General features: G+C 51.6%; 4 protein-coding genes across 8 annotated transcripts; 2 read left to right on the top strand and 2 right to left on the bottom strand.

Moving 5' to 3' along the window:
* Positions 1 to 2272: 2272 nt before the first annotated feature.
* Positions 2273 to 17411, bottom strand: PPP1R7 (protein phosphatase 1 regulatory subunit 7; the record flags this gene model as incomplete). 2 transcript variants are annotated; one of them, XM_082767506.1, is made up of 11 exons in its annotated part: positions 2273 to 2656; positions 4281 to 4367; positions 5269 to 5373; positions 6288 to 6404; positions 9836 to 9998; positions 10834 to 10964; positions 11586 to 11651; positions 12624 to 12679; positions 16553 to 16675; positions 16843 to 16920; positions 17369 to 17394. In XM_082767506.1, 10 exons carry the CDS (start codon positions 16883 to 16885, stop codon positions 2480 to 2482), a joined length of 1068 nt encoding a protein of 355 aa, XP_082623632.1. In that variant the 3' UTR covers positions 2273 to 2479. The 2 variants fall into 2 exon arrangements, with proteins under 2 accessions (XP_082623632.1, XP_082623633.1); XM_082767507.1 differs by lacking the exon at positions 16843 to 16920 and having other exon boundaries at positions 17369 to 17411.
* A 435-nt stretch (positions 17412 to 17846) lies between these two features.
* Positions 17847 to 37308, top strand: PASK (PAS domain containing serine/threonine kinase). The gene is made up of 17 exons (XM_082767765.1): positions 17847 to 18086; positions 19578 to 19813; positions 20811 to 20981; positions 22293 to 22433; positions 22905 to 23039; positions 23693 to 23986; positions 24335 to 24497; positions 25933 to 26107; positions 27225 to 28522; positions 29212 to 29393; positions 30458 to 30625; positions 31307 to 31432; positions 31996 to 32130; positions 33276 to 33475; positions 34864 to 34997; positions 36023 to 36169; positions 36374 to 37308. Exons 1-17 carry the CDS (start codon positions 17924 to 17926, stop codon positions 36583 to 36585), a joined length of 4080 nt encoding a protein of 1359 aa, XP_082623891.1. The 5' UTR covers positions 17847 to 17923; the 3' UTR covers positions 36586 to 37308.
* A 930-nt stretch (positions 37309 to 38238) lies between these two features.
* Positions 38239 to 41284, top strand: MTERF4 (mitochondrial transcription termination factor 4). 2 transcript variants are annotated; one of them, XM_082766883.1, is made up of 3 exons: positions 38239 to 38607; positions 38703 to 38887; positions 38977 to 41284. In XM_082766883.1, the coding sequence occupies exons 1-3, from the start codon at positions 38247 to 38249 to the stop codon at positions 39346 to 39348; spliced, it is 918 nt and encodes a 305-aa protein (XP_082623009.1). In that variant the 5' UTR covers positions 38239 to 38246; the 3' UTR covers positions 39349 to 41284. The 2 variants fall into 2 exon arrangements, with proteins under 2 accessions (XP_082623009.1, XP_082623008.1); XM_082766882.1 differs by having other exon boundaries at positions 38239 to 38626; positions 38689 to 38887; positions 38977 to 39350.
* SNED1 (sushi, nidogen and EGF like domains 1) lies at positions 41164 to 60435 on the bottom strand. Of its 3 annotated transcripts, none has more exons than XM_082766879.1 (33): positions 60122 to 60435; positions 56657 to 56944; positions 55796 to 55936; positions 54732 to 54894; positions 53615 to 53740; positions 53414 to 53527; positions 51868 to 51981; positions 51672 to 51785; positions 51444 to 51560; positions 51219 to 51344; positions 50852 to 50956; positions 50283 to 50396; positions 50038 to 50154; positions 49833 to 49949; positions 49642 to 49758; positions 49354 to 49467; positions 49107 to 49280; positions 48856 to 48969; positions 47884 to 47997; positions 47300 to 47413; positions 47089 to 47202; positions 46038 to 46334; positions 44636 to 44819; positions 44434 to 44546; positions 44021 to 44299; positions 43606 to 43750; positions 43324 to 43406; positions 42828 to 42914; positions 42629 to 42745; positions 42226 to 42316; positions 41712 to 41795; positions 41457 to 41494; positions 41164 to 41302 (listed from the first exon to the last, which is right to left on the bottom strand). In XM_082766879.1, the coding sequence occupies exons 1-32, from the start codon at positions 60332 to 60334 to the stop codon at positions 41458 to 41460; spliced, it is 4347 nt and encodes a 1448-aa protein (XP_082623005.1). In that variant the 5' UTR covers positions 60335 to 60435; the 3' UTR covers positions 41164 to 41302; position 41457. The 3 variants fall into 3 exon arrangements, with proteins under 3 accessions (XP_082623005.1, XP_082623006.1, XP_082623007.1); XM_082766880.1 differs by having other exon boundaries at positions 42226 to 42313; XM_082766881.1 differs by lacking the exon at positions 42226 to 42316.
* Between the last annotated feature and the right edge of the window lie 206 nt (positions 60436 to 60641).

Raw genomic sequence — 60641 nt, 5'->3', positions numbered from 1 at the left:
TGGGAGATGTCCCACCCCGGCTCCATCCGAAGCTTCCACAGCATCACAATCCGCACGGAGCACGAGCAGCCTGCAAATGGAAGCAGCCTCCCTGAGGGGAGAACACCCTGCCCTGGTTCATGCCACTGGTCTCACGCTGAAGAGGGACGGATTGACTCCCAGCTTTCAAAAGTTCAAATCTACTTCAGATTTGAATGAGCTGAAAATTAGATTTGTTCAGTCATTCTTGCTCACCCTAGAGCTAGTTTTCAAACAGTACGTGTCATTTTTCCTCATGTATTTTTTTTGTGGTTTGACAATAACACCGTGAGACTTTCAGGTCTGATGGGCAGTGGTTCAACAAAACCCTTCGGGCAGTCAGGCAGCACACCTCATGCTAGCACCAACACCCCTATCAGATACCAGCTCTTGTTCAATCCCTGATGGAGGAAAGGGATACGTATCTTAGCTGACAGACTGAATTTTGCATTGTGGCTGGAGACCTCATGTCACAAACAAACCTACATATCCCTTGAGCAGCTTTTGTATTTCATTGCTATGTTCCTTGCAAGCGCTACAGACCACACATGAAATGTTTCCCAGGTACCTCACAGGTTCACTGGACAAAAGTTGCAAAAACTGAGTAGGTGCCCAAATCTCCTGAGTTGGCTGCAGAGCGAGTAGCTTCCACTTTCTCAGTTCTCTCAGCCCATGAATCAGCACAGGCAGAACACGTTAAAACATCCAGAGCAATGACATAGCTGATAGACAAACAGAGTGGCAGATGGCAAGTGCTTCCAGGCAGGTTCTCCAGACATTCACGGAATGAAGTTCAGTTGCCCAGATCAAACATAGGTATAGAGGGATGACTGCCACATCACCACATTCAGCAGAAGCAGGACACGGTTCATATTTCTTGAGTGCAAATACTGGCTGTAACGAGGTGCCACCAAACCCTCACCTTGCTGTCCAGTGGCATTAATAAACATACTTACATCAATAGTAATAGGATTTAGTACTGCCAAAAAGCAAATGACAATAAAAAGACAACGCCAAATACACTGGCCACAGAACAGTCCGACCTGAACAATCATCTTGCAATCTCCGATTCCTGAACACTGTTAGAGGTTGTATTTACAAAAGCACTTCAGGACGCCTATCACAAATAAAACCTGCTGCAGCTGGCCCTGAACAGTTTGACCACGGTTGCAGTCACTGAGCAGAGAGCAAGTAACCATGACAGGCTGCGCGGCAGTGAGACAGCTTTCACTACACCTTGGTAATCTCATCCTCTCCTTCCGCATCAGCGACAAGCCCTTACAGAGAAGGTCTTACTTCTCTCCCGATTGATGCTGGCAAAACTGCAACCCAGGCAGGTGGGCTTTATAGAGAGAACTTCTACCAAGGGACGTTGAGAGCATTTGTAAGATTAAAAACACACTTTAAGACATACTAAATCAACATCTTCCTCTAGAGTGGGCCCACTCATTCTCATGAAAAACCAGAATGCCCACGGAAGCTTCCAGCTTCACTTCAGGAAGTGAGTTATTACTGAGGAACTAGTTCGAAAGCCTAGCTTGCAGGCCACATCCAGCACTGCCCTATTCTGGAAGAAAACTGAAAGCTGCCTTGACTTCAGCCCAGGAAAGAGCAACATGCCTTGCCATTTACCATACTTTGCTCTGACAAACCCTGGCAAAGCAGGAGGCAAATGAAATCATAACCACCAACTAAAAATCTGAAAACACAGGCTAGATCCCCTCACCTCCCCAAGTGGAGCCCACCGCCCCAGTAACCTTACTCTTTTTTAACTCCTTCTCCAGTCCTCAGCTTGGTCTAAAGCTCTACATTTACACACAGATGCTGTATTGCTAGTGGCTCTCTGAAGGCAGCTCATCCAGCCACGTATATCCTCAAACTTTCCAAAGCCCAGACTCTTCCCTCAGTCATAACTGTGCTTCAGAAAATTAATTGCTAAAAAAATGTGCCCCACACACACACACACTCCACAGAGTCTTACATACAGATATTTAGCACTCTGATCTGATGACCTGTATGAGCATTTTTATCAGATTCTTCCCCACGTTAACATTGTCACTGTCTTTCCATATTTTTACAAACCTCCTTTGAGTCTGGATCTGGAACAGTGATGTTTTCAAGGACATCACTGATCTGAAGGTGTCACAGAGTCAACAGAAGTCAGCAAATGGCTCCACGTAGAAATGCTCCCGTCTGTGGCAAACAGTCACTGCCAAAGCCTCCCATATAAATAACAGACACAAGCACAAGGAAGTCTCTTGTGTTAAGATTTAATAATAATAATAACAACATTTCAAAAACAATGAGTGCATTGTACACAAGATCTGGTATTCAGTGTTTTTTATTGACCATTTGCACTGTGAGTGTCAGCGTACTGAAGACCTGGGGAGTGGTAAGTGGATAAAAAACCCAACTGGGACATTTCTCCAAGGAGGGCAGGGGAGAGAGGGCAGCAGGAGGTTCAGAATCGAACAAACGTGGCATCAATCTGCCGGACAGACGGGAGGGCCAACATGATTTTGCGCCGGTACTGGGGATCGTTCTGCAAAGGGTTTCGCTCCAAATAAACAGTTTCCAAGTTCTTCGCCCCTTTCAGCTCATCCAGGTCACTCCAGCTCTCAACAAGGTTATCGTTCATCTGCAGAGCACAGAAGAGCACACTCACACAAACAAATACTTCAGTCGAAGCCTGATTAGCAGGAACCTAACCAAACCATTGCTGCTCAAGAGGAGTACCACCCAGTGGCAGTGCAACCTTCAAGTATAGGTGAGAAGTCCCTGCCTACACATCCCTTCTCCCCCTGCACCCTCTGCATTCTCTCTCACTCCAAGCCTTGCTAACCAGCACCAACTTCCTTACACAGTCTTAGGTCGCAGGTCACCTGCTCCACTCACTCTACAGATAACATGTCTAGTCTGACTGGTTTTGATGGAAAAGAGCCAGCAAAACACTGGGACCAACTCTTTATGTATTATTCCTTTATGTATTATTCCAGTCCATATTTGTTCGTTTAAGGATTGGAAACCTTCATGTCAAGGTTTTCTTTGATTGTGGTATCTATCTTTACTTCCATGACTTCTTGGGTGGGAAGAGAAGGCCCCAAACTGATGCAAAGTGACATTTTCCTCTTCCCCTTACCTCCTCGTTTTCTTACAAAAACTACTTCTGTGCTCCAAAGAAAGCACCAAACTCTCTGATTCGGCTTCTCCTCCTGTCAGTACAGGAGCTGCCTCACTGTTTGCACTGGATAGGAATTCCCATGCAAGGGGATGAATGCTTCAACTGTCTGTCCAGGAAGCAAAGCATGCACAGTGGCCACATGCTGCCCAGCCTAGAGGCTACAGCCATGCTTTGGTTTTGGATACATAGGCAGTTACTACAAAAACACCACCTTTAAAAAAAAATAAAAATCAATGTCCTCCCTTAATAACTGCTCTTCCTCACGTCAGGCATTCACAGTAAACTGGAAACTTTGTGCTCCCTGTTTGCTGTGTGGTAAGCAGCTCTATTTTCTACAGCTGCCTCTCTCCGTTTATTGCAGTGACAGCAAACTGCTTCATCATCGGGACTGCCAGTGATCCTGACAAAGATGGTTTTATAGTCAAGACCTCAGATTAAAGTAGCTCTTCCTTCTGCAGATTTGTACACAGCTACCGAAAGATGTCAGAGTACCAATATTTCAGGTGGGGAGTCTCCACATGTATCCTCACCAGCCTCATGGATGGCAAAGGGCTTCACTACTCAGGATACCACAGATAACAAAAGCAACCCTAACAGTTACCTGCCTACTAGGAATGGAAGTAAACCAGAGACTGTTTAATTTGCTTTATATTTATAACAACAAGAACATACCAAGTCTGCTCTAAACCGATACTGTGTTCCAGTGCAGTCGTGAGCCAGTATCAGCTTCTCTCATTACACAGTCATGCTGACTTAAAGAAAGATGAGATCTGCAGAAATAGGACACACTAGGGCTGTTTCATAACCACCACAACCATGAAGGCAGGGCCTGCTTCCTAGGTAGAGATAGGCTTGCTACCACTAATCAGAGCCCCGCAAAAATCACATTAGGCTTAACTCTTTCCTCACGGGGAACCATTATGCTCCATCTACACAGCCTGTCAAAATCTTAAAGATATTCACCAGAAAAAGCGCTCACAACAGCTGCCCAAGACTGACACCACCCTCCTGCTGCTCCCCATCAGAGGGGTCTCTCTCACCATGTACAGATGTTTCAGGGAACAGTTCTACCTGCACTTACCCAAAACTCCTGCAGCTCCGTTAGGTGACTGATATTCTCAATCTTCTTGATTCTATTAGATGCAATGTCCAGCATTGTGAGTTTGTTCTACACAAACAAAACAAAAACACATTACACTGGATTTCCTTTCATCTTTTCTGTCTTACTTTGTCAGGCCAGAGTTGAAAATCGTGAGAAGCAATGCTGTGTTACTGCCAGCTGTTTAAAGGCAGCACGACAAGTACTCTCACTGCCTACATATAGCAAGACAGACTGTTTTAATTAAGCCGAGTTACTGACCTTCCAGAAGCCATGAGGCAAAAATGAAAGCAACTACTGGCTGAATGACAATTGCCAAGGGCACCTAAAAAGTAAGCTTTCCTCATGGCACGTTAAGAGAAATCCATTAAAAATTGGATCAGAAGCGTCCTCTTGAGCAGTAGAGCTGAATAAACGTTTTGCAGCAGGAAACTCAACAGTTTTAGAGAAAGTTTTTTTCTGCCTTGCACACAATCAACCAAGTTCCAGATTTCTCTTCTCTCCTACAGTGCCACCTGCTGTTGGGTGAGAATGCAAATGCTACAAGCACCTGTGAAATCAGTCCTGCCCAGAAATCTAGAAACAATGTCAAGCCACATGCCATGGCTTGCCCCTTTCACTTCCAGCTCCACTTGTCCTATCGAAAAGGACTCAGTTATCTACAGATGGCTGTCAAAAGGCTACAGGGACAGCCAGCAGTGGCTAGCAAGTCTTTCCACAGCTAAAGACCCACCAAGCTGCTCCACTAACCACATGCCTCGAACTTCCCAACAGCCACCTCCCCGTCACAAAAAAAATCTGCTCCAGAACATCTGGAGGAGCTTCATAAATGTAAAATTGTTTAAGATAACTAATACTTGGACCTTCCTGGTCTTTTCAAGGCACTGAGGACCTCATGTGTAACTGGGGAAGCTGAGGAACAAAAGCTCCCTAAAGGGCAACAGTTCAGACGTGCTTTAGGTCTGCTCACATTGTTCTCCAGTCCCTCGATGACTTCGATGCCATTGTTGCTGAGGTACAACTCACGCAAATTCACCAAGCTCTGCAGCCCCTCGATCTTGGTCAGACGGTTACTCTGAAAGTGTAATAGCAGTTAAAGTTCACTCAAAAAAACATAAAATATAAGAGAGTCACTGGAGGAAAAGTATTTTTCTAAAGCATGGATGGGAAGGGAAAATAGTCCACTTGGCTTCCCATTGATCCTGTGTGCTCAGTTTGTTGAATCTCTCTGCCACTGTGCTCAAGGAAGTTCCAGAAGAGCCAGAGTCTCCAAGTTTAGTAGAGTCAGATCCTGACATTCCTATCAGAAGTTGTAGCCTGAAAATTTTCTACTTGGTCTATTTAGAGACAAGTCTATGCATTGATAGCATTCATTCTGTAGGTCTTTTTAATGGAATGGTCCTAAAGGAAGTTGTATGACTTTAGTCACAATACACACTGCTATATACAGCTCTGTAAATCCTATAAAATGAGATACCAACAGGTACTGCAACACATAGCAAGTAACACTTATTAGAAATAATTGTAAGAGATACCAGGGTGTACTCACTTTGTCGTGTATTTATCCCACCCTCTAGAAAAGGCTGGGACACTCCCCTAGCTCATTAAGGGCACATTTCATTTAGCACAAGCTTATTCACATTTCCCCTCTCTTCAGGCAGAAGGCAGCGACACTGAGCCACTGCCACTACGTGCACGTCCCTGGCATAACTCACTTGATGTTACTCTGCAGTACCTCAGGAAGGGATTGGGGGATAGCATTCATTTCCTGTCCTCTCTCAGGAAAATATTTTATCATTTTAGCAATGTCAATCTCATCTAGTACCAAAGGATAAGAAAAGACGGCACAAAATCTCTCACTCCATTCCAATAAAGCAGTTTGACCCAGCCACCAGAGACCCACTGATTCCACAGAGCTTACTGTAAGTTATGAGGTTGTTCACGGAACAGGGGTGTTCAACACGTAACGACACGGAGCAGAATCAGTACCTGTATGCTGAGCACAGTCAAGTTCGTCAGTGCATCCAAGTTCTGGAGCTTGCTGATTTTATTCTTTCCAAGGAACAGACTGTCGAGGTTAGTCAAGGCATCAATGTTTTCGATGGCCTGCAAAATGACCAAAGGAGACAGCATTGCTGGGATGCCAAACTGCAGCCTGGAGACACAGCTGGCGTTGTACAGCCTCAACCCGTGCAGCTGCACTCCGCTGCAAGACAAGCCTGCCAGTTCCAAACACAAACTGTGCACAAGGTCGAGCCTCCCTCAAAGAGCAGGATAAGCACAGTGACAGCGAGCCTCAGCCTGTGACAGCTGGCTCGCAGCGTTACTGTTTGCTGACTTTCAGCAGGGGTCACATCCCTGTCACATCACTTTGTCCTGTTGCCAGCACCGTCCCGGCCAGAGAAGAGAACGAACAGGCACAAGGAGCACTGAAAGGGACATTCCCTGGGCATGAGGTGTTTCCAGGGCACAGATACTCATTGGAGAGGCGAGAGTAGCTGTCACTGGTGAATGGAAGGACTCTGGGAACAGAAAGTGTAATTCCCAAATTTAGTCCTGACCATCCAGGATTAAAGCAGTCGGAGCCAAGCTGCTCCACGTATCAGTTTCTCTGTCATAAGCAAGGTTAACTGTCTGATGGGCGTATCCAGATACGGATGACACAAGGTGTTAATACATTTAACTACAGGCTACATATTCATGCTACAGGCAGAACATACAGGTACCAAGTTAAGCGATATATGCCTGCTAAATACACACGCTACTGACAGAACATATACACTGCACAAATTCAAGTCCCAAGCTCAGCTGTCCGTGGGAGAAAAGACCTCTGTGAGGCATCAAAACGAACCATTCTTTGTTTACAAAGGAAGGGGCACCAGAAAGCATGAAGAAAAGAGGAAAAAAAAAAGACATGGCAAGAAAAGGGGAGAAGGATGGATTTAGAAAAGGCTCCTGTAAAAAGGAAATAAAATGCTTTTTTTTTTCCCCCAGGGGACAGCCAGAAAAAAAAAAAAAAAGAAAATAGGTGTTGTTAAAAAGATGGGAATTTTAAAAACAGATTTCAGCTCACAGAAAAGCAGCAACATGAATATAGATATACACACAGCTGTGCATCTGTGGTTAAATATCTTGTGACACCTCAGCTTTTCTCCATCCTCCTTGCCTGGCGATTCCAGAGACTAACAGTGCCGGTGTGACAGGACACCAAGCCCTAGCACCCCGTAGTTTTCTGCGTGCGCACGCTTCTGGGCAAGGGAAGGCAGAGGAAGAGGGACAAGTGCACACAACGCATTACAGGTAAGCTCTGGAAAGGAAAGCTTTTCAACCTCTATCCCAGAATTGCCAACAGATTCAATGTAAGTTGTTTTATCAGCTCATATATGGACTCACCCTCCTTCTAGCCTGTGGACTTACCCCTGCTTTGGCCTTGCAAGAAAATAATAGATTTTTTTCTCATTGGTAGCTCCCCCAGCCCTGAAGAGGAAATACTTGTGATTCTGAGGGTATTGAGAAGAAATAATCAGAAAAAAAAAAAAAAAAAGCTATTTAAAAGCTATAAAAAAGCCACGCTGAAGTGAGAGTATGAAACAGATGGGCATGAGGAAAAAAAACTTGGGAACAAATAAAGTGCTTGCCTCGTAGTTGCCTCAGTCCAACTTTGGAAAGAAAAGCATGAAAGTGCATTAGCTCAGGCATAAAATTATGTTTCCTCACCATTCACATAAAAAGGACAGAGCTATGAGTGCTTAATAAGTCATGACAGACTCCAGGGTAAGTGTGCACCAAGAGGTTAGAGTTTTGCAGCAAAACAACTACGCCAGCATTACTGCAGGAGCTTTCATGTGCAGGGTATGAACTTACCAGGCACCCCAGAACCAAGAAGGCTGCCTGAACAGACAGCCCATAGGATTTTGTACTACGGAGTTAAGGATATGCCCACCATGGAGCCAAGCTATCCTGCTGGCAGGAAACTATCAAAAGAGTTCTAGGCATCCTCAAATAACGAGATGTTTTTTTCATGCCTACCCTAGACATTACTGGGTTTCTCACTCCAGTAAAGCAGCCAGAAGCACAGAGCAGTGCTGCCTGAAGAAGCCATAACAGAATTAACATATAAATGCTAAAAATAATTTAGCTGTGTTACCCATACAGTGGGATAACTTTTTTTTTTTAAAAAAAACATGTACAGCCTCAGTGCTGCAAAAATACATGTAAAATAAATGCAATGTTGCTCTTTAAAATATAATTTTAGGCTTGATAACACTGGTGGCGATATACCACCTCAGTGTCCATACAGAAATCTAGCTGGATTTTCTTTTCCACACAAGGTAATGATGTTCAGATACGGAATGTAACAGTTTTAACCCAGCTTTTGAAATGAAAGAATAAGTGTGCTTAGCCTATTACATTTCTGAATACAGAAACTGCATCCCTCTAGGTCACGTTCCCCAGCCTATGCAAGCTGTAAGGTTCCTAGTTGTTTATTTGGCTGATGTTCTCCCACTCGGGATTTATTCCCATAAGTAATTTAGTTTCCAAACTAATAACTTCTTAGATAGAAAAGTCAGTCCAGTTTAGCTTTAGGGGAAAAATGATTATTTTTTTCCAGTTCATAAAAGCAGCAAACATTTCTGCCTTAAAAGGCTGTTTATAACAGCTTATGTTTCCTTCCTTCCTACAAAGTTAAGCGTGCTTCCACAGCGGCTGCAATGTAGAGGACAAACAGGTATTTTCTTCATCTGCTCCTTCAGCATAACAAATAGTTTTTCAGTGACTGTAACTGGGGAGTGTCAGCTTACATAATTTTCAGATTGGAAAAATGCTCATTTGTAACCATTATTTTCTAAAGTATACATAATTAAAGAAGTTTCTAAAGAATTTGTTTACTTTGCACATTGTAAGTCTCGTGTGTTGCCTGTTTCACCAATTCTCTTATGAACTGGGCAAGATGCAGGAAAGCGTGCCTTATGGAGAGCAAAGACTACTCAGAACTGCTTCCCTTTAAGTGGCACAGACTTTAAATCAGCAGAGTTGGAGAGGTCACTAACTGAACCATAAGACAAAGCACTCAGCAGTGGAGTATCAGTTTTTTGAGGCACTTCAGAGTAAAGTCAAGAAAGATCTTTTTCCTGAGGGAGACTGACAGAATTATCAATTATACATACGAATCTGAAACTACAATTACATTTGAACTCCATAGTGCCAGCCTCTAGGAAGGTAAGAGAAAGCAGTAACTGCTGGTTTTGATAGGCTTGGCTCTCTGTCAAGAGGAAACTGTCATCTGCAAGAGGCCACACACAGGGGATGCATTAAAGAGAGATTCATCAATAGTAGTTTAGTAGCCAGGCGCTACATGCATACATGATTAAAGAATTCAGCAGGCGCAGCAAACAAGCAACTACACATTAAATGACCAGAACAATAAAAACAGCAAAATTGCAAGTAAAAGTCAGTGCATTGCACTTTCGAAAAGGGCTAATCCCAAGCCAAAGAGCTCAAAACTCTTCAGCTAACATCCTGTACAGCAAACCTACCCGGATTCGATTGGATCCCAACTCTAACATCTGCAACAGCTGCAAGTGGCTCAAATTCTCAATTTTGGCGATTTTGTTGTTGACAAGGAAGAGTTTTTTAAGTTGGGTAAGCCGATCTAGTCCTTCAATGTGTCGCAGAACATTAAACGAGATGTCCAGGATCCTGAGGTAAAACAAAACAAAGGTCTCTTCAGTCCAGGAGGCACAAACGATTCCAGAAGGGACATTTGTAAATCGGTGCTGAACCTCGCTAACTACAGAAGCACTTTGCTAGGCCCTGAGTCACAAGCGGTGTTTCTTTATTCAGAAATAAATATAACTTTCAAAATACTTCCATAGCATAACAGGGGAAAAAATACATATGTAACACGCACATGATAGACCTTATTTTTTGCCCAGTTGTGGATCTGCCACTCTCAGCCAACCTTCAGTACTGCACAGCCTGTAGGAAATGCACGGCCCTAAAAGATCGGCCTCTCTGCGGACAAGGCCAGGGCCTCCCCTAAGCATGAAGCAGTTGCAACTGCAGGAAGTAGGTCACTCCTCCTCAACCCCAGTGGAAACAGTTTCGTGATCAAGGACCAGTGCCAGAAGCTAGGAGGAGCACTATTCCTTCCCCATGTCCCCCATAAAACATCAAGTCTCTTGTCATTTCCCACAGGAAGGTCAGCCTGCTGCACGGAGCTCTCACCGGCAATACCAAGGGATGCCCGAGTGCTCCTGTACCCGGAGAGAAGCTGCAACCACCTGTCGTTCTTACTGTCTTACACAGCATGCATTTCACGTCCAGCTGACTGTCCCTGTTGAGCTCCAGGATGATGAAATTATTTTACCCCACAGGTTAAACACCAAGGGAGAACAGACCTCATCCTTCACAGAGCACCCAAATGAACTACGAGAAGGGCCTGAGTGGTAAAGACTGGAATAAGTACAGCACGTGGAGCTCACTGAGTGGCATAACACCCTCAGGCTAACGCCGGTGATTCCCTGTGACTCACTCAAGTTCTGTTAGAGCCTCCAGGTTCTCAATCTTCCGAATCTGATTGTCGTAGAGATCCAGCTCCCGCAAGGTCTGCAATTGCTCCAGGTTCTCAATGCGCTTAACCAAGTTCTGACGCAGACAGAGAGTCTAACAGTTGAAGAAAAGTTTAAAAACAATCAGATTGATAGATACAAATGACAGCGTGTAATGCCTCTTGGCATACAGAGGGTGAGTTTTTTGGGTTATCCATAAAGTTTTGTGGATTATTTGTTTCTGTTTTGTTTTTAATAGAATTTTTCCTGTTTTCTTCCAACACTATGAAAGGAAAGTTTTTTACCATGAAGGTGGTCAGACACCAGCACAGGGCCCCAGAGAGACTGTGTAATTGTAACGTCATCTTGGAAATATTCAAGAGCTCAACTGGACAAGGCCTTGAGCAACATGCTCTAACTGGACCTGCTTTGAGCAGGGAGTTACTAGGGACTTCCAGAGGTCCTTTCCAGTCTAGAATATTCTACATGTATGTTAAGCCTGTGCAAGTACAAAATGCATCTCTTAGAATTAACCCTGATGTGTTCTCTCTCATTCACTTCCAAAACCAACTTGCAAATCCCCAGCATTTTTTATTCCTACTCGACAAATGGGTCAAGCATAAGGTGAACTTGTTAGGATCTCAGCCAAAGAGAGACTCCATGTTTGTTCTCTAATGGATCAGACGTGCAAAACATCCAGCTCCAAGAGACATTCTCTATTCCTTAGGACCATTACCTTCACTTTCTTGAGCACCTCAAATCCTTCAATTTTTCCAATTCGGAAATGATTCAGGTCCACATCCTGAAAGAGAAATGGAGGTCAGAAGGATTCAGCAAGTGTTTCAGAACATTCTTCGAGACTAACCCGGTACTTTGTTGTAAGCAAAATTGTAGATTTACAAAATTCATGGCTCATAAAAACTTCCCTTTAAAGGGCTTGTGAAAATTTGTTTTGGAAGATGGTATTTCCACCAAAGGTGAAGTATGGGGCCTAAGCTTATCAGCTGCAAAGGCAGTATCTGGGGAAGTGCAACAGCCCTTTCCTGAGTCTCTGCTTTGTTTCACCAGTAGGGGACTTCTTTTTTCCCTCCAGTAAATTCGGAACTTACCAAGAAAGACAAATTCTGTTGTCTGGCTTGAATAAAGTACTGCACAAAACTCTCCTACCCACTTTGCTAGGGTGTAACTGGAACACACCTCGCTATTTCCAGTTCCAGGCCTCAGGTGACTAAGAACCACTGGTAGTTCAAACAACCTGGTGGTTCTGTGAACAGAACTCGGCACTAGCAAACAGCTAAAGCACTTCCCATCTATGCTGCTCAGCCCCAGATGCTCTGGTTTTCCAGGTCAAACAGAGACCTCCATCGCCCATGCTCAAATTCTCCAGTGCACAGGCTCAGGAGGCTGCCTATGCCCAGGCACAAGGCCAGTTGAGTCGCCGTCTCTTACAAATCACAGGTCTGACTGCAACAACCACTTCGTTTAAGATTCTCACAAAAGCTCGTACCCCATCAATGACACTCGCAGCATAGCCCCACCTTCAGCATCTCCATGTTTATTGCAAAATTCCAAGTGACCCACAAGAGGTTTTGGATTTTGATCAAGAATAATATACCTCTACTTCTAGTCTAAAGGCCCTGAATCAATTCTGGGGAAGACAGAACAGCCAGCACCTTCAGAAGAACCGGAGCTCATAACCAGGTGTCGACACGTGCCTTTGCTATCCTTTTCTTCCCTCTGTGTAAAACCCATAAGGACAAAAATCTGCCTTTACCTCAGCTTCTGGATCCAGGTTAATTGTCTCCATGTCCACTGGTGTCTCCGCTTCTCCTGCAGCAGAAGCAGACACATTATAAAGTTCTGCTACCTGATGGCAAAAGGCAAGATGACAACAGCTAACATCCAGAGAGACAGAGGGAGCAAACACTCTCTGCAGAGGGAACACGTGCATAGTTCAGACACTCTGCTGCATTAAAAATACGTTTCACCTATCTGGCTTCTCATCACGACAGCTAGGCATGAAAACAAAATTTTAATAACAACAGAATTTCAAGCCTAAGTACAAAGGACAGAAAGAACAGTGCCTTACCCAGCCTGCTTACGTGGCTGCTGAATAACGCTGGCTTCAGGTTGATCTTGGCAGGATTCTTCTTCTTTACAGTTAAGGCCATCATCTCTCTGAAGATACACCCTCTAAAGTGTCTGTGCTCCTCAGACATCAGTGCCAAGAAGGAATCTAAGCACACCTAAACTCTTTAGTGATGGTGCCAAGAATGACCAAGCATCTCAGCAATCCCACCCTTCAGCTTTCCTTGCATAAATTCTGCCAGGTTATGGCAATGTTGTGCCCTCTTGTGCATGGATCTCCCTTCTTTTGTTTGAATGAACTCACTGATATGCTAGCAAACACTGTTTATCACACTGCATACATTTTCTTGGGAAATGCTTTTGTAGCTCTGGAGGACAGCCCAACATTTGCTGTGCTTCTATCACAGCACAAGAGGGAGCGAAGTTTACTGGATAAATTCACGATGAATAATTCATGCCCGATTCTCATTTGTTGAGGATGGTGTGATGGTTGCATCAATCTCCAGAGAAAGTCTAATTAGACTTTGCAAAGCAGACATACAACAAGCAACCCCTTCCCATTTCACGTGTGTAGCTTCTGTCTGTGCTACCAAAAAACTAGAAGGATATTTAATTAGCCAAATCCCAAATGCTCTGGATTAACTCCTCATTACAGGATGCGAGCTCATTCCATAACCCAGAAGTATGGAACACTTTCATAGCCCAGCATGGTCACAATGCCCATGCAAACGCCAAATATCCTCAGTACTTAATGAATTTTTCCAAAAGATGCTTGGAATTACCTGTGATATTGTAAGGATTAACAGTACAAACATTGCAGTTTTTAATACTGCCAGACTCCAAGGTTTTAATAGCTTCACACCCTGCCTTACCTTCCTGCACTTGGCTGTGGCTCTCGCCTGAGCATTCAAACAGAAGAGAGTTCTAACTGAACCCACAGAAATTAAGACTGAAAAACGATCCTCTGTCCCTCTTCTTCTAACGTTGTATGCAGCATAAATTAGCAGGGAGCATAAACTCTATTGCAGGGATGTGAAATGAGCTGGTAGGTTTGGTAACACTGAGTGGTGGTACAAAAAGCCACCAAAACTGACACGCATACACACACCTGTCAGTATTTTGGCAGTGGGCAGCACCTGCATTTTCTTATTTTTCTTCCAGACCAGGAGCAATGCACTTCAGCAGAGGAGTGGGACACGCTTCCCAGCTGCTTCCGAAGCTGCATCTCTTTGACCTATTTCTAGGGTGCAAGATCTGCCAGCACAAAGTGCTCCCAGACAAACGAGCAGCCTAGCTGAACTCACAGCCAGCGGGAACACAGCCCAAGTTTGGAACAACAGTTCCTTGAGATATCACATTTTTTTAAAAAAGCAAACAATTCCCTCTGTATTGAGTTGTACAAGCAGTAAGTCACAGTGAAGGAACTTCTTCTGGGACTTTTTGCCATATGACTTTGAGTGACCAGTCCTTGCCTGTCCTGGCGCTACCAGAAGTGCACAAGCCTGATGGCACAAAACCAAATCACACAGGGGAAATGCAACAACTTCACAGCAATGAAAGCAACTTAAAACTAATAGGCATACACATTGCTGTAATAAGGCTGGCTCCCAGGAAGGTTATGTACTGTATAGAAATACTCCCGTACAGCAGTCTGTGTGCTGATCATATGGACAGAGTCGTGATCAGAACACGAACTGCAATTTCACACGCACACAGTACATATGCAAACAGTCCACGGTTTTTAATGCAGCAGATTTCTCAAGGAAGGGGGGGAAACGTGGCACTGAAGTTGCTTAAGTAAGTTTCTGTGAAATTCATGCCTGCAAGCTAGACAGCTCTGCAGCTGTAGGGAAGACGACAACATTCAGGAAGCCCGAGTTCCGCAGCACAGAACAGCAGCTACTGAGTTACGTAAATCTACAGCGCTGCAACCATTTAAAGCAGCTGAAAGCCTAACTGCACTTTTTAAGTGCATATGCACGAAAAATATTATAAATAGCTAAGTTGGAAGCTGTCTCAACAGAGGCGCTATTCCTCAGAGAATTAGCTAAACAATAAAAGTGAAGTTTCAGCTGTTTGAGCTCTATTTACGATCCTCAGCAAAAGACGTGGAGGACTGTTCGTTTTGCTTTTTAGCTGAGCAACTCAAAAGCTGGCTGAAGAAACTGGCTCGAGCATTCCAATATTATTCCTCTGCTTGGTTTCTGCCCTAAAAGAAGTTTTCTGGATCCTAACAGTTTGGAAGGAGACAGAATGCCAATCCAGTCGTTAGAGTAAAGAGTACCCAATACAATTCGGACAAATCTGAAGTTGTTTTTCCTGACTCCACTTGGAATAAAAGTATGTCACTTGAAGTCGTTTCTCTACGATTACAATTCCCAAGGGAGCAACACAGAAAACACAACCTCACATGGACAAATAAATGAAGTCAGCTAAATAAATATTCAAAATGTGACACATGTGCAAAGGAAAACCACGCCAGGCTGATCCGAGTGGTTCTTGTGACCATCTAGTGCTTGGGATTCACCATTGGTGAGATGTGCTCTCATCCTTTTCAACGTATCATCACGCCATTGTTCAACTTCCAGTTTGTTGGGCAATTTATTTATTTTTTAATGGTTAACAGTGAATTGTTAACAACTAAGAGGGAATTCATTTAGTTAAGTGAGATTTCAAACTCTCATAAGAATTTGTGAGTTTGGAAGGTGCTCTCAGCAAGTCTACAGAACACGGTTTAATTAGGAGCAATTTGTAGTACATAAACAGTCAAAACTTTGCTGAAAAAAAAAAAAAGTGTGTATCATTTCCCTTCCATTTTTAGACCAGCAAATACACAAGCACGTTTGTCAAAAAGGAAGCTGTTACATCTCCAATTGTTAGCTAGCATTACAAAAAGGCCAGAAAATATTGCCATAGGGAGTCTTCAGAAATTCATTTGCTCTGACAAATTCTATGCAAGCTACTCTAAAACAAGCATTCCCACCAAACACACACAGGCTTAGAAAAGCCTGTCAAAATTTCTACCCAATGCAAAGAGCAGTGAAAGCTTGAAGCCAAGAGAATTCAAAAAGGTGCAATTTTGATGCCTTAGCACTTTTAATTTAAAATAAATAAATAAATAAATAAAGATCTTTCTTCAATCTACCTAGAAATAGTCTTCTTTACCTTCCAAAGAAATCCGGCAATTTTTAAAGTTAAAAACTCCACGCATTGAAGTGGAATTACGAAGAACTGTTCTTGCTTGTTTCTAATGAACACTTCCAGCATCTCTCTCCAGAAAGCAGTAACTCTCACACACAAGAAGATATGAAAAAAGCTGCATTGCATGTTGACAGTAAGGATTTCAAAGAGCAGCACGGTTCCATACGCGGCCAAAGAAGGAAAAAATGAAGGTCTAATATCAGGGATCCATAAAAGAAGGCAGCTTTACTCTAGCAACGCTTACACTTGATTATCCTTTTTTAGAAGTCTTCTCTGGCACAGATGTACGTTATTAGCTAACGCTGACAGAACCCCCGTGCAGCTATCAGAGACACAGAGGACTGACACACGCGTGTGACCGCACGCGCCGTCGGATGACGCTTCCCAAAGCGAGCGCTGAGGTCGGCACGGTACCTGTGGAGCTCTCGCCATTCTGCTCGTCCCTCAGGCTCTGCTGGCTGAGGTCCGTCACCAAGCACACCGCTTGCTTCTTCCCTTCTTCATCTCCCGACTCCTCCGATTCGATCCGCTTATCAACTGCACGAGACAGACAGCAGCAGCATTAGGCTACTTCTGGCAGCCGGGCGGGGGGAGGCAGCAGCAAGCAGATAAAACAACCAGGACTCACAAATACCACTAGGCAGTTAGTAGATATCCTAAGTTAACTAATTGAAAGGTTTAGTCTTAAATAAAAGGCCTCTTACCCCTTGTTTCTACTTTGATTTTGGGTGCACTTTTTCCTCCCATCACATCTTCCTAAAACCAACAATCTGGGAAGAAGACTGGAGGAAAAAGGAAATTTCTTAGATCAATGAAGTGCAATTCCAAAGGTGACGGATATGGAAGTAGAGTCGTTACACTTAAAAGACCTTTTTAGATAAAAAATAAACCAATAAACAAGCCGGTACCGTGCGCCGCAGCGCCAGGGGCACGGAGCGAAAGGGAAAAAGGAGAATTTTCCTTTGCCAAAAGGGGAAAAAAGGCGAGCCCAGAGGTGTCCCTGCCGCTACGGGAGCCGTGTCCCGGCCCGTTCCCCCCCCCCCCCCCCCCGCCTGTATTTATCGATCCCTTCACGCCCCGGCCGCCTCCGCAGCCCCCTCCCGCCGCCTCTCCCCGCCGGGGAGGCCCCGGGCTGCACCCCCGGGGGCTGCCCGAGCCCCGCCGCGGGTTCTCGGTCGTGGAGCGGCGCCCCGCGGCCGTGTCGCGACATGTCGCGCCGGGGGCTCTCACCCTCCATCAGCTCCTGCTGCCCCTGCCCGCTCCCCGCCGCCATCTTGCTTCTCCTCCCCCCGCCCCCCGCCGGAAGCCGCCTCGCCGCCGGCCGCGGCCAATCAGGGGCCGCCCCCCCCGCCGCGCCTCAGCCAATCGCCGCCGCGGGCCGTGCGCCCCAGCGGGGCGGGGGGGCTGGCCCGGGGAGCCCGGCGCTGGTGCGCATGCGCTCACTCCTCCCGCTGCCTGCCGGGAGTTGTAGTTCCCGGCGGGGTGAGGAGCGGCTCCCTCCTCCTCACGCGCCCGGCGCTCCGCCCGCTCATTCCGCCCGCAGCCCGCTCCGAGGGCGGTCGCCAGCCTGGCCGGGCCAATTCGGGCCCCTCCCATCCACCGCCGGCACGGGCCCGAGCACCCCTAGCAACGGGCGGCAGGCGCCTAGCACCGGCGTAGCGTTCGAACGGCCCGCCACACGCGCCGCGGCGTCCTATTGGCTGCCGGTCGCGTCGCTCCGCCAGCTCCTTCTCCTATTGGACGGCGGCGCCGCCGCGTCCCGCCCCCCTGCGCCCCGGCCCGGTGATGGCCGCTGAGGCGCGGGGCCCCCCCGGGGGGAGCCGCCCGGCCTCCGCGCCCGGCCTCCGCCTCAGCGCCCCGGGGGGCTCCGCCGGGGGCCGCCCCTGGGCCGGTGGCGGCGGCAGGAGCCGGCTGGGCCGCCTGTGCCGGCGCGGGGCGGCGCTGCCCGGTGAGCGCGGGGCGCTGCGGGACGGGGGAGCCGACATGGGGGGGTTGGGAGCGGGGCCGGGGAGCTCGTGAGGGGCTGGGAACGGCACAGGGCCCACACGGGGACACGGGAGTCGTGATCGGCTCCGTATGTCACGGTTTGGGTATGATGAGTGCCGTGTAACGTCCGGTTCGTGTCATGTTTTATATATGCAACAGGTTCTATATAACATGCCCTTTATGTCATATCGTATATATACAACAGGCTCTGTATAACATGCTTTATGCCATATTGTATATATACAATAGGTTCCATGTAATGTATACTTCGTGTCATATGTTATCTATACAGTAGGTTCCATATAGCATACACTTTATGTCATATTTTATATATATGATAGGTTCCATATAACATAAGCTTTATGCCATACTTTATATGTGCAATAGGCTCTATAACATACGCTTTATGTCATGTTTTATATATGCAATAGGTTCTATATAACATGCTTTATGTCATATTTTATATACGCAACAGGCTCTACATAACATACCTTTTATGTCATATTGTCTCTACACAACAGGCTCTATATAACGTACGCTATTACACCCTGACAGTAAGGGCTTTGCCCTTTGCCCCTTTGGGTACGGCCGCCTCTGGTGTATTGCGGTGAGCACCATCATTGGGGACGTGGTGTACGGACACAGAGATGTGACCTGCCCCTAATGCCTCTGTTGCTGCTGACAGCCCAGTGGTGTTGGGTTGCTGGTGCCGCTTCCCAAGGAAGCATTTTTTCCAGTCAGAACTGTTGAGAATTTTCATGTAGGCACTTGACATGTATAACGTAAAATGGTTCTGCGCCGAGAGGGTGGTCGCTCACTGGGACAGGCTCCCCAGGGACACAGTCACAGCACCGAGCCTGTCAAAGTTTAAGAAGTGTTTGGGCTGTGCTCTCAGTCATATGGTCTGAATTTTTGGGTAGACCTGTGTGGAGCCAGGAGTTGGGCTCGGTGATCCTCGTGGGTCCCTTCCAACTAGGGAGATTTTACGATTCTGTGATTCTGTGGTGGTGTGGGCACAGGTATTTCAGTGTCACTTCTTGTGAGTAGTTAATTAACCAGCTTCTGACTAACTCTGAGCTGTAATTATATGTAATAACACTTTCAATTTTATCTTGAGATAATTCAAACCCCTTTAAACTGTTAACTTAAGCAGAAGAAAAACCTGAGTTGTCTGCTTGAATTATTTGCACACTGGCGATTTTTTTCTAAACTATGGATGGAGTTTAATCGTTCCAGTGGCTGTGACTCAAAAAGATACGTTTATTATCATTGTTTCTGTTGTCTCTAGTCTTGTTGATTTTATTTTATTGTCACTTCTTAAAGAATCCAGGGAGCATATTTTGGGATGAAATTACTTGACTCCAGCCAACAACTGTTTTTTTATTAATTAATTTCTCTAATACTCCTATAGTAGATTGTTACAACTACAGAGCTGATCTTTCTGTTCTCACAGGGGAGAAATGGAGCTCTTATTGTTTGTCTTCACTGGCAGCTCATAACGTTTGTACCAGCAAAATCAGTAACTCTTGGGCTCAGTTGGACTCTTCCGCTCTCTCCAATTCCATCGGAAGTTCTGCTTCTAACTCCTTTTTGCATGCTCTCGCTGTGGAGGAATCCAGCCAGCACCTCCCGGCTGCTGCACGCAATGCAAACAAGGCCATCTTCACCGTGGATACCAGCACAACGGAGGTATTTGCAGTGGGAACTGCTAAGCTACTCAATGCGTGGCTGATGTAGGCTGTGTGGCACCGTACAGGCTAAAATGCCTGCTACCTTACTTGGATCTGCAAGATATTATCATGTCAGGAAGGCATTTTGTAGTCAGCTCAGGCTCGGTAATTTTGTAAAGACTGACAGAGCGTGTGCTTTCATTGCAGGTTGTAGTTAGCAAATTACACAAGTCAGTGCTGGGAGCACTGATGTCTCGAGTCTTTTTTGCAGACAGAAAAAGGGAATAAAGGAAAGTGCAGCCATGATGTGGCATAAAGGAAGAAAAGAAAAGTAAAATATGCTTCAAGCCTTCTGTCTAGGAACTACTGACCCTAGGATGGGTTCATGGTAGCATGACATCTCTCTCAGTCCAGTAAATGCACTTCTTTTTTTGTACTGGGAGAGATGGATTTTCTCTGTTTCTGTCCCAACAGAAACACTGATGTAAAATTGAGTGCTAAAAGCCTTTAAGAGCTGTGCCATTTTTAGCTTGAGCTGACACTTTGGGCCTTTCCATCTTAAAGACATTTAATCCTAACTTGGTCTGTGACAGAGGTGTAAGCATGCCAATGACTCGTGTGATTATTGCTTCCCATTAGGAGTGGATAAAATTTTGTGGCCTGCCCAGGCTTTGCTTGCAGATAAATTGTCATGTTGCCTCTAGGGATTTAATTACTGAAACAACACGAGAGGTTGGAGGGGGCAGGTAGCTAAAAGCAAGCAAGAAGCCTAAAAGAACAGCAATGTCTCAAACACTTTTAACCGAGAAGATACTTGGGCAATGGATGTCTTAGAACAAGAAGCTTTGGTGAATTGATTTCGTAGATTTCAGAGTTTGAGAGGACCACCCCGCTTCCACCAAGGGGAACTGACATTACAATACATTAAAGCAACAGCCTGAGGAGGTGATGTTCTATAAATACAACACACAGCTTTTATTCTTGTGGTGTTTTGTTTTGTTTTTTTCCTCTTCTAGATTCTAGTGGCTAATGACAAAGCCTGCAAGCTGCTTGGGTACAGTAGTCAGGAGCTCATTGGCCAAAAGTTATCCCGCTTCATATCCAAATGCAGCCGAGAGATGTGGGAAGCTGTGGGCGAGGAGTCCTTAGAAACTGATGAATGTTCGTCGGTGTTTTCAGGATCTGTGGTATGTGAAACGTTCAACCAAATATTTCCCACCATGTATAATATTTGTGGGGCTTAAGGTGTTGGCTTTTTTTTTTTTTTCAGTCTGGTTTCCATACGTACTTAACTGATTGGGCATTTGTCAATTAAGTTATTTGTCAGACTGTTTTGTTTAATTGTTTGCAAATGTAGGTGTTCAGAAGGTAAAATGTGGTTTGGGAGGCACTGATGAGAGCTTGCCAGCTGCCAACATGTATAGTCAGGATGACTTGACCAAATTAGAGCTTCAAGGACACTTGATTTAAAAAAAAAAAAAAAAAAAAAATCAATATGGATTGCTTAGCATGGAAAACCTTATTATGGAGAAGTTCCCAGTTGCCTGGTATTTTACAATATTTTTAAATGATCTTTAATTGAGCTGTGCGTTCCATATATTACATGTCAATCAAATACTGGGAAATGTTTGTGACAAAACCCCCTGGGTGGTGCAAAGAGTGGAAGTAATGTTTTGCCTATAATAGGGCTGTTTTTAAGAGAACTGCCTGAGAAGTGTCTTGAAACTCTTTTGCTGCTGTTGAAGCTGTCACTAGAAAACAGTTGGAAGATAAGCTAATTCCTACTGATGGGTTATTTTTGTACTGAAATTGTCGATACCTTAGAGTGTGATCTTCCTGAATCCTCAAGTGGGTATAGCAAAAAAACATCTTAAGCTTGGTTAGGTAAATCCAGAATTAAAATTAAATGTCTTTATCAGAGACTCTGACTCTGAACTACAGCCAAGTGCTCTATAGGCTGCCGTAGAGTCACTGCGTAATTTATAAACCCATTCTGTCAAGATCAGATTAAAAAAGATAAAAGTCTTAGTGTGAACACTGCAGGTTATCAGATAAGTAAGCATTTTCTGATTTGAGAAGAATCTCCCTTAAGAAATGAAGCTGCTGCTTCTGCGGCTGAAAGTAAACTGCATTACTGATGTGGAGTGCTCATCAGCTTTGTGGGGCATCTCTTAGGTAAAGCATCTCTGAAAAGCATTTTTCATGGAAGTAAGGTATGAGATCAACACATTTATTATACCAATGAAAACGCCTTGAGTCTTCCTGAGGCTGGGGAAGAGGAAAGCAAAGCAACAACAGTGAATTATGTGCACTCTTTACCAACTCTGTATTAAAGCTATGTTTCTTCCAATAAGAACTAATAAGTTTTCAAGAAAAAAGGGTTTTCCTAACAATGAGGGAGAGGTGTCTTGGTTTAATATCTTATTCTTGTTTGAAATTCTTGCTAAGTAACCATGGTCTTAGTAAATTCTAACTACGTCTCTGAATTCTCTGGAAAGGTGGATGTCATAGGCCGTCTCAAACAGAAGATCCCTGTCTCGGTCTGGCTGAGGCGAATAAAAAGCAAGGACAACAAGTGTTGTGTGGTTCTGCTGGAGCCAGTGGAAAGACTTTCAGCCTTCGTTTCCTTCAGGGTTGATGTGAGTGTTTTCCTAATCATCAAATGAGACATCGGTTTGTCACAGTTTGTGGAAGTGAAGTGTCTGAAAACTGGTAGGCTCTGGGGCTCCCAGCACAAGCAGGACATGGAATGAGTCCAGGGGAGGACCGCAAAGACAGGCTGAGGGAGCTGGGGGTGTTGGGCCTGGAGAAGAGAAGGCTCCAGGGAGACCTCCCAGCAGCCTGCCAGGGCCTGAAGGGGCTGCAGGAGAGCTGGGGAGGGACTGTGTCAGGGGTGTAGGGATAGGACAAGGGGGAATGGCTTTAAACTGAAAGAGGGGAGAAGGGTTGAGTTGTGCCTTGTCTGCTTTTACTGAGTTAATTGTACTTGTGAAGAGGCACCAGAATGAAACCTTCTGCTGTTTGCTTAGATGCTTGCAGAGACTGTTGTTAAAAGATTGTGTGGACTGTGGCTAAAATGTTAAAATAGTCCTGTACATCTTCTTCCCAAGGGAGAGATTACATCATGCGACCTTCTTTTTGCCCATCTCCATGGCTACCCAACGCTGGAAGAAGTAGTTGGGCTCCATATAAAGGACCTGGTTCCATCTGTGCAGATCCCTCTTCTAGGCAAAAAAATTCCAAAGGTATAGTATGAGTGCCAGCCACATTGTTCTATACCCTTCTCCCTTGGGTCGTAGGTGCACAGTGCTTTCCCTCTTTATGTAAGAGAAGAAAACCTTTTCAGAGAGAAGCACAAGTCCCATTAAAAAGAGTCTGCTGCTTTATGGAGCTGCTGTCTGTGTGTTTTCTAACGAGGAATAAGCCCAAGCCCTGACCTCTTGTGGATCCTGTCGTGGTGAAAGATAATTTCCTCCAATCCATCAGAAGCCTGGCTTTGTAAGAAAATGTTATCTGAGTCAGCTCCTTGATGTTACTCTGAATTCTTCAGCTAATTTCAGACATATTTGTCTGACGAGTAAAAGTCTGAAGAGTATCTGGGTCTTGCAAATGCTATGGAATAGGCAGCTAGACAGTTGAAAGAGGCCTTATTAATGTCTCTTGCTGAGTTTCCTGGTCTTTGTCATCAGGATTTTCATGCAGCAGGTCACCTTTGGGCTCTGAAACCTTAGAAAAACAGACTTTGTTCATTTTGATATTCACAAGATTGGTTTGTTTTTCTTTTTGTGCTCCTTTCTCCTGAGAACTTGGCTATGTTGTTTTATGTGAATACTGAAATAAACCCTAAGCATTTTATTAGGGATTTTCCATGGTTTTGTTTTGTTTTGCTCTAATTTAGAACCTCAGGATCCAGAGAGCTGTAGGTCGATCCAGAGAGGGTAACACGTTTCCTCTCAGCCTAAAGCTGCAAGTTAGCCTTCTGGAGGAGGACCAAACAGCAGTGCAGAACAACGGTGTTCTACAGACAGAAAAAGAAGACTCTTTCATAGACTATCATTACTCTGCTACAGTTGAAGTGTTATCCACCATCAGTGGCCTTATTACTGTCCAGTCAGATGGAACCATTCATTGCATCAAGGACAGTTTTGCTTTAACGCTGTTTGGCTATGAGAAGAAAGAACTGTTGGGAAAGGTAAGGCAGTGATATTAATCCCCCCCATGAGTGCTGTGTCTGGCAACGTATCCACTGGAGTTGTAAAGTCATTTGTGTGTGTTTCTGCCTGTCACAAAACTGCGTTAATGTGTTGAGCGAGTGGCTTGTGAGATGATACACAAATTCTCTTGCTGTAGCTGTTTTGTAGTGCTGAGGAGCTGGCGTGGATTTCAAGTAGTCCAAAGCAATCTGCACACGTGTATGTTCTCCACCAGTGACGTGGATTGGTTTTGCCCAGCTGCCCATGAGAGTCAGGGCCGCTATCACTGCTAGGATTTGCCCCCAGTCTGTCGGAGTCAGCTTAGCAGGTTGCATTCTGTGTTTTAGAACATAACGTTCCTGATCCCTGGTTTCTATAACAACATGGAAAGAAGCAATGACTGTTCCTTGCCATTACCTCCTCTTGACGACTCTGTGGGGACAGAGAGTGAGTGCTTCTTTGAAGATGTTACTGCCTGCCATACAACTGGTTCTAGCTGCTATAACAAAGGTAAAGCAAAGAGAAGAGATTTTGCTACAGAAATGGGATGTGCTTTGTAAAAGCCATGTACTGCTACGCAGTTGTTAAATGGGATTTCCACTGTAACCTAAGGTGAACAAAATTGTTCATGTAAGGTTGTGCTCCTCTCTGTTGCTAAGATGAAACTTATTATCCAAGTCAGAAATTACACTGTTAATAGAGAACGCTTTGTACTTACTGAACACTTCTTTCCCTTTCTCCCCTGCTAGGAACTTCAAGTATCTTGAGATTTGTAGAATTTAGCTTTCATGACAACATTGCAATAGATGTGCAGATACTTAGGACTAATATTTTAAAGAAAATTCTGACAATCTTATGTATTGGCTCATGTTGCTGGCTAATATTCAGTGTTGCGTTGCTGTGTTGTTTCAATTAGGAGGCATCGCATGCTCTGGTGCAGCTTGTTGTATTTACAAAGAAATTATCAAAATTCTATTTCTCTGAACACAATAAACAGAAGCAAGGAAGCTCCATGTCTCCAAATCTGATCTTCCAGCTAACTCTGCCCAAAACAGAGAACACCAGAAAGTGCATACTTTCATCTGTATCACAAGATGTCTGTTAAAAAATCATAGGAGACAGAAAAACATTTTCCTGTTTGCATTTTTATTTTCCTTTGCTTAGAAATGCACAGCTGCATCAGAACCAATGCACAGCTGCTACTGGATAAAAGGAGAGTTAGTAGACTGTGCAATTTCTTAAGTAATTTTTTTTTTTGTGGAGTGGTGCCTCTAATCTAGAAGTAATTCAGCTCTTCGGTGAGGAAACAATTTTTGTACTCAGCCTTTACTAAATGGAGTGATTGTTCTAGTTTCTAATCTAGATTTGTTCACTTGTTACCTTTTGCAGCATCAACACCTGATTCATCTTGCAAGCTCGTGTTCTTCCCTTTTGATCTTTTTTCGCTCACTTGCTCAGGAAGTTCTTATCTTATTCTTTGTCTTAACCATGTTTGGACTATACGCTCTTTCTTTTTCATCCTGCAATTTCAGTGAGTTATAAAACTTTCCATTTTAAGTGTCTGGGGTGGGGAGCATATGTGTATTCGGGGCTCTCTTGCTGCTGTTTGTATGAAAGCCTTATTTCCAGTCTCTGTATAGTCATTTGCCTTCTTAGGTCTCTGAATTTCAACCCAAGTAGCTAATCCAGAAGGTTAATACCTGTCCAAAAGCTTTGATAGGAAAGTAAATTTTAGCTGCCCTGAAATATTTAGATTGCTGCATTGAATTTTTCAAGCCAAAGTAGAGTGGAGTGCTTGTATTTGGACCACTTTGCCTTAATCAAGTCTTTCATACTCATACAAGACAGACCAGTGCAGTTCCTAGGTTATTTTTAATCACTGTGAACCCTGAAGCATAAATATAAAAGGTTAAATTGGTGTGGTCTTATTTTTTGTTTGGTACAGGCAGCAGCTTTGTGGCTGCATCTTTAGCCAGCCCTCTGTCAAGAGATGAAGAGAAGAAATTAGAAAGAGGTCACAAAGAAGACAGATTACTTCATGGGGAGACTAAGCAAAAGAATGGGAGCGGTTTCGCATCTACTCCCTCATCTCCTGAAGTGGCATCCATGTCCTCTGATAGGTAGGCCTTCTATGAACCACAACCTCACTTTGAAAAATGAAAACCTGTGGTGGCAATCACAAGGAAAAAATGTTTTTCACCTCTGGTATTTGTGGAAGGCGTAACAAGAGCCTCCTGCACCCATCTCTCTTTAGAATCTGAGTGCTATTTGCAGGACTGATTGAGCTTTGCCTACCTTAGATTTTTGCTGAGATCCATACAACTTCGAGTTACGGGTGTTTCATCTCTAATGAGTACCAAATGTTTCACTCAGGCTGGGGAAGTTAATTAGGCCCTATCTTAATAGATAAGAAATGGTGAATGTTTATTTCCTTCCTTGGTATCCACTAGCTGGTATTGCACTGAAGCCAGGTTACCTGGAATGGAGGTCAGTGGGACCATCATTAAGACAGCTTATTCTGTTAGTAGAGTCCTGCATCTTTCTTTTTTTTTTTTTTTTCTGTAACAAAATTAGAAATTCTGCACAAGAACCTATATGATGCACACATTTTAGCTTAAGTAAAACTTTAAACATTCCACACTAACGATTCCAACTCTCAGAAAATGTTTGCTGCCTTTTTTAGTGTACAGACTACTACAGCACAGTTCTTGTCATTTTCTAAACAGACTCATAGTCTGTTTTTCCTTTATATATCTGTATTGTACTTGGATTGTAGCTGCTTTACTACATGGACTATTTTTCTATTCTGCATTTTTACTGATAGAAATGTTAATAAAATACTTTGTGTTGTGGGCTTCAATTAACTGTAGTTAAAAAAAATAGCTGGAAGCATAACAGAGATCTTCTGTTCTCAGGACTGGAAGTGTTCTGCCATGTGTATTGGCTTTTTGTTGTGGTAAATGGTCTATGAAATGTAGTTCGAAATTAAGCTAGAGAAGGAAATAATCCATAAGGAAAGACTGCCATTCAAGTGTACCTGCTCTCTGGTGAAGATGGAATCTTTTACGATTGTGGGTGCTTGTATCAAGACTTTGCTGCCTTTTTCTTTTAAAATAATAAAATGATTGGGGCATGTTTTAAATAATGAACATAGTAACAGAAGAATGAGTAGGATACAGGTGACTTTTCTCATTCTTTTGTCATCAGGGTTTCACTAATAACTCTGAATCCTTGCAGTGAAGACAGCATTGTCGCTGACAGTCCGTCAGCCCGCTGTGAAGAGCCTTCTCCTGAAACCTGGCCTGACAGAATCAGAGCAGTGGAACAATGCAGAGTGGTGGAAAAAGCAGGATTGTATAATTCTCAGAAAATATGCCATTCAAGGGTCTCTCCCACGTCATCTGCTTCAGAACAGTTGGATTCAGGTCAGAACACAAAGACTTCAGTAAGAAGCAGCCACAGTGCAGCATCTGGCACCTCTGAGACTGGAAATGCTGGTGAGAGTGGTATTTTTCCTAATCCATTAGAAGTTGGTCATCAGGACCTAAAGGAATTAAATTGTCAGCAGGTCTCTAGGTTACCATTTGCAATGCTGGAGGATCAGCACTCCACTGATACTCAGGGACAGTCTTCCTCAGCAAATGTCAGCCCATCTACTGTTTCTTACAGCCCAGAAGACAAGCTAGATACTGCATCCCATGGTGTGGACAAGCCTTCCAGTTTTGCTTGTAACTCATCCAGAACACCAAAAATAAATGAGCCATGGTCTGGGACAACACCAGACTTTCAAAGCCATGAGGCTAGAGGACAGTTGTCAAAAACAAGCTTAATATGTGATGCAAAACTTTCTAATGTTGATCACGCTGTCATTGAAAGCTGCCTGCTAAATGATGCTTCATCATTTTCCTTTGCAAATGGAAGAAGTAGTATCCATGATGTTCACTCAGGAAATGAAATGGGTTGCACTGCTTCTGCACTGGGAGTTGCCACAAAACACGAAGATGTTAAAGAATCAGATGCTGAGCTGAGCTGTATTCGCTCTGGTCTTGAGGAGCTTGATCTGAATATTGGTGTCAAGGGGAACTCAGCCAATTGTTTAGGTGCTACTGCAGATCCTGGGGTGTCTTCCTCTAATGCACTGGGCTCAGCTGTTGGCAATATGCTAACTCAGAACAGCACTTTTTCAACTGGGCACGAAAAGCAGCTATTGAATGGTGTTGCCATAGAAGGTGGTTCCGGGTGGCTGGCCTACCTACAACATTTGGAAGACTCTGAAGGATCCTCCGAAGTATTTCTTGATAAATCTGAAACTTCTGTGGAGACTGTGGGGGATAACATCAACAGAAACCCACTGAAAAGTGAAGGAGATCCTGAAGAAGACTGTCTATCGGATGGGCAGGAAAATACAGAGATAAAAGTAACATCTACCCCTGTGAAACAAGAAGGAAGACTGAATCCAGCACCTCCTTTGAATGCAGAGATTCTGGAAGGCAGCTACACTGGGAATTGCTGTCACAGAGATGGTTCACAGTTAAGTAAGTTAAACCTATTTCCCCCCTTCCCAGAACTCTTACTGGGGCGCTGTTCTTCACCCATGTTTTTGCAGAAGGCAGGTAGTTCGGGGTTAGAGGCTCACAGTGGAGAAGGAAGGAAGGAAGCTCTAGCATCTAGAAAGAAAACCAGGATTTAATTCTATGCAAAGGGCATTGGAACAGCAGGTGGTAAAAATGTAAAGTTACTAAGAAATTAATGCAGATTGAATAGTCAGAAATATTCTTAAAACACAATTAAAAGATTTGAAACTGATAACTGATCCTGAACAGCAAATCCAACCTCCATTGTAAAACTTGCATTTAAATTGTAAAACTGGATGTTTCACTCACTCCTTCAAGCTGGACTCTGTAGCTACTTGTATAAAATCCCAGGTTTTATGCCATTTTGAATAATAATGTGAAATTAACAGTCCTAGTTGTACACTGACTAAAATTTCTGCCAAGGGGGGAGATGGGACACTGTGGCAGTAACCTCCAGGTATGTTTAGAAGAGCTGTGCTTCTGTCAGCCACCCTCAGATGAATCTTTCCAGTGTAGGTGTTCCCCCAAGAAGTAATGAAGAAACTGCAGGAACTCCGTTCAAGAACTCAGGGTTTCATCCTAAGCTAACTGTGGTTTCATTACACTTATGCTTGATTCCACCATTTTAACTTCCTGACCTGTTTCCACAGGTATACTCTTTGAAGTAAAACGTGTAGAACTGCAGGACCCTGCCATGCTTTTCTGTGTCTGGGTGGTGAAAGACCTTCTACAGAGCCAGAAAGAAGCAGCAGCAAAGACTCAGCTTTTGCTCTCCAGCCTAGCAAGCTCTACCCAGTCCACTGCAGATCTTTCAACGCACAGCCTTGGAGAAGTAAGAAACTCCACTGTTATATAATGCTGAGCTGAAGCTAAAGCTGAGAAGTTTCTCCACTTACAACATGCCATGAGGCTGGGGCAGGGGGTATTGCTGTTTCCTGGTTTTCCTATTTCTATATCAAAAGAAGTATTTCATTGCTCTAAAACCAACAAATGACTATTGTAACATTTCTGGTAGTGCGTGTTTGGCTTAGTGTAATTAGCTTTCCCAGGTTTACAATTCAAGTTAACTTGAGTAGTAAAAGCACCTGATTTTAAATTTGTTCTTAGGCTGGTGTAAGTATATCTACAGTGGAGGTTTATACCAGTGTGGTAAAGCTATTTTTTAAATGACTGTAGTCACACTGGCATCAATGCCATAGCCTTATTAAGAAAGGGAATACTAAGCTGAAAGCTTTCATTTACTGACTTGTGTCAACAAGAGGAAACTGCATTTTGTTTAGCTCCCTCTGGAGATGTTGCAGTCTGCATGGTGTACAGAAAGCTTACACCACATAGCTGAACAGTAGGTGTGCACCAGTGCTGTGTATCCTGAAAGCACAACGGCTCATGCCTGCTTTTTAGTAGTAGTGGGATGGAAAGCTGACAGTACTTTGACCAGGGCCATAGCAGAAAACAATATCTTTGATCACTTGACATAGGTAATTATAGATCCCTGAAATAAATATATGCATTCATTAAGTGCTTACATAGCTGGATTTTATGATTATTTTATTTAGACATATGTATAGTGCTGATAGATCCAAACTGTGTGCAGCTCCCAGGAGCTGAATGTTTATTGAAATGTAAAGTGCACAGAGAATTTTATACAAGTTTCTCAAGTGCATATTCTTTTTTTTTTCTTTACCTTTCACTGCATTAAGCAGTATCAACAGCTGCTGAGAGCAGACTGCTGAATTAACTTGTCGTGTAAGATGATGGTTACATCAACGTACAGTTCTTGCTATTAAAAACAAAGATGCTCCTTTTAGCTGATTTTGTAGAAGTGTAGTTTCTTTTCAGTATTTTCTTTACCTTTCATTTTCTTGCTAACTTTTTTTTTTTTCAATCTGTGCCTAGGCCATCAGATCAACTTCGCTGTTTGAGAATTCCCGAAGAGCTGAAGAGCTTGAAAGATTGAGGGCGTGTGAGGGAGAATATGCAAAAAAATACGACACTCTCAGTCTTATAGGCAAAGGATCTTTTGGCTTTGTCTGGACTGCCAGGGACAAGAAGGATCACCAGGAGGTTAAATATTTCTTTCACGTATCATTGCAGTAAATATTCTAGGATCAAAACTGAAAGGCTAGAGCGTCCATATAAAGTCAATACTATACCATTAAAAGATGCTCTTTGATAGGTCAGGGCTTTCCTTCATTTTTTGATGGGAATCTGAGATCACTGACCTTATGGAAACAGGACAGCAACATGTTTGAATTGATATAAGGTGTAAACTGTTACCTGAGGCAGCAGGCACAGAATGAGACTGACTATGTAGCAATGTTAACCCGTTGAAAGAAGTATACTTTAGGATTAAGAGAACTACAGACCTTAATCTTAATGTTGCTAAAGTGAATGGCACACTCCAAAGTTTATCGTGCCACAACTCAAGAACGTGGTTACTTCACTGTGGAATAGATATGTTGAGGTTATGGGACCCTCTTTACCAGAAGTATTTTGGGTAAATTTGATTTTATCAGTAGTAAAAGGAAAAAGAACAATAAATACCTTCCATTTCTGTGAATCATTTGGTATCTAGGAGTAAATTAGTTTAAAGATGTTTATAGATGTTATAAGCAAAGCAATGTATATCAGATTACTTCTGTCCTTTGAGCTATATGATTCATGAACATTTTTCTTGTAAATTGACTTGCCAAACACCTAAAGCCCTGCTCTTGTAGGCAATACTGAAATGCTTTGTCTGCTTAGGTTGTTGTGAAGTTCATCTGGAAGGAGAGAGTGCTTGAAGACTGCTGGGTAGATGATCCTGACGTGGGGAGAGTTACTCAAGAAATCTCAATCCTGTTGAAGCTGCAGCACCCCAGTATCATTAAGGTACAGTAACTCAGAGTAAATGCAGTTTGAACTGGATCACGTGTCTACTTTGAACCCTTGGAGCCTTGTGCCTCTTCTTCAGGAGTGAGGAAGTGCTGTCTGATAAAGATACCTCTCTGGAAAGAACCATCGTGCTTTATTTGGGAGGGTTTGTCACTTGCTGTTATACGCTTGTGCCACAAACAATTTATGTAAGCACAGATCCAGAGGTGTGCATCTAGCAGAAAGAAAGTCTGTACATTATTTCCGGATGCATATCTTGGCAGTGGATGTACGACATCACAACTGAACGTGTACTAGTTTGATAAATAATTTGGATACATCTTGATTCCTGTTGTTTGTTGTTTTTTGTTTCTTTGTTTTCTGGAAGAGAATTGCTCTAGATTTTTAGTTCTGCTCTCTTTTCAAGAAGCATTTGTACTCAGCAAAGACTTCAAAGGTTATAGTGTACTTTGATTAAATCTCCAAGGGGAAAGTAGCATTTGTTTAATTCAAATAAATAATATTAATAATATGAGTTTGAGGTGAAGTACATGATAAAAAAAATAGTCTGTTATTTATAGGTGCTGGATGTGTTGGAAAATGAACACTTCTTCCAGCTGGTGATGGAGAAGCATGGATCTGGTCTGGATCTCTTTACATTCATTGATAATCAGCCTGATTTGGATGAGCCATTAGCAAGCTATCTATTCAGGCAGGTGAGTGCTGGGAACATACAATTGCTACATGCTGGTAAAACGTGGTTAGTGTAAGATCCGGGATGCTATTTCTCTGGGAAGGACTGGCTAATCAGTAGGCATGGCTATATTCCCCCAGTCATACTCACTACTGGCAGAGCTTTTCTACCTTATTCTGCAGGGCTGATGTCTCGCTAACAGAAATGCTACCCACCCACAGAAACCTTTTCAAGGTTTAGGTAGAAATGTGTCACAAGTGTTTACAAGAAAAGTGTCACAAAGTAGTGGACCGTACTTCCTATTAGGGCTTCCTACAGAGATTGCTCACCTCTTGGCTGTGGCTGTAGCAGCATTCGAGCCCATTCGTGTGGCAGCTGCTCCTCTGGGGGAGGAGGAAGGTGCCCAGAAGTTACGCCAAGCCTCACTAAAAGCCGTGCTCTCACTTAGACCAGTGCTTGTTTTAGAATGGCAATGGGTGTAAAGGGCCGATCAGCCTCTTCCCTAAGCCACCCTTGAGTTTATGGGGATGCTTTGTTACTTCAGCCCTGTACAGTATTTCTCTGCAGAGGGAGCTTTGTGTTATAAATAGATGCTTTTCTCCCTTAACTATCTTCTCTTCTCGCTCAGATATATTGTGGTAGGGATCGAGATTGTCTCCAAGGTGATATAATTCTGATGCTGTTCTTAATTATAGCACTGTAGCATGAATCGTGCAGCAAGAAAAATGGAGTGAGTATATTATTTATACCAAACTTCACTCTTAAGTGCTTTGTCATCCTGCAGCATTGGAGGCACGCAGTAACATCCTTTTGGAGGAATCAAAGGGCCATCCAGATGAAGCTGGGATAAAAATAAAGTAACCTGCAGCATTGTAACAATAAGCTCTGATGCTTCTAACCAAAGCACACCACGCCATCTTCCTGCACATCTGTGAGAGGAAAGCAAGCAATTGCTTTTCTAATTTTCTCTGTCGAGAGCATTGTAATACCCGCTGCAGCAATGCAGACAGGCATTCCTGAATTTGTGTGCAGTTACCAAAATTGGGATCTACATCTTATTAATACAGTGTCAAAACAACTTAAATTATGGCTGTTGTAACTCCCTGGTGCCAAGTGTGTTATCCAGGACATCTTGAATTAACACCTCGTTCTCCACTCCTCTTTCAGATTGTGTCAGCTGTTGGGTATCTCCACTGTAGGAACATCCTTCACAGAGATATCAAGGATGAAAACATTGTCATTGCAGAAGATTTCACAGTTAAATTAGTGGACTTTGGTTCGGCTGCCTACCTGGAACCCGGCAAGCTGTTTTACACCTTCTGTGGGACAATTGAATACTGCTCACCAGAAGTGCTGTCCGGCCAAGCGTACGTCACCCTATGCAAAATCACTTTTGTGTCCATCACACCAGAAAATGTGTGTGCAAGCTGCTTTGCCATTGATGCACTGCTACAGTATCTAACCACAGAAAGCTGACGTGAGATTTAGGGCACTGCAGTGAGGGAAATTATTTTCAAAGGCTTCAATACATACAAAGCTGTTTCTGACTAAACCCATTGACAGGCTTTCTTATTCTGGTCAGATGTTTGCAAGCCCTTATGCTGATGTCTGTCCTACTGCAGAGATCTGTTCAAGACCAAGTCTACCGCTGTCATCTCCAGCCTGGTGTACGTGTCTGCATGCACTGTGTTGTGACTTGAATGTGTCCTTTTTCCTTAGTCTCTCATAATACATATGTCAATTTGCTAACCTCTTCCTACCTGTCTCTCTACTAAAAATTACTCTTGTAGAGAGGTTTCATAAGCAAACATTTGTGTATAGCATCTGTCCCTTGCCATGTCAGCCTTTTTTGTACTTTCCTCACTTTCATTTTCTGTTCTCCTCTTTCTACTTCTGTGTATCGATTTTTGCAGTTTGATCATGGTTCATCTCCCCCTTCATTTTTGTGCCCCTCTGGATTTGAGGATTCTTCCCTTACAGCTTGTCTTGCTGCTGTCTTGGATGTGCTGCCCAAATCCTAGCTGTCCTTTCCCGGCTCTCTCCTTCTGTGAATGCTCTTTACCTGCAGGCTGACAGTTTCACTCTCTCTCCCAGAGGGAAGCCATCCCAGGGAGGTAAATGTTAACTGTACCTGCAAGTACCTTACCTTGCTCTTGTTTTTTCACAACTTTTTTAATGCATCCTTCAGGCAGCCCCCCTTAATGAGTGGCAGAAAGCCATGCAAGGAGGGAAGGAAATTCCTGCTGGGAACTAGGCGGGAGATGGAGCCACATTGCCCTGGGAATTCAGCCTGCTGCTCTGAGGAGAAACTGTCCCTTCTTCTCAGTTGGAATCTAGATAACATTTATTTCAGAATAACTTTTGGCTTGGAAATGGATTGGAGGGGGCAAAGGGGATTCCAATTAAGTGTCTGATTTTCTGTTTAAAGATTTAATTGATGGTTTGGGCTTATCATAAAGAAGGAGGAGACTTAAGTTCTGTTGACACCAGCTTACTTGTGTAAGAAGTCTCAGTGCCTATTACACATATTCATCAACAGAAATTGGTTGGCAGTTCTTTAGTTATTTTTCTTTCACAGAGAAGAAGAATTTTTTTCTCAAAAAATGAGAATTCTCACAAACTTCCTCTGTTAAGACAAAAATTGGAAATGAGGGCTATCAACCAGCTTTTTTTTTTTTTTTTTCCCTTACCTTCCTTAGCATACAACTGTGTATTTGCAGTCTGAGTTTATGCAAGCTTGCCTATCTCTGCACAGGTATCACGGCCCTGAGTTGGAGATGTGGTCACTTGGTGTCACCCTTTATACCCTAATATTTGGAGAGAATCCCTTCTGTGAGCTGGAGGAGGCCATGGCAGCTGTCCTGAATCCTCCTCGGCTTGTGTCAAAAGGTAATTTTTTCCAATTTACTTTTCTGAATGAGCTTCTGAATTTACTTTTCTCTCAGGAAAGTATGAGCAGTACTTATTCCCCAGGAAGAAGGGAAAAACTGGAAAAATAGTGCCAAATGTTCTCTATAATGATTTAAGAAGCTGTTCACTGAAGCAGAGGTATCCTTTTCAGATCAGTTCTGCAGTTCTTTATGCCTACGTTGCAGCTATCTACCATATGATTTATTAGTTTCAAATTCCAGTCTTCCCACTTAATCCCAACTTCCCACTTCCCACTTGATGATTCAAGCTATCGGCTTGTCAAACTTCAGTGAGGTTTATACCTGAGAAAACTGGAACAATGCTTGGTGGGAGGGTTGGCTCTAGTAGATAAGTTTAAGATCATTAATGGCACTCGTGCAGCTCCAATGCAAGTTTTATCTCACTTGAACTAATCACCAACCAATAACGTGTCGCTTTGGGGATGTTTGATAATCTGTTAATTTATAATTTCTGAATGAATTGTGTGGCTTGACCTCACAGGAAAAATACATTGGCGTTGCTTTCATTTGGAGCTGTAGAAAAATAGTTGCATGTCAGTCTGTCAGTCTTCTTCAAGTTCTCTGTGGTCCTAGGAGCACTGTGGTTATAAGGCTTCAGCAGTGATGCAATTGAAGGGTAAATTCTTGAAGCTTTCCCTGAACCCTGAGTGCACCTTTAATCACAGATGAAACATGGGATGGCTGCAGGACAAGACTGGGCTTGGAAACAGGGTTGGCTCTGTAGCATGTCTCTACGTCTGTCCTCCTCAGTGCCATAACTCCTCTCGTGGTTTCTTGTTTTCACAACCCAGAAATCTCAGATCATTCTCAGAGCCGAGCTCATGTAAGTAGTTGTGAATGAAACTGAGACAGCAGGATAATACAAGGGATTAACAGGGAGGATTTGTAACTGAGATCTGCATTCTTTGAATACAAATCATATTGCATTCTCAGCATACCTAAAATATTGACTGCACTGTTTGTCTCGCTGCTGCGTCTCCCCAGATCTCATGAATCTGATCGCTGGGCTTTTGCATCCTGTTCCGGAGCAGCGCATGACTCTAGCTGTGTTAGTAGAGGATCCTTGGCTGAAGCAGCCTGTCAACCTGGGTAATTATACCTGGGAAGAGGTATACTTCTCTGCTGAGGCAGGTAAGATGTTGTTTTGAAGGCTTTTTCCCCCACTGGGGGCCTACTGAGCAGGCAGGGAGGATTTATAGGAAAAGGCTTGGCTGTGGTTAGTCAGATAGTTCTTGCTAGAAGACTGTCTTATATCCAAGTAAGCTTACTTTGAACTTAGGCCTGTTGACCAGTGGAACCTGTGGTTTGTTCTTCACTGTTTATCTTTCTCTCTAGAAAGCAGTCGATTGAGAAATGGTTCTGGCGAGTGTGTGCAAGGAGACAGACTTCCAGCTCCTTGCTTGGAGTGTGAGCCGTGCTTGAATGCGTCCAACTGTGTACGTGCAGATCCCCACTGGGAAGGAGCAGCGGCTGCGGAGTGCCACAGCTTGGGCCTGGGGCATCGCTGCAGTCTGTCTCTGCAGAAGCCCCTGCCTGTGGAACGGTAGCTCCCTTGCTGCAGTGCATATGCTGTCACTCAGGAGGCAATGGGAATTAATTTTAAGCACTTCTTTCTTGGAGAAAGATGATCCCTCACATAAAAATTGAACTTCTTGAGAAATCCTGAGAGCAATAGCTGGGATTTGCTATGAGAGAGGCTTGTGCCATGAACCACCTTCTGTAGTCTGATGGAGCAGTCCTTGACATCCAGATGATTTTTCTTGTGCAGACTGTGGAAGGCAGGAGCTGTTGATCTTTCCCCAGTCCCTTCTGTTCTTCACCAGAAGTGGTTAGATGCACACAAAGCACGCTTGCTGCAAATACTTGCATTTACATTGGCAAATTACTCAGCAGTGAGTTCTGATCACCTGTTACACTGACTTTTGATGTACACCACAGTCCAAGATCTGGCCTTGGTTTTGCTTTTTGCCTCACTGAGGAGCTGTCAGCACTCTGCTGGAACAGAGACATCCTGAAAGGATCTTGCACAGTCAGTGGGGAATTCGATATCAAGCCCAGGCAGTGCTGAGGCTGTTGGAAAGGAGCATTTCTGCAGTGGTACAGAGCTGCTAACAGGCAGAAGTGCTTGCCCTGGGGCTGTTACTGGTGCTGTGAGGGGAGTGCTGAGGCAAGAAAAGCTTCTAGTTAATAAATGTTTGTACACAGGCTGGGCTTTAAAGCAGTAAGAGAAAGATGTTGCTTGTTTTGTTTATATCTCAGAATATATTTTTATTGGCTATTTTTACTTTTTATATGTAGTTTGACTTTCTGAATAATGAATGAATAAACATCCTAGTTTTGTTGGTTGATTGCCATCTGGGTGTTGTTTGGAGTTTGCTCTGCTTGGACGGTCACAAGTCCATGGGGCCAGATGGGATCCACCTGAGGGTGCTGAGGGAGTTGGCAGATGGGTGGGCTGCTTTCCATCATCTGTCAGTGGTCTTGGTCATCCAGAGAGGTCCTGGATGACTGCAGGCTTGCTAATGTGATGCCCATCTATAAGAAGGGTTGTAAGGAGGACCTGGGGAACTACAGGCCTGTCAGCCTGACCTCGGTGCCAGGAGAGGTGATGGAACAGGTCACCTTGAATGCAATCACACTCAGCTGGGTTCAGCTCTGGGCCCCTCACTGCCAGAAGGACATCGAGGCCCTGCAGCATGTCCAGAGCAGGGCTATGGAGCTGGGGAAGGGCCTGGGACACAAGTGCTGTGAGGAGTGGCTGAGGGAGCTGGGGGGGTTGGTCTGGAGAAGGGGAGGCTCAGGGGAGACCTCATTGCTCTCTGCAACTGCCTGAAAGGAAGCTGTGGGGAGCTGGGGGTCGGCCTCTTCTCACAGGTAACCAGTGACAGGACCAGGGAACGGCCTCAAGCTGTGCCAGGGGAGGTTCAGGTTGAAATGAGGAGACATTTCTGCTCAGAAAGAGCAGTCAGGCACTGGGACGGGTTGCCCAGGGAGGTGGTGGAGTCACCGTCCCTGGGGGTGCTCAAGGCAAGGCTGGACGTGGTGCTTGGGGACAGGGGTCAGTGGTGACAGTGGCGGTGGGGTGCTCCTGGAGGGCTCCCAACCCTAATCCTTGTCACAGAAGGCGCCACAACCCCCCGAGGCCCGGCCCCGCGGCTCCTCCTCTCCCGGCCGTGCGGCTGCGCGTGGCCGCGGCTCCTCCCGGGCCATGGCGGGCCGCTTGGTGCGTGCGGCCGGCGGGGCCCGCGCCCTGCTCGCCGCCTCCGTGCCCGGCCCGGGCCCGCGCCGCGGCTGCGCCTCGGAGGAGGCGGCGGCGGGGCCGGAGAAGGAGGCGGAGGCGCTGCTGCTGGCCATGGGCTTCAGCCAGGCGCAGGCCCGGCGGCTCCGCGGGCTGGAGCCCCGGTTGGGCCCGCGGCGGGCGGCGGCGGCGCTGGAGCAGCTGCTGCTGCTGGGGCTGAGCGCTGAGGCGGCGCTGGGGCTGCTGGAGCGGAGCCCGGAGCTGCTGCGGGCGGCCGAGGGGCGGCTGAAGGAGCGCGCCGAGTACCTGAGGCGCCTGGGGCTCGGCGGAGGTAGCGGGGGCAAAAAGGGGTAAAACGGGGCAAAAGGGGGGCACGGGGCAAAAGGGGGGCTCGGCGCGACGCCCGCTTCAGCCCCGTACCCGCAGGGCACCTGCAGCGGGCGGCCGGGCGCTGCCCCCAGGTCTTCACCTTGCCCCGGCGGAGGATGGAGGCGGCGGTGCGGGTGCTGCGGGAGAAATGCCTCTTCACGGCCGAGCAGCTGACGGAGGTGCTGCAGAGCTGCCCCGGGGTGCTGCTGGAGGAGCCCGGCAGCCTCCAGTACCACTTCCAGGTGAGGGGGTCAGGGTGGGAGCTGCGGGCACAGCACGGCTACCGCACAGCACCGGGGCCGGGTGTTGATGCCCCTCGTCCCGCTCGCAGTACGCGTACTTCAGGATGGGGGTCCGCCAGAAGGAGATGGTCAAGGCCCGTCTATTCCGAACGCCCTTCGCTGAGCTGAGGACCCGGCACATCTTCCTGGAGCGCCGCGGCCTCTACCACACCCCCGTCAAGGGCCAGACCCAAACCAACAACCCCAAACTGAAGGAGGTCCTTCACCTCCCCGAAAAAGAGTTTGTGGTCAACCTGGCCCGCGCCACCCTGGAGGAGTACGAGGTTTTCAAGAAGCTGCTGGCTCGAGAGGAGGAAGAGGAGGCGAAGGAAGAGGAAGAGGAGGAAGAAGAAGAGGATGAGGACAGGGATACAGAGTATATAGATGGAGATAAGGGCTGGGATGACGGTAGAAGAGCGTGACCGTGAGTATGGGAGGCTCCCTGGGGTCTCCCAGCCCTACCACCCGCAGCACAGGTGTGAGCCACAGCGGCTGTGGGATCCTGCCAGGCTCTGCATGCAAGGCAGCAGTAAATCCCATATATCGCAACACAACGCTGACCCTTTGTCCTCCTCATTGACCAGGTGCTTTAGAAAATATCCAGTTTCTATCAAGTGTTTTTATTAAAAACAAAACAAAACCAAAATAACTAATTTATTTCAAAGACAAGGTTAAATCCTTTTGGCTGTTACATACTGTACTGGATGGGGGGAGGCTGCGCTTTGCATCACTGCAGGGAGGATCCTTGGGCTGCCCCCCTCACAGCTGGTGGCAGGGGAGCAAACACTGACCATAGCCCCAGAGTGAAGAGAAGGCTCTGGCCCCACATCCTTGGGGCTGGCACAGGCTGCTCTGGTGTTCTCACTTGCAGGTAAGGGGCAGCTTTTCCTCCCACACCAGGGATGTCCGGGACTCCTGCGCTCGCCCCACCACATCCCAGGAGCACAGATCCAGGGAGCAGGATCAGGCAGCCTCAGCAAAAAAAAAATTAGGGTGCTCTCTCTCTCTGTGAATCTGATTCTCTGGGGGCAGAAGAGCCGGCCCCAGTGCTGGTGGAAGCCTCACCCTGCCCCCCTGCTCGTGGCCTCACAGGGCACTGTCCAGCACTGGGCTGCTGCCGCAGGCGGTGGCGGCTGCACTGAGGCAGCGTGCAGGAAGGAAGAGGATGCTGCGGGCAGCACTGAAGCTCCTGGGCTGGTTCTGCGATGGGAACACCCTCAAGGCTACGCGTGGTCCAACAACAGAGGTGCCTGTGATGCTCCCTGGGGGGCTGCCCCACTGGGACACCCCCTCCGCTGCTCGGGAAATAACACTCTATACCATAGCTACGATATATCTCTGGTATGTATTAATTTATAATATACACTGTGTATGTTAATACACAAATCTATGTTTAACTAGCGTTGTCATACAAACACACAAAAAAAACAAACTAGGAATGTTTCTAAGCTAAACTTTTCCTTGCCTGCTCTGTGGCAGCCAGCAGGGTGGCCACTGCAGGGCCAACGGCGCCGTGGTGGCAGCGGCACCGCAGGGCGATGCGGGGACCGCCGGCAGCGCAGGGGGACAGCCAGGCTGCTGCTGTGCCCTGCGCCGCGTAGCACCAGAACGAGCGTGGTGGCACACCCTGGCTGACAATCTTAGCTCTACAGATCGCTTTTTAGTAACTTCTAGGTGCTCTATGACTTTCTGAGCTGGGAATTTGGTTAAAACCGTGGCTCGTTTACAAAGCAAAACAAAAAAAAAAAAAACGAAGGCAGGGGAAGCTGCCTTAACTCTCCCCTCTCCCCCAGCTACAGTACGGGGCTGTGCCTCCACTGCCTGCTCCTGCCTCGCTGCTCAGGGCAGTGGCTCACAATTTCTAACTTATAGGGAACATGTAGGGAAGACCTCCCCACCCGGCTGCGGGCCAGGTTTCAGGTGATAGCTAAGGCCTTCTGGTCTGCATTAAACTGGTTTATTTGGGGGTTATAGGTAACGCATCACCCTGGGTTACGAAAGCAGGGTAGTGCGGATGCTGGTGGAAGGGAACTGGGCTCGCAGAGCCCGGAGCTCAGGGCTGGGGGGGCCGAGTGGGGCCAGGCCCCCTGGGGGCAGGCAGCTGGCTGCTGCAGCACCCCACTCGGCTCCTTGGGGCAGGGGGGCACCTGCAGCAAGGCAAGGCAGGGCGAAGGCACTGCTGGTCCGGCAGGGAGAAGGGGGCGCCGCTCGGGTGCTGATCTGGCTGCGTGTCCCTAACGGGCTGGAGGAGAGGGAGGGGCTGACGCCAGGCAGGAAGGGTCCCCTGCTGCGTTCAACCCAGTGAGCGGATCTGATCTTCCTGGTGTTTCAAAAGCCCTTAGGTGTGGAAAGACGAAGCTCCTACTGCTTTGAACCCTGCGGAGGAGCAGGAGGAGAATGAGCTGGTGTGTGGAGCCCCCCCCCAAATGCCCAGCGGCTGCCTCTTCCCGTCCCGGATGCCTGTCTTGGGCTGGGAGAAGGGGACCTGCCCCCTGGGGGGCTTCAGCCTGTGCCTGGAACAGACACTTACTCTATGGCTTCTTCAGTGTGTGACTGTCGCTTTGTTTTCTGAAAGAGAAGGAGCGAAAGCACCATCAGTCCTGCAGCACCTTGGCCCTTGCTCCCACTCGCCCGAACCCTGCAGCCTCGGGAGCAGCCCCGGGAAGCGAGCCTGGGCCTCGCGTGCTGTTCCACACCCCCTCCCTGCCCAGCCTGGGGTAAGCCAGAGGTCCCAGGTTTCTGCCCCCCAGGCAAAGGGAAAGAAGCACGCTTCTGCTGGCTCTACCTGCTGCTTGGCTTCTTGGAACCAGTGCTCTCGCAGCTCTCCTTGTAGCAGACATCCTGGTGTACCTTGTAGACTCTCTTGTACCTGCAGACACAGCAGAGAGGAGGGTTGTAGGGATTCACAGGGACAGAGCCGTGTTTGTAGGTGCTGGGGGGCTGCTCCCCCGTTTTCTAGACACAAGCATGGCTGAGCCTGCCCTGCCTGGACAAGCAGCTGGGCTGTTATGCCCATGCTGCAAGCAGGCTGGGGGGGCACAGCAGAGCCCCCCCCCCCGTCCCTCAACCCCTCTGGGGACAGAAGTGGCCCTGAGCTGGGCTGGCAGGCAGGGCTGGCAGCGTGTCGCACCCTGCCCTGATCCAGAGGTTGCCTCGCTGGCGCTGGGCACCCGGCAGCAGCTGGCCAGGGCAGGGGGCAGCCTCCTGCTCACTCTCCCTTCCCCGGAGCCGCATCGTGGGGCCGGCCCCAGCTGGCGGTGCGAGGGGAAGGGGGAGCACAACCCGCGGGCAGTACTCACAGGTAGTGGCAGGTGCCTCCTTCCCACACGGGGAATGACTTGGTTTCCGAGTACAGCCGCGTGCACGAGTGTGGCACCTTCTTGCAGGCTGCTTGGGGAACAGGAGAGGGGAGCTACCAGCGAGCCCATCTCCAGCCCTGCCTGCCTGCGCCCTGGGGGCCGAGGCCCCCCCGGTTTCCCTGCTGTGGCCCTGGAGGACCAGGCTCAGCGTAGCTTGGAGCCAACCCGCCAGGAGCCGCAGAGCTCCGGCCCCACAGCACAGCACAATCCCGGCTGGTGGAGGCTCAGCCAGAACCGGGGAGCTGGATACAGACGGGGGGTGCTCGGTGACCTGTGCCCTGCGGGACCCCGTTGCTGGGACAGCCGCCAGCCTCAGCGTGTGCGGCAGCAGCACGGCACTCACCCAGCTCGCAGTGCCTGCCCTTGAAGCCCGGGCTGCAGTCGCAGTGGTAGGACTCGCTCTCGCTCACACAGGTGCCTCCGTTCTTGCAGGGGTTTGCAGAGCAGTTCTGCCCCATGCCTGCAATACAAGCGCTGCCGTCAGCCCCGCTCTCACGCCCGTAGGGCCGGGTTCCCCTTGGCCATGCCCGCCCCAGACTCACTCTTGCTCCGTGCCTCATGCAGCTGCAGCGCCAGACTGCCCCGGCCGGGCTCCTCGATGTTCTCCAGCTTCACAGGAGCCTCTGGCTCTGGGCAACGAGAGGGTCAACGTGACTTCCAGCCAGGGCCAGACCCCGAGGCAGCCCCTCTGCAGCAGCAGCAGAAGTCAGAGGGGACCCAGCCTGGCATGAGGGGGCTGGCTGGGTTTGCAGCAGCAGTTTAGCCCTTCCCTGGTGGCACCCTGGGCCCAGCCCACGCTGCATCCCGCATCTCGTCCCACTGCCAACAGCCCAGCCCTGGGTTCCCCAACCCGCTGTGGGCTCCCTGGGCTGGGGAGATGTTAGTCCAGGGAGATGCAACGGGGTCCTGCCCTCCCCTCTGGCTCCTTCAGCCCTGCAGCAGCCTGCCCCATTGTCACCCTGTCCCGGGGGAGTGGGGGAGGCACAGGAGATAGCACTGGGTGACAGGAGGAGGCCAAAAAGGCAGCAGGGCACTTACGTGTCTTCACGGTGATGGATCTGCTCAGCGCAGTGCCGAACCTGGCGCTGATCCTCCCTCTGCCATCCAGCAGTTCAGTGAACCTGGGGAAGGACAGCCATGAGGGTGGGGGGCACGGTGGGGTCCCCAAGGGCCGGAGGCAGCGTGGGTGAAGCACTCGCAGGTGGCGCTAGGCACGGCACAAACACTGCAGCAGCTCGGAGGAGCTGCAGCAGCTGCTGGAGCGAGGGGTCACCTGGCTGGGGTGGGCAAGGGGCTGTGCTCAGCCCTGCTGCTGCCTACCTGGGGGCTGGGGAGGGCTCCTCAGCCGTGTCGTGGTCTGCGAGCAAGCGGAGTTCAGGCAGGAAGGCTGGGGGCAGCCTGTTGCGCAGCACCCGGGGGTGTCCAGCCTGGCTCCAGCGCCTCTCCGGAGCCCCATCCCTCTGCACTGCAGGCCACAAAGGGTTAGGTTTAGAGGGAGGCAGTGACCGGAGCGTCAGGCTGGGGGCCACTAGGGCTGTTTGGGGACAGGTGACGCCACCCAGGCAGCAAGTGCTGCTCCCCTCCCCTACAAAGCATTGCTGAGCCGTAACTCCACATCCAAAGGGCTGCAGAGCAAGCCACCGCCGCCTCCCTTCTACAGGGAGGGCCGGTACCAGCAGGAGCTCCCACGGACCACTGCAGCTCGGTGTCCCCCCTCTGCCCAGCAGGCACTCACGGGTGGTGACGTAGAGGTGGATGGGCTCGCTGTGCACCTGCCCCTGCTCCGTGTTCTGCACGGCCGTCACGGAGAGGCGGTAGCGCTGCGCGGGCAGCAGGTCCCGCACGGTGTAGGAGGCGAGCTTGCCGTTGGGCACGTAGCGGCTCTTGACGCTCTGCAGGGTGGTGACGTTGATGATGTACCCCTCCACGGCGCCAGCGGGCGGCTGCTCCCACGTCACGGACACGGAGGTGGGGGTGACGCGCGAGGCGGTGAGGTTTCGAGGGGGGAGAGGCCCTGGAGCAGGAGGGAATAAGCGCCGAGTCTCTGAATGGCAGCAGCTTGCTGTCACCTCGAGCCCCTTGGGAGCTCGCCCCCAGCCCAGCAAAGCCCCCGCCAGCCCTCGTCCTGCACCCCGCGGCCCCACTCACTCGTCCAGACGTGGAAGGGGGCCGTGGCCAGGCTCTCTGAGGGGTGATCTTCTGTCCCCAGGCCGCTCAGCGTGGTGACGTGGACGATGTAGCGCTCTCCTGGCTGCAGGTCCCTGCAGAGGAGGAGGAGGGGGGCAGGAGGAGGTGAGCGCGGGGGCTCAGGGGGGCCCAGCCGTCCCCACCGCCCGCCCGCCACGCTCACAGGAAGGTGTACTTGGCCACGCTGCTGTTCAGCTCCACCGTGCGGTCTTCCAGGTCCCCAGGCTGGCGGATGGAGACACGCACCCTACTGACAGTGGAGTGCTTGAGCCGGTGGAGAGCCCATTGCACCGTGATGGTGCTGGCCGTCACGTTCGTGATCTCAAAGCCTTCCACCGGACGCGGTCCTGGCCGGAGCGAGCAGAGAAGCGGGGAGGGCCACGGTCAGCAGCCGGCCGTGGCAGCGGCTCCGTCCCTTCCTGCACCCCTGATTCCCGTGCCCCACGCTGCCCATCCATGTCAGCCTTCCTGGCACCACCATGGGCTTGGCGCCAGCACCATGACAGCCCAAGCAGCTCGGCACCTCTTCCCCTGCCACGCTCCTCGTCTCAGCACCGGGCAGCCAGGAGCAACCCGGCCCCAACCTCGCATCAGTCGCTCCTCCCTGAGCCCAGATCCCCAGCAAGCACAGAGCACCCTGAGCCTGACACCGCCTGCCCAGCCACTGCCCCAGCCACACACACATCGGTGCAGACAAGCCCCCAGGACAGGGCTGCGTGCCCCGGCACACCCCAAACTCTCATGGAAGCTGCCGGAGCTGCCTGACTGCCCTCGGTGCCTGCTCCCACCTCCAGGCTGCTCAAGGCCTGGTGCTGCTGGGAAGCACCCACATGGCTCAGCCCAGCTGGTACAGGAGGACCCCAGCCCCCGGGTGTCCCTTCTCACTAGAGAGCAGTTTTTCCAAGTCCAATCTCTTCCACCCTTGGTTTCCCCCTGATTCCTGCTCCAACCATCCGCGGGCCAGGGATTACACATGTCACAGGACCTGCCCATTCCAGAAAGTGGGCTGGACAGGGCATGGCACACACGCTGTCTATGCCCGATGGAGCTGTCACCATGCCCAGTACGATGCCCTGTGCCCCTGGGGGCAAGCTGGGCCCCGGGGGACAACCAGGTGGCCATCTGCCCACCTGCAGAGCAGCCAAACCCTGACCACAACAGTGAGCCCATGGAGCAGCCCACTGAGCAGGACCCAGGGGCCATCCCCGCTGTTGCTGGCTGCTTCCCTACCAGCCCCAGGGCATTTGATTGCTCCTTCACACCCTGCTCTCAGTAGCCTCTGCACAAAGAACACTCATTCTCTGTGCTGAGTGCCTCCAAACCCAGACTTCAGGGTCTGCGCTGCCTTTTTCAGGCACACCATGGGTGGTGGAGGCTGGGATCAGACCGGAGCAGATCTCCGGGGCACGGGAAGCTGGAGGTGGCAGGAAACCTCCAGGTGCTCCACCAGCTCCGTGGCTGTGGGCAGAGTGCTGGCGAGGAGAGGCCCCACAGGCTGGAAACGCTGCCCTGGGCATCAGGGGGGCCCATACTCACAACCGAATTCCCCTGAGGACACTACTCACTAGTGCGCGTGGTGAGCATGACAGGCCTGCTGATATCATTCTTGTTGTTCACGTTGCGTTTGACTGAAAAGACAGAAATATTGTAGGCTCTGCCGGAGGCTAGTGCCCGCAATTGGTGGGCAGAACGACTTCGGTCCACAAAATCTGTCCTGCGGTAAGAGCCGTCGAAGGATACGTACGTCACGGCGTAGCCGTCAATGAGTTGCCTGGCGGCTGCGTCCTCAGGCGGGTGCCAAGAAATCAACACACCAGTGTCCTCCACCCTTTCCACCTTTAATGAGGTTGGTGGCAGCAATTCTTCAGGGTGTGGGCAAAAGCAAAGGGGAGAGGTAATGCCATGAATCTTTAGAGAACAGACCCCAGCAACGAAATGCAGAGCGGCACTGATGGAGGACAGCGTCCCCTCTCTCTCTTTCTCTCTCGTTGCAGCTCACAGAAACCCTACAGCTGCTGCTGGCCGGTCGTGCTAGGCACTGTGCACGCGCCGGGGCTGCTCGGCCACCCCGATGGACTCAGGCAGAGCCAGGGCAAGCAGGCAGTTGGTGTGGCAGAGCTGGGGGCAGAGCATTTGCTGCCATATCCTGGACCACGCGGGGACGCAGTGAACAACCTTCCTCCAGCTTAAGGCCCCGCAGAAATCGCTTAGGCCAGATTAGGGGCCTCAGGGATGCTTTGATTCAGGGCCGGAGGCTTGAATCAGATTTCTTTGCCTCCCCTCCCAAGGGTATCCAAGGAGGATTCAACCCCTGCTGCACTTGCACCACTGGAGCCCAGAGAAATTTGCCCCCAGCGTCCCCGCGTGCCTCGCCCGTGTGCCAACGCCGTCACCTCCAGCAGCCACCCGGCACCTGGCACGATTGAGCCCTGCTGGCATCTGCCCCCAGCATCCGCGGGGCCGGGGCTCCCCCAGCAGAGGCGAGATCCGAGCCCCACCAAGGCGAGGAGAGCTGCCGGTCCCTGGTGGCGGGTGACACGGCCGCCACCGGGCAGGGCGGGCACGCTGCCGTCGAGCCCCTCGCCACATCCTGGTGCCGCTGCTCAGGGCCTTTACCTTTTTCGCAGCTCTTGCCTGTGTAGCTCACTTTGCAGGTGCAGCTGTGGGTGCCATTGCTGGGCAGGCAGTAGCCTCGGCTCCCACACGGGCTGGAGAAGCACGGGTCGCTGGCTGCAGGGTGGGAGCAAGAAGGAGGCGTTAACAGCATCGGACACCCCAGCGTCAGTGGCCGCACAGGGCTGCAGCTGCGTCCTCCTGCCCCCCTCACCTGTCTCGCAATGGTAGCCGAAGAAACCCTCCGGGCACACACACAGGTAGGAGCCTCGGTAGCCTTCGCACTCTCCTCCATTTTGGCACGGGCCAGACTCACAGGCGTCCACTTCTGGAGGTGAGAGCACGGAGGCAGTGAAACACACACCATGGGGGCAGCACACCAGGACCCCAACGTGCCCAGGGCCAGCAGAGACACCCACGGCCCCAGGAAAAGCCCCACGTGAACAGCCACAGAAGCCAGGACTGCTTGTTGAATGCCACGGCAGCCCAGGCACCTCGCAGAGCAGACCCATAGCTGAGGGATACCTTGTTCTGCCCGAGCTGTGCACCCGGGCCACCACCTCCCCCCCAGACATGTTTTGGCTCTGCTGCTAGGGGACACAAACCACAGCAAGCACCAGGGCTGGCAGCGTCCTCAGCAGGGCAAGGAGCCCGAGCGTGCACCCTCAGTGGTGGCGGAGACCAAGTGCCAGCCCCGTGACAGCTCCCAGCCCATTTGCTTTGGTGCGGGTCCTGGACACATCCCCAAGCCCAAGGGACAGTGGTGCCCCGCAGGGCCCTGCTTGGCAGACTCCCTACCTTCCTCACACTGGATCCCCACGAAGCCCTCGGGACAGAAGCAAACAAAAGAGCCTGGGAGGTCCCGGCAGGTCCCGCCGTTCTTGCAGGGCTCTGACTGGCATTCATCAACTTCTGCAGAGAGGAGAGACCGGCTCAGAGCAGAGCCGGGGCTGGAGGCAGGAGAGGAAGTTTGGAAAGACAGCGCTACTCGTCCCCACGTCACTCGCTGCCCTGAGCCCCCCAGCCAGAAACAGCCCCACGCGGGGCTGGAGAGTGGGGCAGAAGGGGGAGTGCAGATGGCTGGCGGCGTGGGGCTGTGCTGAGATGTCCCGTAGGGTGTGCGTGGCGTGTCCCCTCCTTTAATCCCCCCTGCAGCCACGGCAGCTGACCCAGCCACCCCACCATCCCCGTCAGCTGCCTGCACCCCCTTCCTCCACCACACTGAGCCCACACGGCACCACGAAGGTGTGTGCATGGGAGAGCGAGCACAAGGAACTGCTGCGGGGTACAGCACAAGTGTGAAATCTCAAGCTGCTTTTATGCCATATTCCCTCTTGGCCAGTAACTTTGGAGCTGCGAGGGACACGTCTCACCCAGATCTGGAGATCCGGGGCTTGATTACACACGCTCAGACTGCGTGAAGAAGAGCATCGCATTAGGAACGTTCTCCAGCAAACTGCTGCGATGAGCGGGGGGACATGGAGGCGCATGATAGCTGTTAGGGGATCCAGACCCAGCCTCCTGGGAATCACAGCCCCACTGGTGACAGAGACACCCACGCAGCACCTGTCTGCACGGGTGGGCAGGCAGCACACGCGCCCTTCCCAGGTGAGCTGGGGGCTCCTCTGAGCCCCACGCAAGCAGGTGATGAAAGCTGGTGTGCATAAATGCAGGCAGCCCCGCTCCCAACCACACCATTCATGCCCTGCTCTGGCTGGTGAGCCACAGACTCTCCCCTCATCCCTGCATGAGCTCTGTACATTTTCTTACCCAACTCACAGAGGTGGCCCACGTATCCTGGCTCACACACGCACAGGAACTCAGCGATGCGGTCCTTGCACTGACCGCCGTTCAGGCAAGGCTGGGAGCGGCACTCGTCGATCTCTGCAAGCATTTGGGCAGAGGGGAGATAGGGAGAGGGTGATGAGCACTGGGGTCCCACAGCAGCGTGCTCGGGGGAATAAGAGGTTGCTGGGGTCCCACAGCCACAACCATGGCTCAAGCTTCTTCCCGTTGCCTACCATCGCATTCGGGGGGGTCGCTCCAGACGCCCTGCGAGCGGCAGACACGGGGGCTGTTGTGCTGGCTGAGGGCATAGCCCAGCTCGCAGCGGTATTCAGCCAGCGAGCCCACCGTGGTGGAGTTGAAGGAGGCCTGGGCGTGCTTCACCGCGCTGGGCACGCCGCAGTCGATCTCTGCGGAGAGATGGGGCATGAGCAAGGGCAGCGTGGCGCCTGGGGCTCGGTGGCGGCGGCACAGGGCCCTCACCCGTCTGGCAGTGCTTCCCGGTGTAGCCCACGGGGCACGTGCACACAAAGTCCCCGCCGAGGTCCTCGCAGGTGGCACCATTCTCACATGGGCTCAGAAAGCAGGGAGACGGCACTGCAAAGAGCAGAGGGCACCGGCATGGAGCTGGCAGGGCCCAAAGCCGCTGCCTCTTCCCCTCAGCGCGTCCCCCAAGTGGTTTGGGGGTGACATCCAGCAGCACAGCGCAGCACGCTTGCTACCAAGGCTGCAACGCTGTTCCCCCCATGACCCTGCAGCACCCACACGTACCGATCTCGCAGTGCCGTCCAGCGTAGCCCGGGGCGCAGTCGCACTTGTACTTGCCGATGTAGTGGAAGCAGGTGCCCCCGTTCTGGCAGGGCCCCGAGGCGCAGGGGTCCGGCTTACCTGGGGGCGAGCAGGAGCTGAGCGGGGAGCAGGACACGCACCACCCGCCTCCCTCCCTGGTGTCGGAGCCGTACCTATCTCACAGTGCCGCCCGGTGAAGCGGTAGGGGCAGGTGCAGTGGTACTCGCTGTCGGACTCCTTGCAGGTGCCCCCGTTGCGGCACGGCGCCGTGCTGCAGAGCCGCGGCCGGGCTGCGGGAGAGGAGCAGGAGATGCCTAGCGGCTCTCGAGCCAGGCCCACACCCCGGAGGCTGCGCTGTCCTCCCCTCACGGCACGTACCTCTCTCGCAGTGCTTCCCCAGGAAGCCCGGGGGACACTCGCAGGTGTAGGAGTCGTCCTGAGCCTCGCAGGACCCCCCGTTCAGGCAGGGCTCGGAGTCGCAGGGGGAAGGTACCGCTGCAAAGCCAAACAAAGACCTCAGCTCTGCCCTCCTCCCCACTTGCCTCGCCTTTGGGGCAGGCCCCACGCTCACCACCTCACCTCCCTCCCAGCACTAAGCCCGTGCCCCGGCTGCAGACACTCACTGTGGTTGGTGCCGTAGTCCGTGTGGCACACGCACAGGTAGCTCCCGCCGTACTCCATGCAGTAGCCGCCGTCTGGGCACTGCGTGTTGACGTTGCACGGCGTGGCGGTCACCTCTGCCAACACACAGCGAGACAGCCTCCATCAGATGCGCCGCAGCAGGATGGCCAGCCCACGGCCAGCACCTCCCAGCCAAGAACAGGTCCCATGGCTTTATGGAGCACGGTGAGAAGGGAGGGACTGTGGCCACCCGTGCCCCATGGCAAGGGTCATTCTGCCTGCAGAGTGAGCTTTGGAGCTCCAGCGTGCAGAGCCAGGGCTTCCTTCTACAGGCCAGGGCTCGGGAAAGGCACGACTCAAGGCAGAACAAGAGATGGAGAGAGCACCTCCTCCCCACGAGGAGCATATCCCCAGGCCCTGGCTTGTGTAGGTGGCTTGGATTAAGCGTGTCCCCGTGGTGCAAGGGTTCTGCACAGCCTAGGCCCTTCATCGGCATTTAACTGGCGTTAAGTGTCCAGGAGAGGGAGCAAACACAGCAAGCTGTAACACCACGCATGAAGCCTTCACCTACCGAATTCACACAGGAGACCGAAATACCCCGGCAGGCACTGGCAGATGGTGACATTCCCCTCCAGGCAGCTCCCTCCGTTCCGACACTCGCAGCCCTCAGAGAGCTCTGCAAGAGATGGAGAGGGAGCTTCCCTTGTATTGCGGGGCCAGGGCAGCCACGTGGCCCTGCTGGAGCCAGCTGGGGGAGCTCAGGACCCACAGCTGCAAGCCCCCAGGCATGGCCTCCCCCGCAGAGATAGGGACCACAGCTCAGTCCAAGAGCCCTGAACGGGCTCTGTTAGGGCTGCTTCCCCCTGGGAATGGGCAATTGCTCCTGTAGGGCCTCCCCAGAGGGTCAGCATGCTGCCGGAGAGACCCCAGGTACTCACTGTCGCGGCAGTCCTGCCCGCCGTAGCCCTCCTGGCAGTCGCAGGCATAGCCCTGCTCCAGCTCCAGGCAGCTGCCCCCGTTCTGGCAGGGGCTGGAGAGGCAGGCGCCGGGTACCCGGGGGCCACCTGCGGGGAGAAGGACGCTGACCGGAGACCTCCCCAGAGGGGACACGGCCGGTGGCCTTCCCGCACAGCCCGGCGTCGCCGCCACGCGCTGCCGCTCACCGTACTGGCAGTTGTTGCCGTAATAGCCCGGGGAGCACGTGCAGATGTAGCGTCCCGGGCGGATGTAGTTGCACGTCTGACGGTTCCTGCAGCTCCGGTCCTCGCAGGAGGAGGGGTCTGGAGGAGGAGGAGGAGGAGGATGCGGTGAGCCAGGCCTCCAGAAAGGGGCAGCGGGGACAAAGCCTCGGCCCTGTCATGGGCTGCCCCGGGTACGGGGACACCAAGCACCTGTCTCGCAGCGCTGTCCCACGAAGGGCTCCAGGCACACGCAGGTGTAGTTATCAACCAGGTCGACGCAGTGCCCTCCGTTCAGGCAAGGGCTGGACTCGCATTCGTTCACCTCTGCAGGGCAGGACAGGGAGGGGTTGGTTGGAGACGTCCCCGTCCCCGCCACGCGGCCGCCTGTCCTGCCGCCAGCGCCCACCTGTCTCGCAGTCTCCTCCCGCGTAGCCCGGCAGGCACACGCATGCCGCCGTCCCGTTTGCCTCTTGGCACGTCCCGCCGTTCTGGCACACCTTGGTCTCGCACGGCAACTCCTCTGTGGTGGGACAGCAAAGGGAAGAGGGGGGGGTGAAGCCACGCACAGGACCAGCACACCGTGTTCCCTGCTACTGCCGGCAGGCAGGGCCAGGCAGAGCGCAGAGCCAGCACCACAAACTGGGCAAGGACGGCTTGGACAGCCCGGCCCTTCCCTCCAGCTTTGCTTTCTGGGTGCAGGATCCCTCCCCCGAAAGGAGAACTCCCCGCTCTCCCTCCCCAGCAGCACAGGGACTCACGGGGAGCCTGACACTGGCAGCATCCCCAGCGCGGGGCGAGCCAGCCCGGCCGGCAGAGGCTGTCCTGCTGCTCTGCTCCCTCTGCTCGCGTGGAAACCTGGCAGCAGCGCCGAGCCCCTTGGACATCAGCCCTCGCTGCCGTCCCCACGCCCAGAGGAGAGGTGTTGTGAGCAGATGCCTCCCCCCCCAGCGGATGTTGCTGCCTGCATTAGCAGTGACTCATCCGGAGGCGAGCTGGGCCGCGAGGCTGGGAACGCTCCCAGTGGCTTCCAGCGGCTCAGGACCTGGCCACCACCTGCAAAAGCCCCGCACGGAGCAGGGTCCCCCCCCCCGAGACTCCTGCCCAGGCACTAAATGCCAGCGTTTTCCAGCAAGGGCGAGGCGGCGGGCGCGTTCCCCGCAGCCGTGCCGGGACAGGCGCTCCTGGGAGCGGGCTGCCAGCGGAGGAAGCGCTCGCCGCCAGAGCAAAGTTTCCTTTGCTTTCAGCAAGTCGTGATCCAAGACTGCAGCGCTCGGCGCCCAGCACAGCTCCTGCTGGAAACCTCCTGTCCCCGGGGCACCCCGCGAGCCTCCGTACAAACCCCGGCACCTCGGAGCCGCTGTGCCCCCCGTGGGGGTCTGCAACGCGAGCAGAGCCTTCCCCAGCACCGCTCGAGGTCTAACAGCTGCTTGCCACTGAAGGTGGCAGGAGAAGAACTGGCTGTCATCAGCTCCTCTGTGCTTTCAGGAAAACGCTGACAGATCTTCCCCAGCCTGCCCAGATAAACCCATGGGCATGGCAGGAGGGACATAAGGTGCCTGAGAGCCCCACGACCCCTCTCTGGCTGCCCCATCTCCTCTCACATGCCCGCTGTCTCTCGGTCCCTTCCTGGGGACACGAGTGGCTCTCTGAGACCTGGTGCATGGCTCAGGCCCAAGAGCTCTGCCCCAAAACAGGGTGGGAGGATGTGGCACAGCCATTTCATCGCCTCTCTGCTGGCTCTGCCAAGCCTGGCAGCGCAGCCTCGGAGGCTTCCCAGTCCCTGCTTACAAGGGGGATGCCTCCAGGCTCACGTGTCCCATCCTCACGCAGGGCAGCTAAACAGGGCAGCCTGCGGAGCCAACGCAGCACCCAGGAGCAGACGCAGGATGCCCAGCAGAAACCACGGGTGCTGACGGCTCCACGGTGCCTTCTGGAGGAGGCGCAACACTCACCCATCTCACAGCTGGCTCCTCTGAAGCCTGGCAGGCACTGGCAGCTGAAGCTGTTGACACCATTGACGCAGGTGGCTCCGTTCTGGCACGGGTGGGAGAGACACTCGTCCACGTCTGAAAGAGCAAGGGGAAGGCAGGGGCTCAGCCGGGAGCGGGGCAGGCAGGGCTGGAGCCCGCGGAGGTGCAGGGGAGGCCGCTCACCGACGTGGCACCTCTTCCCCGTGAAGCCCGCGAGGCAGGAGCAGGTGTAGGAGGGGTTCCCCGTGATGCAGTCCTCAATGCACTTCCCCCCGTTGAGGCAGGGCCGCAGCGTCAGGCACACGGAGGCTGCGGAGACAAGCGCGCCCTCCGCTCACAGCCCGCCCCGGCAGGGCTCACACGCTGCCGTCCGGCGCCGCGACTGCCGGGGTCTGTCCTGGCGTCCGTCCAGCCCCGCCAGCACTGCCGGCCGTGCGCGCCCCGAGGCTGGGGACGGTCACCCGGCCCTCTGGGGCGCTCGGGGAGCCCGCGTTTGGGGGCTGCGTGCCCGCGGCCGGGCAGGGCTCGCTCCTCTCGGGCTCCCCGATGGGTAGGGTGACAATTTTATTCCTGCTGCAGGAGCGGGGAGGCAGGGCCAGCCCCGCCGGGCAGGGGACAAAGGCCAGGCGTTACCCAGCCAGCCCTCGCCTATGGCCTGGGGCAGAGGGGCAGGAGGACCTGTGTAAAGCAAAGCCACAGGTGATAGACAACACGCGTGGATTAGCGGGTAAGAAAACACAGCCAGGGTGGGGCGGGGACAAGGAACAGGAGGTCAGTGGCTCCACGGAGGGCCAGCCGGGGTGGCCAGGCACAGCCCCTGCTCTCTGCTGGCTGCCCCACGGGACGGACGAGCCTCCCCAGCCCCGTGGCGGGTACGGGAGCCATAGAGCCCCCCGTGCGTGCCCTCACCTCCTCCCCGGCACCCTGCACGGCTCCCCGCGCCTCGCAGCCTGCCTCAAGAGCTTTCCTCCCCATCAGCTTTTGCAGCCCGTGGCAGGCAGCCCCAGCACGAGTGGCTGGGCCCTGAACCAGCCCAGCAATCCCCGGGCACAGATCCTCAGGAGCCAGGCTTCCCGAAACGGTGCCGGCGGCTCCAAAGGATGCCCCAAAGCATCCCCATCGCTGCCCCCACCCTGAGCCCTCCCCGAGCCCTTCGAGCTGTCTGATCCACCCACGGGTTGCTGCTCTCTCCCCTTGGGGAGGAAGGTGAGGGTGGGGGGTCGAGGCAGGGAAAGACAGGGCTGGAGAACAGTTTGGGGTCGGGTTGGGAGTTAAATAAACCTAACTGCTGTCCTCTTACTTGTATTGCTGCAGCCCCCCACTTGCACCTGGGCATCATCGATTCTGAACACCCAGCGCCCGGGGATACCCACATTTGTCGTCATCTCCACGTCAGCGATGTCATCGGTGCGGGATCCAGGGATGTTGAAGTAGCGCTTTCCATCACCGGCGTTAAAACCTGCCTGGGAGGACAAGGGCAGAGAGCAGAGAGACATCAGCACGGCGAAGCGGAGCGGCGGGGGCAGAGGCAAGGGGCACAGCAGCATGAGGGGAGGCTCCGCGGGACCGCACGTCACCGCCACCACCCGGGTTCCCTGGATTCCTCCTGCATCCCCTCCCTCAGGTGTTATTCCCCAGGACAACCACAGCCCTTCCTCGCCCTCGGGAGCCCAAGGGGGGGCCCGGGCTCACAGCACCCTCTGGCAAGCCCAGCCCGGAGGTGTGGGGTGAGAGGGACGTTTCTTCCCTTGAAAATCTACTTCTCCTCAGCGGGAGCCGCTGGAGGGCTGCCCACTGGCCAAGGTGTGCAGTCGCTGCCCTGTTTACGTCCATAAAACCCGCGCTCCTGAATTCGGGGATTCAAAACGCGTCCCCTTCCTCTACACCTGCGATTTCCTGCAGGCAGGCAGGCAGGGAGCCAAGGACAGATCAACTGGTGGTAAATTCACACATCCGAATGGGGACCGGGTTGCGTTTTTTTTTCCCCCCCTCTTAAACACAACAACGCACACAAGGATGAAATAAAAATACAAGCGAAAGCTGTGCTGGCCGCGGCAGCTGCCGAGCTGCTCTTAAAGTCTGAGGTTAGGAAGGAAAAGGAACTAAGAGGCAGCAGCCAAGGTAAAGAACCGTGGTTTCGCTGTAACAAAGTCCCCTATATGGTCTCAGCTCCGAGAAGGAGAGCACACACGGATATTTAAGAACTTCAGAAAAGCAGGGGGAGGGAAGGAGGGAGGGAGCCACCACCAAAAATCCCTGGACTGCTGTGTGCTGCCAGGAACAGCTCTAGGGAAAGCAAAGGGCAGCCGTGAGCACGGCGGGCTCGGGCGCTACCTGGGGGCGACGGCCGCGTCCGCTGCTTACCTGCGCTGCGATGCCGCCAAGCCCAGCAAAGTCCCCCCCACTGCTGGCGTGCATACCCGTGGTCCAGGTGATGGACTCATAGTTGAAGATGGTGAAGGACAGCTTGCCGTCCGTGATGAGGACAATCTGGAAAGTGTTTACCTGCGGGAGGGAGGGGAGAAGGCTGTGAGAGGGCGGAGGGCAGGCAGGGAGCATGGTAAAGGTGTGAGGAGGCCAGAAAAGGGACAGAAGGTTGAGCTGTCAGGCACGAATGCTGCAGCAGCACGCAGCAGAGGGATGCTTCCTTCAGCACCAGCCCTCCTCTCCTGGGAAGGGCAGCAGTGAGCCCCCAGCAGGGCTCTCTGTGTCGAGCCAGGACTAAGAAACACCATTGCCCAAGCAGGAGAAAACCCTTTGCGAAAAGAACTCCCATTCCCAGTGGCACTACAACGAAAGGCAGCAAGTACCCTCAAATGGGAAATCAAACTTCATAAAGTACATAAATTTGCCTTCAGATCCCTGGAGCTTAGAAGAAAGCCCCAGGACGGCAGCCGGGCCACAACAGCTGACAGCAGGGCAGGATTGCAGCTGCATCCCAGAGAGATACCCAACGGTGAAGAGGAACAAGACTTCAGAGCCAAGTTTCCAACCAGCTTTTGTAAGCTCAGGGCTCTGGGCACAAACCCGGGCTCCTCAGCAAGGCTGTGGAAGATGACAAAGCTCCAGTTCCTTCAGGAACCCGTCTTAAAAAACCCACCCCTAAGCTAATTGCTCCCTCACTCCTCAGGGGTGCTGGCAAAGGCCCACCCCAGCACCGCGGCGCCGTGCGGGGTGTTGTGGCACGAGCTCTGCCCACCACCCGCCGGGGCCCCCAGCGCTCACCGGTGAAAACGAACTTCCCCCGAAGAAGGTGACCCGGTACCAGGTAGCGATGAACACCCACTGCGCGGAGAAGTCGGGGAACTCGGGGAAATACTGCGCGATGTCCCTGGTGGCCCGCTCCAGGATGGCCTGGTCCCGGCTCTCCCGGTAATACACATCGCCCGCCCGCCGGTTGTCCACGTCTGCCCAGAAAGCTGCCACCACGCGCCGGTCCTTGGAGATCGGGAAGGCGACCGGCGTGAACTGGGAGACCTCCTTCAGGAAGGAGATGATCCCGTTGTTGTTAACCTGCGGAGATGCGGGACAATGGGCACGGACGGCCCCGGGGAGCACCGAAGCCTCCACGGGCACTTCCCCCGGTGCCCTCCGCAGCCCTGGCCGTCCCCAATCCTTACTTTAGAGGCGCTTTTTCCTTCACCTGTTCCCCCCCTCAACCTCCTTCCACAAATATTTGAGCGCTTCCCCTTCCTGCCCTTTGAAGCACGGACGTGCCCCCGGCCGGGCCCAGAGGCCCGGGGAAAGCAGCCTCACCCCCCGGCCTCCGCCGCGGAGGGCCAGGAGCCCGAACAAACCCAGCCCTGTTCTCCGGCCAGGAGCAGCTGGGAGAGCGCCCGCCCGGGCTGGGGGCACCCCAACCCGCAGTGTGGGCTGGAAAACGAGCAGCAGGGCTGGCGAACATCACGGGACTGAGTGCCACCACCCCACCAAGCCCCCCGTCCCTATGCAGCAGGGAATGCAGGTGTGACACTCGGGTGGGGGGGCCGCCCACCTTTTGGGTGCTTCCAGCCCTGGGGAGCCTGGGCAGGGGCCCCTGGTGCTGGGGGCCGTTTATGAGGGTCCCAGGAGATGCAGCAGCCCACAAAACAAGCGCCGGGTACGGGACAGCCCACACCGCCCTGGGCAGCTGCCACCGTGACTAAGGGGAACGCGATTCCCCGTTCACAAACCCTGCATAACCTCGCGGTGTCCGCGGAGGAACATTCTTCCTGTTATTAAAGCAAGATGGGAGAGAGCCGGTGCCAAGAAGGGCCGTGTGTGTGTGTGTGTGTGCGTGTGTTTTTTTGTTTTGTTTGTTTTATGGAGGAGGAGGGGGCGGGCTCGGAGGGACCCCCCAGGGCTGGGCCATCCGGGCCCTGTGTTTCGGCCGCTGCTCACAGCCTGCGCTCAAGGCAGGGACACACACAAGAGGCGGGGGCACGGCCCCATGGCCTGAGCCCCGCGGTCAACGCATCTCCTGCACCCACTGCAGGGCTGGCGTCTTCGTTTGGGAGAAGTCACCGTGCCAAGGACACGGGGTGTCCTACCAGCACGTGTGCTCTGCCAAGGCAACGGGTCGTAACATCCCGGCTTGTTCTGTAACGGGGTGAGCTCACCTCCGGGGCAGTGCCAGCACAGTGCCTGGCACTCTCCGTTAGCCACACGGGTCGGGCAGGACAGGGAGCAGCTCTTGGTCCGCCCCAAAAGCCTGCTCTGAATTGCTGGTCAGCTTGGACCCAATCCAAACAAGACCATGGGGACACCAGCTGTGCCAAAAGCTGGGCCAACAGCGACCGCAATGCTTTCTAGACAGCGAAAAACCCACGCCTGCCCCTTCTCCCAGCTTCCCTACCCCAAGAGAAGAAAGCTGGGTCTCACCAGCTGCCCACACAACAACTTGCAAGCCAGCTGCTCCAAACTGCCCCAAACTTTGTCCTCCTGTCCCCACAGGGGGCCCAGGCAGGGATCCCTTCAGGATGATGAAGTCCCAGCCACACCTGCAGGCAGACAGGGACCTGCCCCAAGGCTGGGCACCCGAGGAGGAAGAGGGGAACAGGTCGCAGCAAGCCCCATGTGCCTGGCATGTCAGGCAACACCCGCCCAAGCCCAGCACCATGCAGGAACCTCCCTCTCGCTGCCACACCTCTGACAGTGTGCCTGGTTCCTTGCTCTCAGGGCAAGGAGTTCCCAAATTTTGGCTCCCCTGGAGACCACCTGGCCACCCCTCACCACTTCCAGGGCCCTCCTGAACACTGCTGGTGGCAGCTTTTGGAGTGGGCTCCAGCAGCCAAGAGCACATCCCCACATACGGCCAGCTCTCGGTGGAGCTGCAGGGACTGCTCCTTCCCAGGTCTCGGCTTCAGGGCTCAGCCCCAGCTGGAGCTGCCGGAGCCGAGGTGTGACCATCGCTGGAATATCCCCTCCTTCATCTCCCTGGGGGACCGCTTTAAATGCCGTGCTGTCGGTGTCAGCAGAAATGAAGGCTTGCTGGAGCCCGGCCAGCACGGCGGGAGGGATGAGGACAAATCTCTGCTGCCGGGCTGTGCATCTGCAGGGCTCCCGTCCCGGGGCACGAGCAGGCTGGGGAATGCCAACGTCCCGTGGCAAGCCTGCAGCCGGCAAAGCACAGAGCTTCATCCTTCAACACCGAGTCCCACCCTTCCTCCTACGCCTCCCCAGTGCTGGCTGGGGCACAGGACAACATGTTTCTGTCCTGGTAGCACCTGGGCACGTATGTGCGTCCCCACGGGGCAGCCAACGGCCCCGGTCAGCCCCCCGGTGCACGGGGAGCTGCTGCCTTGTGCCCGGCTGCAGGGACACCGGCACGTCAGCATCCCCGGGTGGGAAGAGCATGGAAAGCAGAAGGCTCCGATTTAAAGTCCTGGGAGGAAATGCAATTTTTAGAAAACTCGGGAGATGCCAGTGCGTCCTCCCAGCTCGATTAATGACTCTCACATGGAGATCGGCAGGCACGTCCCGCAGCTGTGCCTCAGCTCGCAGCCCAGGAGCCTCGCAACATCTGCTCCGGCCGCGCAGTGCCTGGGCGTTCGAGCAAGGATGGGCTCTCGGTGGCCACAGGACACTCCGGGGTTGCCCACAGAGGATTGAGAGCACCTCAGGGGTGTTGTGAGCATCACCAAGGGGGTCATGACAGCACCCCAAGGGTTCTGCCCCGTGGCACAGAGCTGCCTGTCCAAAGCCAACGGCTCCAGTGCAAGATGGGCTCCTGGTCCTTGCCTTTCAGCAGAGCCCGGAGGATGGCTCTGGCTATTCCCAGTCCCACCCTGAGGCTGCCCTGTGTCCTGTGCCCCAGCAAGGGCCGTGGCGATTCCCAGGAGGCCGGTGGGAGCCCCGTGAGGCCGGGATCCCCCTGCACGCCCCGGGGCTCGCTCCAGCACCCCGGCACCGCTCCGCTGCTCCAGATGGAAGCGGGGCCATCCCGTCTGACCCCACAACCCCACGCCCCGCCAAGACGTGCCGGGAGCGAGCTGAGCTGAGCGTTAATAAAGAAAAAAAGGGGGAAAAAAGTGGAAAAAGGGGAAAAAAGAAGAAAAGAGGGGGAAAAAGAGGGAAAAAGGGAAAAAAAGGAAAAAAAAAAAGGGAAAAAAAAGGGGGGGGGGGAGAAGGAGGAAAGGGAAGAGGCTCGGAGGGGAAGAAGGGGGAGGCCAGCAGCCCCCGCCTGCCCGCTGCCCGCGGCCCGGCACTCACGTAGAGCCCGGTGTGCCCCGCTCCGAAGAAGGGGAAGCGCACGGAGAGGGGCCGCAGCTCGGAGCCGCCGTCGTCCTGCTTGAGCGTGGCGGCGTCGCCCTGCGCCGGCCCGAAGGGGTAGAAATCGGCCAGCGGCACCACGCCGCCCGCCCGCAGCAGCAGCCACTCGCCCAGCGCCAGCAGCACCACGCAGCAGCCCCGCAGCGCCCGCATGGCCGCGGCCCTCGCCCCCCGGGGGCCGTCCCGCAGCGCTCACGCCGGCACCGGGCGCCGCGACATGGCGGCGGCGGCGGGAGGGGATTGGGGGGGGGGAGGCGGAGCGGGGAGCGGGGCCCGGGGCTCGCAGCGGCGCTGCCCGCGGCTCCCCGCGCTGCCCGCACAGCGGCCCCGCCCCCGCCGCGGACATTTGCATAGCCCCGCGAGTCCCCGCCAATGGGAGCTCGGGGTGAAAGCAGGGGGCGGGGTTATGGAAATGAGGATGGGCGTGGCCTTGTGGGGTCCCCACGCGCGGAGAGGGGGG

Source organism: Aythya marila (genome assembly GCF_965140915.1).
Source record: "Aythya marila genome assembly, chromosome: 9".
In the NCBI taxonomy this organism is placed as follows: Eukaryota; Metazoa; Chordata; class Aves; order Anseriformes; family Anatidae; genus Aythya; species Aythya marila.
This window is presented reverse-complemented; position numbering and strand designations above follow the sequence as displayed.

Bases quoted from the DNA above. Each gene is read 5' to 3' on its own strand.
- PASK (XM_082767765.1), top strand. From the start codon at position 17,924: ATGGCCGCTGAGGCGCGGGGCCCCCCCGGGGGGAGCCGCCCGGCCTCC. The intron at 19,814-20,810 runs GTATTTGCAGTG...TTCCTCTTCTAG, and splicing joins TGGATACCAGCACAACGGAG to ATTCTAGTGGCTAATGACAA. The intron at 20,982-22,292 runs GTATGTGAAACG...TTCTCTGGAAAG, and splicing joins CGGTGTTTTCAGGATCTGTG to GTGGATGTCATAGGCCGTCT.
- MTERF4 (XM_082766882.1), top strand. From the start codon at position 38,247: ATGGCGGGCCGCTTGGTGCGTGCGGCCGGCGGGGCCCGCGCCCTGCTC. The intron at 38,627-38,688 runs GTAAAACGGGGC...CGCCCGCTTCAG, and splicing joins GGTAGCGGGGGCAAAAAGGG to CCCCGTACCCGCAGGGCACC. The intron at 38,888-38,976 runs GTGAGGGGGTCA...TCCCGCTCGCAG, and splicing joins GCCTCCAGTACCACTTCCAG to TACGCGTACTTCAGGATGGG.
- SNED1 (XM_082766879.1), bottom strand. From the start codon at position 60,334: ATGCGGGCGCTGCGGGGCTGCTGCGTGGTGCTGCTGGCGCTGGGCGAG. The intron at 49,468-49,641 runs GTACGTGTGGGT...TGCTCTTTGCAG, and splicing joins TGGACGGCACTGCGAGATCG to TGCCGTCTCCCTGCTTTCTG. The intron at 44,820-46,037 runs GTGAGTAGTGTC...CGCTCCGGCCAG, and splicing joins CATGCTCACCACGCGCACTA to GACCGCGTCCGGTGGAAGGC.